The sequence below is a fragment of the Citrus clementina genome, unplaced genomic scaffold, assembly GCF_000493195.1.
Source record: "Citrus clementina cultivar Clemenules unplaced genomic scaffold, Citrus_clementina_v1.0 scaffold_3, whole genome shotgun sequence".
Taxonomy (NCBI): domain Eukaryota; kingdom Viridiplantae; phylum Streptophyta; class Magnoliopsida; order Sapindales; family Rutaceae; genus Citrus; species Citrus x clementina.
In genome coordinates this window covers 40,039,923-40,100,870 of record NW_006262339.1, presented here as the reverse complement: position 1 = coordinate 40,100,870, position 60,948 = coordinate 40,039,923, and the positions used below count along the sequence as shown (strand labels likewise).

Below are 60,948 nucleotides of genomic sequence, written 5' to 3'. Positions count from 1 at the left end.
ATATTATTGGTGTTTGTAAATTAATAATGAATTTTATTGTTCCATTAACTACCTATGGTGGATTAGAAGGTATTACTTGTTAACTAAGCGAAGCTAGGCGTATCATACAATTAATTTTCTGTCATCGGCATATTTTTAATTAAACCCTGATCAAGAACCTCTAATGGTTAAAACAGAAGATGTTTGGTGGAAAAATCAAATTGTTCGATGAAATGCCCCCGTGATAAAATAATTGGCGGAAAAAGCTTGCGTTTGAAATTGCGCGCCTATAGGTCATCAACTAAGAATCCAAAGGATGGTGCATGAAGTCACTAGAAGAATTGCGTGAATTGTGAATATCAAGGGCCAAGAAGATTAAAGGCAAAGAATGAAGAAGAATTTGGACTGGCGGTGGAATCATAGATAGGAGGTGCATGATAAAGATGGCCAACGGGTCGTGCCAGCATTAAATCAAGGTCCACTAGGGCCCATGACTGTGCTAAAAAAATCTGCCAACTTTTTTTTTTCACATGTTTAGTGTGTTTTTTCAAGTTCATGTGTCTGACGTGCTTTGTTTAAACCCATATGCATGTCATGTTTTTTTAAACCTATCAGCCTATAATAATAATAACAACAAAAACAACAATAATTTTTATTAAGTAATAATTAATATTTCATTATTAGTTTATCACAATTTCACGACTATATATTTAATTTCATAATAACCAATTATAATATAACAATACATAAATTTAGTTCCATAAATCATAGCAATGATTTATAAGTTTATTTATTAAAATCAAGATATTATTTATTCATTTAATAAATTATAAACATAAAACAATTAGGATATTTTTTAAACTAAGACTTAAATTAATTTTTAAAAGCCTATGATAATACAATATATTAAAATTTAATTTCAAGATATTTGCAAAATCATAACGTTTTATATTTATTTTTCATTAAAAAAATTTACTTTGATAATACTTTAGCCCACATGCTATTGATGGCCCACGGGCCGCGTGCTAACTCACTAATGAAGCGTGCTTATTACGTGCATTTTTGCGTGCCGTGCTTTATCTCATCTTTAATCATGCCATACTTTTAAGTCCCACGTGCCTAAAATTCTAAACTTGACATAGCCCACTTGCGTGTTGGGCCGTGCCGCGTGCCCTACCGAAATGTGCTCGTGTCGTGTCGTGTTGTACGGACACGTGTCGTGCCTATGCCATGTCACGTACCGCCCGACCCGTTGACCATCTTTAATGCATAACATTCTTTTATCATCTTTGTATTATATGCATCAATAAATCTTAGGCTTAGATCTTATAAGATACTAGATGGAGTTAATTAATGAAGACTCCATTTATAAACTATCATTGACATAGCATTAAAATATTGAAGGCCAAAAATTAATAATGCTACATATCCCAAAACTCATCCTAAGTGATGTGGCAGCTCATATGACATCTCACTTATAAGTTTATTCTAAATTAAAATAGACCCCTCTAAAATAATTTATTTTAAATCTTATCTCTTTATTCCTTTCACAACTAAAAGTCTTTTAACCCTATCATTTTTGGCTTTGGCTACAAATTGAATGAATAGAGACGAACATAGAGAAAAAGTTCAAGGAGAGCAAAACTTTCAGTTTCTTCTCAATCATGATAGGTTTGTAATTCCTACCAAACTATTTTACTAGCACTCAACAATCTGCACTTCTTAAAAAGAAAAAAAGACGAATTGCTGGAATTTGAATTGCTTGGCTGCAAACTAAATGAACAAAGAGAGGAACTTTAGGAAGAACAAAACTTTTAGATGAGATGACGGATTTGGAGTCAAAAGAAATAGAAGACTCCCTATAAATCATTACTGCTGCGGTGATTTTTATTTTTTATTTTTTATACTTTATATTAAGATGTTTTGAGTTTGTATTAATTGATGATGATTTTGATTAGCTGGATATTTTTGCTTTATTTGAATCATGCTGATGATGAGAACGATATAAGCAATTAACCAAATGCAACAAAAATTATTGAGCTAAAAATTGGCATGGTTTTTAATAAGGCTCGGGATTTGTTTGAGTTCTACAAGATGTATGGGAAGATAATAGGATTCGAAGTTATTAAAAGAACCTCTAGCAAAGGAGACGATGGAGAGTTGAAATATGTGACATTTTCATGTTCACGCAGCGGTAAGGCAAAATCTTTATCGAATCATCCCTTTAGATTACAGCCAACATCCAAAACAAATTGTAAGGCTAAAGTAAGGGCAACAACATGCTTTGGACAGAAAGTGGGAAGTAATCCATTACATATGACCATAATCATGAGTTAAAACACACCAAGTAAGGCTTGTTTCTTGAAAACCAACAGGGTAATGAAGTTGTTTGTTCAAAGAAAGTTGGAATTGAATGATCAAGCTGGAATAAGACCGAACAAAAGTTTTAATTCTTTGATGGTTGAAGCAGAGGACATGAGAATTTAGCTTTCCTAGAAAAAGATTGAAGGAATCATTTAGACAAAGTAAGGCACTTATGGCTTGGGGATGGTGATGCTTATGCAGTTCTTGATTATTTATGACTTGGGAATCATTTAGACTTTTAGTAGTGAAAGAAATAAAGGGATAAGATTTAAAATAAATTATTTTAGAGAGTCTATTTTAATTTAGAATAAATTTATAAGTGAGATGTCATATCAACTGCCACATCAAATTAAGATGAATTTTAAAATTAATATTTAGAATATGTAGTATTATTGGACAAAATATATGAAAATTAATAAATAAATGAGAATTCTACCATACAATCATTGATGTGATGCTGTTATCATGTTGTTGGTTAAAATATCCTTTTTTTTTAAAAAAAAAAAAGTAGAATCTATTTATTAAATAAGAATGTCCAAAAAAAAGAAAAAAGATCCGAGCGGATACCGAACAATGCAAGTCCACATTTTATCCGGCCGGAACCTTTAAAAATACAGATACGGGTGTGTATACGGATTCGAATCTGGACGCGGATTCAAATGAACCCTCATGTCTGAATCCGGTTCTTTTCTGTGTTATGTTTTTTCAAATCAAAAGATAAAATCAAAAGAAGCACATCCGCCGTTTGAACCAACCAAGTCGCCGCCACCGCTTCGGACACGTCGCCACTGCTGTCGATTGTACGTCGCACACCACCATCGGTCGATCACTGCTGCCTGAGGAGGTAAGTAACGTGCCATTGAAATTTCATTCTTCGTAATTATTATTGCTGGAATTCATTTATAATTGGAGTTATATGTTATTTACTTTAACAAAAAATAAAGAGAGGTCTATTTATTCTGTTTACTTGTTGAGTCTATGACATAAAGCTGTTTGATGAAATGCTTGAAAGGTATCGTTAACAAAATATTGGTCAGGATGTGTATGTGATGTAATCTTACGTGGATTTCTTTTCTTATTTAGACTACTGAGGTTCAACCTTTTTTTTTCCTCCATGGCTGAACTTATAGATCGGTGGAAATTCTTGATCATGAACTGTTTGATAAAATGCTTGACTTAACTGGCCTCATTTCGTAATGTTCCAAATCAGTTTTACCAATCTGTTTTAAAATCTCTGAGCCCCATTTTCGTTTCTAATTTCTTGGTTACTTAGTACTGATGAGTCGTTTTATTAATAAGCAAAGATTATTTTAGAGTTTACATGTTGGCCGTATGCGTGACGGGACACTTACCATTTTTATTGGTGAATGATATACTTCAAACAATATTTTTGCGCCCATCAGTTGCTTTAATGGGAAGCTTTTGCTAGGTGCTTTGTAATAAGGTTGTCGGCTATACTTCAATCTTTATACGGCAATTTCTGGACTGAAACAATCTTTAAGTTTTTGTGGTGAATATATGAAAACAAATCTAGTTTAATAATAAGGATGTATAACTTTATATTTGAGGTTAACATATGAGGTCATGTTTTTTATAAGCTTACAGAAACATATAATTCATATATGCTTCTTGTAACCAATTGGCGGATTACAAGTTTTGATATACGGTTGTAGTAAGCTTTCTTCTTATAGGCAAAGCTTGGCAAAAATAAACTCTTGAGTAAGATTACTCATCTAGTGGTTGCTACTGAAATACCAAAATAGCTTATGATGAACATATTCAGGAAGCCCATTTTTGAGTCCAAGGAATTTGTAAATTTGTGATTGCTTGATAAGGTTAAGGTTCAGTCTCATAATATTTGAATAAAAGCATTGCAGACCTTGATCAGCAGAAGTGGCTTCCTTGACCTCATTATCTGAGTTGAGTTTATTGGTCTTTTCTTCTCATTTGATGTAATCTGTGCATATCATGTTGTATGTCACAACAGAATTGTTAACCTACATATTTTGAAATGAAAATTCTTGTGATTTAGCTCATTATGCTGTTCACTAGAACTCTCTGACTTGATGAGTACATAGACATGAAGGGTCTAATATGGGCCACAGCAGTAGACTCTAAGCATCAGAAGCGGGTACTATCTTTGTATCGGCAGATCTTACGGAGCCTCAACTCTCCCAAATTGGAGCTTAGTTTAGCAGCAAGACTTGCAAAGAAAGCAGAGGCTCGGGCCATATTCATGGTTGGGTCTGAAGAGCGGTCCATTCACAACATTCAAGATCTCATCGACACTGCTGAGTATGCTCTTTCCCTCTTAAAAGAGGGAAAAATCCCCAAGCACATACAATAAGTAGATTCATTCCTTTGTTTGAGATAAGATTTGAACGATACTTTATTTCCCTACTGTATGTAAAGCGCCTTAAATGAACTGCTTTATTTTATGCTTCCCGATAAGTTTTCTTATCATATATCTGCTGGATGTAATGTGTTTAATATATTGTCTTCAACATGAATCCAACTCATGACCTATTGCTTAAATTCTGGCACCTTTCTTGTCAGTCGTTTTTATCTTGCTTAAATTTTTTATTTTATAAAAACGTTTGTTAGCGCTGGCATGCTTCATTAAATTTAAATTTGTGCCTACTTTCTATTCGACAAATGTTAAAGAACTTCTAGGAATTATCTTGTTGGTTAATGTAGTAGTTTCATTTTCATAGAAAATGTAAAAATTCTTCCAATCACCATACAAGAGCCAGAATAAAGTGTGGCTCGTATTAAGTGAGTGAACATTGATAACCAAAGACTGTTGACTATCATCCATCACAGCTGAGCTAGGAAGTTCGGGTCGGGGTCGGGCTCGGGCTTGGCCACAAGCCCGACCCGATCTAAAATTTTTTTGAAGCCCGATCTTAAATAGAACCAAACATTTATAATTAGGGTTGGGCTGAATCGGGCCAACATTCCCGACCCTACCGAAATAATTTTCATATTATTTTAATGTTAAATTATTTTTTAATGTTTTGTTTTATATTCATGTTATTTTAATGTTTTCTTCTATACATGCACCTTAATTAACAAGACAAAGGTAAAATATACAATATAATTAATTACAAAATAATTCACAAAACAACCAATTAATAGGAATAATTTTTTTAATTCAATTCCATAATCAAACTTTAAAAAACACACAATGCGATTAAATTTAAAAAAAAAATACAATTCAATTTCACAACCATTTCAACCTCACACATAAATCAAATCCAAAATCCAACATGAAAAACACATAATGCAATTAAATTAAAAATTCATAATGTAATTCAACTAGGGTCGGGTTGGGTTGGCTTAAGCCCGACCCTAACCTGAAATTTTTTCAGGCCTAAAAATTTTAGCCTGACCCTAACTCAAAACCCAAAAATTCAGGTTAAAATCCAAAAAATTAAGGTCGGGTCAAATTACCAAACCTAATCACAGCACATTGTATAGTGATAGTGTGATATTCATCTCGTAAACCCATGTAAAATATTGTAATCGTGATCTTTGATCTTCAGTTTCCTGCTAGGTAGGCAGCGAATATGTAGCTTATCAAGATTTGCTTGTCAATCAACATCATCCGTCTATAATGACTAGTGGCTACGTAAACTCACAAAATTGTCATAAAGTAACCCTAATTGATTAGCTTTGTTGCTGCTGCCAAAGACACCACGGTCATCGTCACAATCAGTGGAAGCCTTTTCAAAGACTTTTGATTTTTTTTTTCACTGATATTACAATTAGACTATAACTTATGTTTTGTTAATTTTTTAGAGTGGGAGTGAGGAGTGTAGATTCTTCCCACTATAATATTTATTTGTACATTTTATCCACCCATTTTTGGAGTGGAAGTGGGAGTCTTATGCAGCTCTTTCTTTTTTACCCTCTTTTTATTAAATTTAGTATAATTATATTTAATAAAATAAATAAATAATATTATATTTATTTAAATAATATTATTATATTTAACTAAATAATAATTTGCATTGATTCCAAGTTAAAATTTACTTAAAAATAATATTATTATATTAATAGAGAATTAATAATATTACTATATACTATCTTTATTTGAAAATATAATATTATTATATTTATTTAAAAATAATAGTATTATATTTTTTTAATATTAATAATTAATAATAATAAATAGTTTATTATAAAAAATATTAGTTTTGTACTAAATAATAATATTATTTTATTATTTTATATAATAATAAATTTAATATAATTATATTAAATTTAAATAATATTAGATTTATTATACAATATACAATATAATTGACGAAGGAATTACCTCAACAATGCGGGGTTGGATTGTGAGGGCAGTAGTTGGCCAAGTGGTTACGTAAGTTGCCAGTCCTATGCAATGATGTAAAACTTGATGCCCAACTTTTTCAGCTGAGCATTCTCTTAGGATGCATATAGGGATGGCAATGGGTACTGCCCACAATGGGTTTGCTATTATTGAACTTGCACCCGCACAAAATTTTAATTACCAAACTCATACCCACACCCGCTGTGGGTTTTAATTTCTTAAGAAAACTCATCCGCTGTGAACTTTGATAATTACCAAACCCACAATGGTACTCGACAGATTTTTTGTGAGTTCTCATATTTAAAATCACAAATGTTTAATATGTAAATTTATATTAATAACCTAAAATTCCACATAACACACTCAATTATAAATTTAATCAATGTAAACAGAAAATTAAAATTTCAACATCAATTCAATACAAATTCTCAAATTTAAGTATGAAATACACAAATGTTAGCCTAAAGGGCTATACATTATGTAATTTTGATGATAACAAACATGTGTATTAAGTGATTTAATAAATATTGTACTTCACATTTTCACTAGTTTTTTAAGGATAATATTTATGCAAGTGAAATTAAGTTGAAAACACTCAACGGACAACGGCGAAATCAAGAATAAAGTTTAGAGCTCAACGGACAAAATATTGCGATAAATTCTTGTAAAGCCGGTATGATTTAATTGATGCATGATTTAGTATTTGAGAAGCTCAAGAGATTAATTTAAATAATTACTTTTCATAAACTAAACGGTTTTATTTTTATAAGGTAAAGTATTTTGTGGATTTGAGTAATTTGGACTTAAATGAAAAGTTTTGAAATCTTTGATTTTAATAAGCATTATTATTGAATTTCAAACTTGGACCTTTTTACAAACATTTGAAATGTTTTGGGCTATACTATAATTTATGAATATTTTGGACTAAAGTGAAAGGTTTTGAGAACTTTGAAAAATATGGGTATTATGTTGAAAATGACCTTTTTGAGAAACAATAATATATTTGGGGCCATATCATAATTGCATAAAGTTTTGAGTTGACAATTATTATTAGGAAATTCTGAAATTGGACCTATTTTCAAAGTGTTATGATGTTTTGGGCTATAGTATAATTATAGAAAGTTTTGGACTAAAGTGTAATTTTAGTAAACATTATTACTATAGCAAAATTCAAAAATAACGGTAATATCACTGTTACAAGTGGCTAGCCAGATAAATCAAGCGGCTAACCGCTTGGTTACTGAAATTTTCCTATAACGGCTAGTTTTCGGGCTCTAACTATAAAAACTCAACTCCAACTTCATTTTAAGAACCAATGCAGGCATAAACAAGATCATATAACATATATTGAGCTTCCATTTCGCAAATCATCATTTATTGAATCATCATTGAGCTATAATTTTTTTATCAACTCTTAAAGAGAGTTTCATTGTTGTGATTTTCATTTCTCATCAAATTGTGAGTGTACAAGTGTGAGAAACACTTGGGGTGAAGAGATTGGGGAGATAATCTCTTGATTGTAAAGGTCCATTGACACCTTGGAAGTCAATTGTAAACATTTGAAGCATTAGGAGGCTTGGATAGTGAAATCCTCAAGTCGGGTGAGCCTGGAGGCGGGGATTGCCGAACCACGTAAAAATCATTGTGTTTGCTTTTCTCTTCCCTTACTCTTTTAATATTGTGCTTAATTGAATTTATTGTTTTCAATTCCATTAAGATATTAGATTGAATTGTTGTGCGAATTGTTTAGCATATTTTTTAAAAACCCAATTCACCCCCCTCTTGGGTTGCATAACTTGCATTTCAACAAATCCATTAAAAAAAACACAAATGAGTATCTAAAAATAACAATTACATTTCATATTATCATTCAACACAAGCTCCAAGAGAATATCTTCATTTCATTCATCATCATTAGCACTCATCCAGCATAATGCCTACAATAATGATTAAAATTAATATTTTCCAAAAAATAATACTTTTCAAATACTAATCCGAAGAAAAAACTTATAATAATGAAATAATTCTTACATTAAGTTAAAGAAAAATAGTTCACACAAAATTAAAATAAGTATAAAATAATCCATGAATTAAGTTAAAGAAGCTTAGTTCCTTACCTCATCAACAATATCTTCATCTTCGGAGAATTTGTTATTTCATACTTTATTAGAAGAATTTGCTATTTGTTATTTTCTACTTTATTTGAATTAATATTTATTAAGAGAATTTGTCAGCAGTAAAGGAAGTTGGGTGCTGGCTCACTTTCACAGGCTCACGGCTGAAGAAGTGAAGAATGAAGATAGAGATGAGAGATGGGTGTGCGGCTCAAGGGGAAATTTCTTTAGTTTTGTTTAGATTATGACTATTAGGGCAACGTGTGCTACTTACATTATTATACAAAATACACGCATTTACACTTTGGTTATTTGGCACTTTGCATTATTGTATTATTTTCTTTATTTATTTTTTAGATTTAAATATTTTTTAAATTAAAATTAAATTAAAAATATTAATAAAAACTTGTAGGTATGGCGGATATCCATGCATGTATCTGTCGGATATTGGACTAATACCAAACTCACCCACATCCAAGTGTGGGTTTTAATTTGTAATACCAAATCGACCCCGCAACCCCCAAAATTATCCACAGCGGACAACTTTTGGCGAACGGATTTACGGGTTTGCGGATATAATTGCCATCCCTAGATGCATGTGCACGCAATTGCTTCCAACGCAGGATTTGATGGACTACTATCATTAAAAAGTAATAGAGCATGAAAATCCTAACATTGGATTATTGGATTTTTTAATCCAATATTGTTGGATCTTTAATCCAATGGTGGGCTTATATGTAAATAATTATGTGTTTGCAGACTATCATATAAGGTTAAGCTCAATTGAAAGTTATCTATTAAGATTTTCGGTATTATGGGCTTTAATGTATCAAATAGGGTGTGGATCTTTAATGTGCAGAGACCCAATTCTATGATGGGCATAATTAGGAATACCCAGTGACAATATGAAAATATTGTTTATATAAGTGGTTATGGTCCCCATGTCACACATATCTTTTTATTCTCTATTGACATTCCATCATTAGAGAGAAAGCGCATAGAAAATTAAAGGACTCTCTAGGAGAACGTGTAGATCTGCAAGGCCAACCATACTACTCTAAAGAATAATTAAGTATTATGAATTCAGGTACGCTTCCGCATAATTATGTTATTGATTCTTAGTGATACAACATAAATGTTCCTGAATTATAGGTGACGGTTTTCACCAAAAGAATTTCTTGTTCTAACATGGATATTATCCAACAGAGAGGTGGATATGCAAATATGATCGAGGCTAGAAATATTGACCCATAAATAGACAAATTAGATACTCTCGTAACTATATTTTAGTTGATGCTTTCCCAATTTTAAACTCGAGCAACTTTTTAGTGAACTTTTTTACTATTGGGGTTGAATTGAATATTTATTAAAATATCTGAAAAGCATATACTAGATAACTTATTCTAGTAAGTGATAGAATAGTAATTGGTTCAATAGATAGAACATATAAATCGATAATTTGAATTTGATATAAAATTTACCAGGTAATGCCTTACATAACAAGAACAAATAAATAAATGAAACAAAGGAAGAACAAAACAGCAATTGCATGAAACTTCCGCCCACTTTTAAGGGAAAAGCTATTTACCCCGAATTTTGGTCCCGAATTTGCGCCCCGAAGCCAAAACGCACCGTTTGGTTTGGTTTCATTTGCTTTCCACTTTCCCTTACCAAACTAAACGGTGCGTTTTGACTTTCGGGGCACAAATTCAGCGTTAGAGTTCGGGGTAAATAGCAACACTCCACTTTTAATTACTTATCAGATGGAGGCACAACGGCTAATTTATCAAATGCCGCGCTGCTGCATGATTGTAACAAGCACGAACACTCAATTTCCTCCACGTGTGATATACATGAGGTGGCGAACTTCTGAGTCTCGGAGTACAGTGTGAAATGCTACACCATATCATTTTCACTTAACAACATGACGGTTTGTAAGAGCATGCATACAATACCCGGGAAACCCAGTAGATTTGAAATCTCTTCTTTTGTATTCGTGTGTTCGTTGAGATTTTCTTTTCTTTTGCCATTAAAATTTTCCCAGAAAATCTTTCCTTTTATTCGCGCCAGAAAATTAAAGAGGCCTTTCTACCGGTAATCATGTCTTCTCCATACCCTTTTCAAGTCCTTTTAATTTGGTGCGCAGATGTTTCTGTTTGGTTGCCAAGAAACTAAAAGAAAAGAATCTTTATAACTTAATTCTTGCTTCTGCTTTCCTCGAAGATAATATTGAGAATAAATGACCCAAAAAAAAAATTAAAAAAAAGCACAATGCTTTGATTAATATATTGCATTAGAATCACTGTGAATAGTTCTTACATTCTCTTTTGCTTATTGTTTGTTTTCAAGAATTTGGATCTTGATTGTCATTAGGTCTCGGTGAATGATTATCTTTTTCCTCTGTCTTTGGAATTTATGTTTTCAAAAGATTCTTATCATTGCCAGTACATTTTCTTTCTTCTCAAGATCATCAATCTTTCTTTCTTTTGATTGTTCTAATTTTATCAAATTGAATTGTACCCTTTATTGTGAATGATGGCAAGTATATTGTTGAAAAATGATTCTTTTATCTTTTGATTTCTAACGTATCAGCATTGTTTCTTAATCTTCATCTTGCTGTAAAAAATCTCAAATGGCTATTTTATTGGGAAGTAGGTTTAGCATTGAACAATCAGATTTTCATGGAAAGGGTTTTTGAATACAATATTTGGTGTATAAGGTTGTGATCAAACCATGACCAATTCACATTAATCTTCAAGTTACCATGGTTCTATGAATTAGTTCTTTGTCTGCCAAGTAATGTCCATATTGCTGTCTTGACTTCATGCTGTTTATGTTCTAACCAGTGTCATAAACCTCCGTAAATGCATAGTACGATATAACGTGTTCAATTGATTTCAATGCATGGCCAGTGTTCAGGGAAGCAAGGGGTTTTTCACACACGGCAAGAGGAAAAGAAATGGCACGTCCAAGAACCGCGCGTAACAGGAGTCCAGTGTCCAAACAAGAGTCATATAAGTTTAAATTTTCTGATGTAGATTGGACACATAAAATTTCAGATTGTCCTGCATATTATCCAACATTGCAAGAGTTTGATGATCCTTTCATTTATCTGCAAAAGATTGCCCCTGAAGCATCCCAATTCGGTATGTTACCGTCAGATATCATGTTGCTTTAATTTGTTTTATTTATGATGTTGTTAGATTCTTATGTAACTGACATGAGAAATGAATATTGTATCTGTAAGCTAATTAGTCCATCAAAATTTCATATCTTAGGCATTTGCAAAATTATATCTCCTGTGAAGGCTTCTGTTTCTGCTGCTGATGTACTAAAAAAGGAGATAAAGGGTTTTGAATTTGGGACTTATATACAGCCTCTTAGGCTTCCTAAATGGAATGCAAATGATACGGGTGTCTTCTTTTCGGGGGAAAGGTAATGCATTGCGGCTTCTTCCGCAAGTTTGGTTCTCTAAACCTACTGCTTAGTTTTGTGGCTTTTTTTTTTTCGTATCTGATATTTATGAGCATTTTGTTTTCTGTACAGAAAACATACCTATGATACCTTTGAGAGTGAGGCAATTAAGATGCTCAAGCGCCAATCTCCTCGTCTTGGGGATCTTCCTCCTTCGTATGTGGAAAAGAAATTTTGGCTTGAAATGACTCATGGAAGGAAAGGCACGGTTGAGTATGGAGTCAATATTGAAGGCAGTGCCTTTTCATCAGATCCTAATGATCAGCTCGGAAAATGCAAATGGCATTTGAAGGTAATGTTGTCTGTGGCAATGACCCATCTTTGATTTTTCATCTTTCCGTTTGCTTACATTTTGTCTCTTTGATTTCAGACTCTACGGGGGCTGCCACAATCTATCTTTCGCTTTCTTGAACATATAATCCCAGTATACTGAGTAAAATTCAATCACAGTTCATTTTTCTTATTTATAGTTTTGAGCAATTTTCTGAATTTTGTCAATGTAAATTCAGGGAATTACTGATCCCATGCTTTACATCGGTATGCTATTCAGTATGTTTGCTTGGCATGTGGAAGATCACTACTTGTACAGGTACATGGGCTATTTCTACATCTTATCTTCTTTGCTTCTATAATTTACACAATGTTCATACTAAGATCCACCACTATTTCAATTTTCAGCATCAATTATCATCACTCTGGTGCTCCCAAAACTTGGTATGGCGTTCCTGGACATCATGCTCTTCAGTTTGAGAAGGTAGCCCGCAATCATGTGTACTCTCGAGACATCTTATCAGCTGCTGGAGAGGATGGAGCTTTCGAAGTGATTGCAGAGAAAACAACAATTTTTCCTCCTAAGATTTTGCTGGACAATGGCGTATCCGTTTACAAGGCTGTGCAGAAGCCAGGGGAGTTTGTCATCACCTTTCCTAGAGTATATCATGCTGGATTTAGTAATGGTAAGATATCCATTGACCATTTCTCACAATCCTTGCTTGCTGCACAATGTTTAACTATTTGCCGATTTATGTTATAAAATTTTCGGTCAAATTTCATTTTTCATTTGTACTATGGCAGGTTTTAACTGCGGTGAGGCTGTGAACTTTGCAATCAGAGATTGGTTTCCCTTCGGAGAAGAGGCTGGCAAGCGTTATGCACGTCTCCACAAGATGGTGATCCTTCCTTATCAAGAACTTCTTTTTAAAGAAGTATCTGAACAAGAAGCCACAGATATCCCATCATCGGTTAAGGCTACAGTTTTACACCATATAAGATCTTTGAACAATACTTTATTTTGCTTAAACAATCTGAAAATGCCATTTGATTATTTACAAAATTCACAAGGATCCTTTGTCTGTGATCTCTGCAAACGCGACTGTTACTTGGCCTTTACTGAGTGCAAGTCATGCCAACGTTACACGTGCCTTTTTCATGGTATGAGCAATGCATACATTTTTACTTTTCCCGAAATTCTAGTCAGCTCAGAAGCTTGTTGAATTTAACACCAATTTTTTTTCCTTGGATTCTCAGAGTTTAAGTCACGACATTGTTCATGTGGGTACAATCGAGTTGTCCTTTTAAGGAAGGATATACAGGAAGTGGAAGTAGTAGTGAAAAAATTTGAGGAAGAAGAAATAATGTCCCGACATTTGAATATAATTTCTTGCATTGGAGAAGGACTTGCCCGGAACAGCTAGGTAAGGAAGATTTGAGCATCTCAAGATGTGAAGAATTCTTCTAAATTCATTTTTCCAACGGCAGCGACAAGACCTGAACCAGATGCAGAGAGCACAACAGAGAAAGTTTAGAAGTTGCCTTCAAGATTTCAGAGATCACTCCTCGTCAATTTTGATTAAATAGCTGACTATAGTATTAGAAGTAGACTCTTAACAGATTGGTGTTTTTCACAGCGAGAATACAAGTACGGAAAACAGAAATAGAAGTAGAATCCTCGAGTTCAATTCAATCATTAACATTCAAAATGCATAGGATAACTGTCTTTACTGATCATGGACTAAGTTATTCTTATCAATTAGCGCAATAAACTCAGCTGCAACCCTCAAAGCATTGACAGAAGCTAACGAAATACGGCTGATTGACAACAGTCTGTCACTGCCACCTCCTAAATCAGAAACTCCTCGGAAGACAATAGAGGGCACTGCATTTGACAGACACGCCTGCATAACATAAAAAATTCAACGTTATGATTCATAACAATAACTAAAGTTTGTAGGAACAATTTTGAATGAATTTTGTGTTTGACTTGTTACTGACCATCACAATGGCAGCACTCTCTTCATCAACAGTCGAGACATTAAATTGTTTGAAAAGAAATTCCCTATATGCTGCATTATCGAGGAATATATCTGCGGTGGAACCCCTTAATCCAACAATGACTTTTGGTGTCTCTGGTAGGCAGTATGTGTCATTCAAACATCGTCGTAACTCTAAATCCTATAGCAGATCACAGAAAGATATCAAATGAAGTCAGAAAAATTTTAGAATGCCCTGTCACCAACAGAATGACAAACCTGAAGTTGGGTGGCAATATCAAACCACTCTGAATCGACGGGGAGCCAGAACAACTCTTCCATTGGTTTACCAGCAGAATATAACTGGCTTGGTGTGAACTCCACCTTTGCCAGCAAATTCTTCCCTCTTACAGGAAAATTAAAGGCTCCAAAATCTAGTTCTGGTAATTGACCTGTCTCCGACTTGAATGCCTTTGCAGAACAAATCAACAAATGGATACAATTAACAGCATACCCTCTGACAGACCAATGACGGCTTTAAAACGCAACTTCTAATTGCAGATATATCACATACCTTCCATTTCCAAGAACCCGTAAAAGCTACATTCTTCATCACACTAACATCACCAAAGGACAAAGAATTATTACTGCTTCCAGCTGTGCCATAATGGACTACCCCTCGAATATCAAATGCATCAAGTAGAATTTGTACTGTTATGCCTGCATTTACCTAAGTACGACACCAATTAAAGGCCAAACTTCGACAGATATGTACATGTGCATGAACTGAAGTTGTGTTAGATAACTTAGATTCAGAAACTAAAAGAGGTCTCAAGCCAAAAATAATATTCATAAAAAATAAAGGTCTTCAATGATATTTTCTCTTTTTTGTCTTTTTTAAAATTATTATGTCAATGAAAAATTGTGTGTTTTGGTCTTAAGGTTTATATTATTGTCATAACCTCATCGAACCAAAAATCCTAGTACTGCTACTGGATACTAATTAAGAAGCTTACCGTTTGCTCCCCAGTCATTACATAGATTACATCAACGTTCTTAATCTTCCCCACGTTGAATCTTCTTCCTGAGAATTAACCAAGAAAATACATATTCATATTCATCAAAAAAATTTAAAAAAAAAAATGTTTTGAAGTGTGAAGTGTGTTGTACTACCAGCCAAGTCAATGAAGGGGATCCGTGAGTTGTGAACAAATAAACGGGAAGTGATGAGAGCCGATTCTTCAGGAGGATAAGCCATGACAAGTCCAATATAAGGCCCTCCAATTTCGTTGACTCTATCAACAATCCCATGCATTGGGTGATTGCTCCTCAGCTGCACCGTGTGTTGTGCCATGGCCAACAATAGTCCCAGTCCCAACATCACCACTAACTTCACATCCAGAACCCATCTCCGCCGTTGATTTAATCCCATTATCATTGTTTGATGATGATGGGATGAGACTGTCTGGATGGAAACTCTCCAAGAAAGTGGAAGAAAGTGGTGGCTGGGAAATGAATTGAACCACCTGCGACACATTGTTTTGTTTGTAATAATTGTACCAGCCAACGCCTTTAATAAATAAATACGACAAGAAGATCAACTTGCAGATTATTATACACGCGGGTGTTACCCGTATCCCGTAAAAACTCAAACCCGCCCGTTTTAAATTATTTTATATTCTTTTAATGAAATTTAAAGAGAGAGAAAATTGTCGATAATTCCTAATTTCCTAAACCCTAAACCCTAACCCCAAGTCCCAAGCTGCAGTCGCTGCGCAGTCCGTGGCTTGCCATTTGCCTAAGCGTCGTAGTAGCCACAGGCTCATTGATTCGCAGGTCACAGTCGCTCTCCTCGTTACAGGAAAATTCGGGTTTCAGTCCTGACCCGATAAAAGAGTAATCTTGAGTTTACGGGTCCGCAATGGCATCCCTACCACTAAAGAAGAGCTACGGATGCGAACCTGTCTTACAACAGTTCTACGGCGGTGGGCCGTTGGTGGTTTCATCGGACGGCTCATTCATCGCGTGTGCGTGCGGCGAGTCTATCAACATTGTGGACTTATCAAATGCCTCCATAAAGTCAACAATTGAAGGCGGGTCGGATACAATCACGGCCTTGGCCCTTAGTCCCGACGATAAGCTGCTCTTCTCTTCTGGTCACAGTCGGGAAATTAGGGTTTGGGATTTATCAACACTAAAATGTTTGCGCTCCTGGAAGGTAATGTTTCTTACATTTGTTCCATGAAGAGATTGAATTCATTTGGTTGCTGAAAAAAAAATTAAAGAAAATGTTTTTGTACTGAATTGTATTATTTTATGGCATCAAAGGGCCATGACGGTCCTGCAATTGGAATGGCATGTCACCCATCCGGTGGATTGCTTGCTACTGCAGGAGCTGATAGGAAAGTTCTTGTTTGGGATGTCGATGGTGGCTTTTGCACTCATTACTTCAAAGGTCATAAGGGAGTTGTCAGTAGTATCTTGTTTCATCCTGACACGGATAAATCTCTTGTAAGTCCCTCTCTAAGAATATTTCACCTCCACACTTTATTTTGTTGTTCTGTTCATCACGAAGTTATATACAATGGTAGCGAATTCAAATCGTTATTCTTGTTTTATTTAATGTGATTTATATTGCTTGAATGCTTGTTTTACTTTCTTAAATCTAGTGTCTGAATTAGAAATTTGCTGTGCTTTGAACATTTGGAAATTTTCCTCAAGATGTTCCAAATTGATGGAAGGGTTTACTGTAAATATAAGTCAGATACTTCTCTTTTCTCTTCATTTTAGCATCCTTTTTTTCAGTGTTTTTGAAAAGCTGATTTTCAATCTTTGCTTGCAGCTTTTCTCTGGTAGTGATGATGCAACTGTGCGAGTTTGGGATCTTTTAGCCAAGAAATGTGTTGCAACTTTGGATAAGCATTTCTCAAGAGTTACTTCTATGGCTATAACTAGTGATGGATCGACATTGATCAGTGCTGGAAGAGATAAGGCAAGGCTCAATCTCTTATTTATCTTTTTTGCAAAAATGCCCTTTTTGGCAGATTTGCTTGTTTAGTTGCATCTATGTTATACATCTGGAAGATCAGCGTTTGCATTTATCTGTACTTCAGCTTTCTCTAAGAAAATGTTTTAGGATCTCTATTGATTTCATTTTAGCCTTAAAATGTTGTATAGAAATGGAATCATCAACCTACACAATTTGATGGGTTTATTTTGAAGCACATGATTGGCTGCGAATTTGGATGTAGATCGCGCATGGGAAGCTGAGCAGAATTGCTTTGATTTTGGAAGCTTATAAATGCTGCGTCAAACTTAAATCAATTTCGTTGCCTTTCCAAGCCTTTAAATTAATGGATTTCCTCTTTACGTGCAGAGCTTTTTCTTTTGGTTAATATTGGTGTAGTTGATAGCGAAGAGGATGAATTATGCAAAGTCTGAGGATTATCACCTTAGTGATGTCTGCATGTATACATGGAACAAGTAAATAGATGGGTGGTTTGGTTAGTTTTAATATTTGCTTGGACTAAACCAGATTCCCTCCCTTAAGATATGTTTTTGGGGGGGGGGGGGGGGGTTGGGATATCTTGTGAAATTTGACGGTAAATCTTGTGAATTGACAGTTTCTGATTGAGTTACATAATATCTCACAATGCTGTGTCTTCATTCATCCAAATTGTTTCTTTCTAGGTAGGTAGTCTTTTTACTTAACTTGACCTTCGGACATCCAAAACTCCCATGCCCTCTTGGTTGGATGAAGTCGATTTCTGTCTTCCTGAATTGGGAGAGTAAGAGTCAGTCCTTTTTTTTTTTTTTTGGGAGGGGGTTGTCTGGGCGCATAGCAGTCAGCATCTTTAGAAGAATACGACTATTTGACCTAGATGGTCATTCTAGTTTTGACATGTAAATACTGTGATGGTCACGACTGAAGGAGAAGGCTGCTTCCAGAAGGAGGCATCTTAAACATTCTTTTTGGCTACTTTTTAGGCCTTAGTCTCTAAGAATTTTGGGTTGATGCTTTTATTGGGGCTCCCATCATTTTTTTGTGAATTTTGGGACTGGTGTACACTTTGGGATATGGATATGCTGATTTTAATTTGTGTAGTCTATAGGTAGCCCTTGTGCTCTTCGGGCTCGCTTTTGCATCGCTTTCCCTTTCATTCTAATAGAACTCTATTATTTCCTCTGAAAACATCCAGAATAGCAATTATGCACTCTATTATTTCCCTTTCAGTAATGATTTGTCAACTTGTCATGTTTATTTTACTCTTGTACATTTCCTTAATTTTGCTGACAATATATTATCTCTTTTGTTATCTGGCATCTTTTTTTCCTGCATAGGCATTGAACTTAGATCCCCGATTGAGCTTGCTAACCAACTATTGAAGATTTTAAGTTTATCTTGTTACGTTGAGCTGTGCTTCTGCTTCTATGCTGTTATTTTTCATATATTTGACAGATTTGCCTAGATAAAAGTGGACTCTCCTATAGCTATCATCTTATATGCAAGATTAAGTTTTCAACCAAAAGTTAATGTATTTCTATATCAGGTTGTAAACTTGTGGGACCTTCGTGACTACAGTTGCAAGTTGACTGTGCCAACATATGAGATGGTTGAAGCTGTGTGTGCCATTCCTCCTGGGAGTGCTTTTGATTCATTTCTAAGTTCATACAATCAGCAGACTATAAAGAAAAAACGCAGGTCACTAGAAATTCATTTCATCACAGTCGGTGAACGAGGGATCGTGCGCATGTGGAATGCAGATAGGTAAAGGGTGATTTTTATTAACTACTTTGGAATATCTAGCATACACTATTTTATTTATGAGGGGATTGTTTTACATCCCCCAAAATAATAATAATAATCTGGTGTCATTTTACATAAATGGTTTTCATATTTTTTCTTAGATTTTGGTTTTGTTAATTTCGACAGTGCATGCCTATATGAACAAAAGTCCTCAGATGTTACCATTAGCTTTGAGATGGATGACTCAAAAAGGGGCTTTACTGCAGCTACCGTGCTTCCTTCAAATCAAGGACTGCTTTGTGTGACTGCTGATCAGCAGCTTCTTTTATATACCACAGTTGAAGTTCCTGAAAAAAAAATGGAGTTGATTCTGAGCAAAAGGCTTGTAGGGTATAATGAGGAGATACTGGATTTGAAATTTTTGGGGGAGGAAGAGCAGTATCTTGCTGTTGCTACTAATATTGAACAGGTAATGTTTCTCAGACTATTTCCTTTTTCATTTTGATTAAAATTTAAATAATCTCAAGTTATGATATTTTGAGAGTGGATGATTCAGATATGCTGAATATTAACTGTAATTGTTACTTATGAATTTGAATTTTAAAAGAACAATTTTTTTACCACCATATTCTTTTGAATGTGCCGGGTGTCTTTAATTGTTATTGTCCATAATTTTCTGATAAATATGTATTGAGGGGTTCATCATGTGTGCCAAAGTAGCTCCCATGTATGCGTGATAAATATCTGTCTTATTACTTTAGAATTCCTGCTTCTTATGTGGCTGCCTCTCTCCTAAGTGACTGTAAACAAATGTAAAATAGGTTTCTCTAGAATTTTTTTCGTTGTTTTATTTTAACATAATTATGTATGAATTTTGTAGTTTTATACTAGGATTTATTTATTATTTATTGATCTTCACTTATCTCCCATTTTGTCCAAAATGTTGTTATTTATGTGCAAACCTATTCCTCTTTAGCTAGTGTTTCATTATGGTGGATGATATTTCCTGATGCGGTGAATACTAAGTGAAGTACAATATACAGTTAACAAAAAAATCCTTAAATGTATAGATCATCTCCTTGGTGCTAATATTGAGTAGTATGTTGTTCAGATGTGGGGAAAAAAAATTCCTAGGATATTACTTATCCTAATACCTGCATAATGAACAGTTTACAGTTACAAATAAACTATTAACTATATAGATGAGCCCCCCGGCGCTATTGCCTCTGATGTGAGGAAAAAAAAAAATTCCCTGGATCTTACTTGTCCTATTACCTGCATAATGCTTGACCAGTTCAATTTCAAGGTTTTGGTTCCTAATGATTTTGAATTCATATACATGCAGGTTCAAGTGTATGATCTTTCATCCATGTCATGTTCCTATGTATTGGCAGGCCATAGTGAAATTGTTTTGTGCCTTGACACTTGTGCATTGAGTTCTGGAAAAATCCTCATTGTAACGGGAAGTAAGGACAATAGTGTAAGTTCCTTGCCTTCTTTTGGTCATAAAGTGGTTGGGCTTGTCATTAGCACTCTGATTGCCTCCAGCCATAAGTAAGATGGCTGTCATTTGCTATCTACTTTGCTTGAGTTGTTTTTGTTGTTCAGTTCATATGTGTATCCCTCTCTTGCAAGTACTCCGCTACTTAGTATTTGATTCCATTCTTTCTACAGGTAAGGTTGTGGGATTCAGAAAGCAGATGTTGTGTTGGAGTGGGCACAGGCCATATGGGAGCTGTTGGAGCAGTTGCTTTTTCTAAAAAGTTGCGAAATTTTCTTGTTAGTGGCAGTAGGTCAGCACTTACACTTGCTTTTACCTTTTCTCTGTATAAAATTCTTGTCATGTGAGATGGTGCTGAAATTTGGACAATTCTAATTCTTTCCCTTTCTTTTACTGTTTTATGTGTATTTTTCGCTTTAACTTGTCTCTAAGTTAGCTATATTCACCTGTGGTTCAGTGATCATACCATTAAGGTTTGGAGTTTCGATGGTCTCTCAGATGATGCGGAACAGCCGATGAACCTGAAAGCTAAAGCAGTAGTAGCTGCTCATGGTAAAGATATAAATTCTCTGGCTGTCGCACCAAATGATAGTTTGGTTTGCACTGGTTCTCAGGTCAGTAGCTTATGAGGTGATTTTTTTTTTTTTTTTTTAATCTTTGAACCAATGGTGGTTTTTCATTAGCTGCATTTCTTTTTCAAAGTTTACAAATGGAATACAAAAGTTTTCAAGAAAATACATAGTAAATAAATAAATAGACAAGGAAACAGAACCATGTATTCACCTCTAATGCCCAGATCTTTATGAAGCAATTTTATGAAAATGCCAAGACAGATTTCCATTAGTTGCGATTAATTTTACTAACTATTGAACAATTTTCAGTTACTTAGGCTCACAGGATTTTGTGCTTGCACACACACGCACACTCGTATGAAAGTTGGTCTTGTAAGTTTATTTACTCCTTTGCGTGGATTGTTCTGGTGGTCAGGATCGCACTGCTTGTGTTTGGAGGCTTCCGGATCTGGTGTCTGTTGTTACTTTTCGAGGGCATAAAAGAGGGATTTGGTCTGTCGAGTTTTCACCAGTTGATCAAGTTGTTATAACAGCTTCTGGTGACAAAACGATTAAGATATGGTCGATATCTGATGGTTCATGTTTAAAAACATTTGAAGGGCACACATCAAGTGTACTAAGAGCTTCTTTTCTGACTCGTGGGGCCCAAATTGTTTCTTGTGGTAATGAGGGTTACTTTTGTATGCTGACCTGACTTGGTTAAGTGTCATATTCAACGAACTCAATAATCTTATTTTTAGGTGCCGATGGTCTGGTGAAACTGTGGACAGTCAGAACTGGTGAATGTATTGCCACATATGATAAGCACGAGGACAAGGTGCAGAACTTCTTTTCTTATTATTATACTTACCATCATTGCTTTTCCTTATTCTGTATTTCCTTATTCTGTATAGCTATCTTACTAATTTAGATCTTATAAAATACAATTTTCAAAATTCAGTAAATTCTATGCATTTCTGTTGATTTTTGCATGATAATGAGAAAGAGGTTAAGTCTGTGTTGTAATCTGTGCTTCACTTTTCTCCCTTCCTCCTCCTTTCTTGTTCTCTCTCTATCTCTCTCTGTTAATTGGTGATCTGTCCTTTGTTACAATGTCGTGTCTCATACATGCTGAGTTCTGGTAACTGGTTGACATGGAGTACATATATTTTAATACATTGAAGGATTTCCCTGTGCAATCGGGATGCTATACAATGTAATGAACATGTGTATAGTTCACACTTGGGGTTACCTCACGGCAACTTGTGGAATGACAACTGGTTAGGTTAGGGATAGGTGATCCCATAAGTATTTTGAATTCACCTCAAACTTCTGGCTGGGTATTCCTGTAGTGTTTTAGATGTTTGGATGGTTATATTTTCAGAAAATACACTTTGTTTTAGATTGAGTCTCTTTTTAAATTGTGAATGCCATTCAATATGCTTTCTATGAAATTCGTATTTGTTGTTAACAATCTGGACTATTTTCTCTGGGAGATTGTTGTTGTTTATTTTTTGTTAAAGTAACCCTTCCTAAATGTATAGAATTGTTTCAATGTTATCCAAGATAGGATATCTTTCTGCTTTCCCAGCATAATCCTGTTCATTGTGCTAAAACCTTTTGTCCAAAGTTTCATTGTATATCATATTCTCTCTCCACAAGAATTTTGTTGTTCTTTCTTTTTCTTATAAGGAAAGTGGTTTGCAGATTTGGGCCTTGGCTGTCGGGAAGAAGACAGAAATGTTTGCAACTGGTGGCAGTGATGCTCTTGTTAATCTGTGGCATGATTCAACTGCTTCTGAGAGAGAGGAAGCTTTCCGAAAAGAGGTGAGCTGTTTCATCCACTGTTTCAGTGCCTTATTGCTTGTCTAAGCCATATAGAACAGATGATGGATTAGTTTTCTCTAAGCCGGTGTCTTTAATTTTGTATTTTGTTCGTTATGGTGATCATACTTGGACCCAAAGGTGAGTTAGTTATGCACATCGGGTGTGCCTAGCTCGGACACTTATCCTTATAAAATAAGTCGGTGTTTACTTCTTTCTGAGCAAGAAAGAAAGGAAATACCATGGCAAGAAGTGGTTTTTAGTAGATTAAAGCTGGGTCCTTAGTGTTAGAGCTGCCCCACTAAAACAGGAGCAGTTGTGGAATTTGAACCTAACCTTCGCGCAAGGACAAGTTTTTTGCCTGCTAATTAGTTATTGTGAAAGCATAGTGTACTTTTTGTGGTTTAGGAAGTAATTTGTTTCTTCGTATTGTGGGTCCATACATCACCTTGGCAATTACCTGCATTGGAATATTGATATCTGATTATCAGGGATTGTAGTTGTTCTGTCAATTTCTAGTCAAGTTTCTAGGTGGAATTTGCCCGTAATCACTCTGGCTATTATATCTAGTGTTTTTAGTAATCTTTTGACAATAGAGGTTTGCAGTACCTAAATAATAACAATTGGATGTATCTGTCTTGACGTCGAGCAGGAAGAAGCGGTTTTGAGAGGTCAGGAATTAGAAAATGCTGTGTTGGATGCTGACTACACTAAAGCAATCCAAGTAGCATTTGAACTTCGCAGGCCTCATAAACTTTTTGAGTTATTTGCCAGTGTGTGCAGGTGAGCACTAAATTTCTTATTTTCTTTGTACTGTTGCTTTTTTCTTAGCAAAGTGATTTGCAGGAAGAGAGAAGCAGAACTTCAAATAGAGAAAGCCCTTCATGCACTTGGCAAGGAAGAGATTCGTCAACTTCTTGAGTATGTTCGAGAATGGAATACAAAGCCAAAGTTGTGTCATGTTGCGCAGTTTGTGCTATTCCAGCTTTTCAACATCCATCCTCCTACAGAGATTATTGAGGTGATTGTGTTTTATTTATTCCTCATCTTATTTCTTTCTTTGTTATTATTGTTACAAGTTTTACGGGATAAAGAAATAAACACGTCACAGAAAATTGGAGAGTTGTCTGTTAATACTTAATCAAACTTCCATTAGGTGCTTTTAAGATTTTGGGTGTCTAAATTTTAAGAGGCTAGATATTGGATGCAGAAATTGAATATTTCATTTTTGGGTCTTTATTTATCAGTTGTATGTGACAAACACACTGTTAAGTTTTGTGTTGAATTTTAAGTTCAGACCATCCTTGCTGGAATGCTTAGGGAAAAGACTCATAAAAACAAATTAAGAGAAATGACATACCTGATTCCCCCACCCCCCCCCCCCCCCCTCTTTTTTTTTGGAAGTAGATGAAGGGCATTATTGCTTTTTAGCTTCACAAACCGATATCTCAATCCCCCTTGCCGTCACTACTAAAATTCATGCATTGTTTTGTGATGAATAAGATAATTTTACAGTTTTTTTTCCCTCCTATAGTAGTGGCAAGCAAACGGAGCAGTTGTTCCCTTAGCCCTAATGTATATGCAGCTTGTGATTGTGTATATCCTGATTAGTTTGATGTGAGACTGCAGATAAAAGGCATTTCCGATGTTCTAGAAGGCCTCATTCCATACACTCAACGGCATTTCAGCAGGATTGATAGACTTGTAAGGAGTACATTTTTGTTGGACTATACTTTAACAGGAATGTCAGTTATCGAACCAGATACCGAAGCAAGAGAGGTGAAGGCCGAATCGTTGGTAGACTCTAACGTCCACCAGGATGCTAATGATGTGGTTATAACAGAAAATGTCGCGAAGGAGCAAATAGAGTCAGAAGGAAAGACTGCTTCAAAGAAACGAAAATCACACAAATCAAGAGAGAGCTCTCATAAGAAAGAAAGGAGAGCTGATCAGACAAATGCAGCGGCTATATCATTGCAGGCATAAACAAAATGCGGAGATGTTTTGCCACTGTATTTGTTAGTTCATAACTAATTAGCCTGTTATGTATTTTATTAGTTAATTATTGAAGGTGTTTTCCCGGTTGCCTTCACGAATTCTGTGCATTCTATGCCATTTTTGTTTTTGTAAAATTACTAAGTAGGTTATAATAGGCGACATTTACAAACTTCTCTAACAAACATAAACCTTAATTTCCTTGAAGAAACACCATTACATAACTGAGGAAGAAAATTTATATGCCATAACAGCTTCAAACCGGAAATACTCTTACTGAATAAGCGTCTGTGAGGCTCCCAACTTTCAATTAAATATGAAGATGGTTTCTGATATTAGCACAATAAACTTATACCTGTTGAACTCTAATGATATGTTAAAGTAAAACGAGATTGAACAATTTGTCAGTCTATAGAATATCAGCTAAAATGCCGAATGCATATGAAATATGAACCAGCAATTTCATATCTGAAAATTGGAATCCAGTCAAATATATTGGATGTTTGATGAAAATATCTTAAAGGAACTTTCAGCACACCCCAAGACGGTTCATTGGCCGGATATGTTCAACATCACTTTCTGTAAAATCTTATTATCAACTGAGTTCATTGTTAAATATTTTCATCATCATCATATATTGCAGTTGAAAATTGAATGAACGGAAATGAATTTCCAATGAGGCTGTGCACAGAGCAGATTAAAGGATCTGCAGAGAGGATGGACGAAAATTTCCACGGTAAACATAGACTGTTAAACCTGTCACATCATCTACCACTAGTAACTGAGATCACCTTATCATTCTCCAATATCAGATGTTATATCCAGGAATCAGCTTGAATTGAGAGAAGCAACTACAAAAGCTTCAGTCCACCTGTTACATCATCTACCACTTCAACGGGTCCTGTACAAATTGATTGTCAATATATATCAATAAAACCGCAAAACAAATATAAACTTTATTCATAGATTTATTCATTTGAGCCAAAGCTATAAAATGACTTTATCAAAGGTACTATTCTTTATACTACCAACCAGGTTGAAACTGGCAATTTAAGGTAATGTTCAGCAGGATATCTTGAATCAGCCACAAAATTAGCACTCATGCACAGATAATGAAAACAATAATCATAACGAAAGCATGGGGCTCCAAGAAACAAAACTAAAAGCTCAGAGAACCGACCGAAAAATTTGACCTTACCAAGAATAGCCATCACCGTCCTTGAATCTGAAAAAAAGAAGGATGTGGAAAAGAGTAAGTTCATGAAACAGTAAAAATATGAAACTGGACTTTGCAAATATATGTATATATGAAACTGGAAAACAAAAGTTAAAGACAAGGATGAAAATACGAAAATACACGATAATTTCACTGACTGAAGTAAGACAGGTATCAATTTTTCTAGATCTCAATGGAAGTGAAAAGCAAACAACAATGATCTTTTGGCATATAAATTCATAAGTAACATACTTAACCAAATATCTGAGAGCACAGATTGCATGAAATTAATAATAATGACCACAACTTATAGTTCATAAATATGCTTTCTTATTGTATCAACATTCTAATTATACTTCTTCAATGCATTTTCTTCCAGCTCCTTTTCCCAATGTAAAGTCCAGATCTACCACTGTTTCACAAAGAGCATAATTTTAACTATGGCTTGATAATTACCATCAGGAAGCTCATATTTTGAATTCTACTTTTGGCTAACCACACCAACTGTCATAGATTTTTTATGGCCTGATTACAGGCCAGGAACGAGGAAAAAGAGAACTAAAAACATGAGTTTGTGAAAGAGAGAGACTAGTTACAGAATCAAGCAAAAGAAAATTGTCAAATCATTTGGTTCACATGAAAATTAGTCATCAACCAAAAAGCACAATCAATCTCAATCGACCAAAGATATTAAATAAAATAATATGTGACTCACTTGGTGCAATCTGAGTTCTCCCTGCATCAATTGTAATATGAGTTGGCAATTTAAGTGATTTTGCCCTTTCCTGTTAATGTAGAAAAGATTTTTGTTAAGAATACAAGTTCAGATAAACAAAACAGAAAGAGCATAAACTATAACAAAGCTACAACCGAAGCCAAAAAAGAGAAAAGTAAGACCACAGAATAATACACAGGAAGGACTTTTAAGCTATACTAACTTGCAAAACTAGCATATCTTCCTCACTTTCGATTTTCAGCACCACCTTTGGTTGTGCACACATCTCCCACCTGTGTATTGACAAAATTTAATAAAAAAGAGCAAGAATAAGAAAGCAAAATACATATTTCAGAGTGTGCTATAAATCCAGATTAGAGTGCGGCTGTACCTGTTTAAAGCTTTTGGAGCCCGATAGAGGACCTTTTTATAGAGACCTAAAGTTGCATGACTATCCAAAGAAGGGACAGATTTGGATAGTTAATCAAAGCAAAAAAGCAGTTTAATAGTAAAAAAATCTAAAATAATATGACAATTAAGGATCATCAAGGTCAATGTATTTGCCACACTAGCACACTAGTGAAACCTCCTCAGTCCTCCCCCCCAACTCTCCTTCCCTTTTCTTCCCAATAAAATCAAGAGAGGATTACTTGCCAGTAAGGAGGCCAACTTCTTTTCTTAACAGTTCTACTCACACAATTTGCAGCCTAATTGGCACTTCTTCCAATTATCACAAACAGTAGCATCTTCTATGCTACAAATAAAGAATTTTAATTTCATTGATTAAAGAATTAATTAAACAGTGATAACATTTTCAAGCAGGCACGTAAGATATGAAGCATCTGATGATAGGGTGGGGGGTTGATGGATGCTAATCTCCCATGACACCTAATAGTTAAAAATATTAGATATAAATGTACAAAGCTTGTACCAAGAAAGACAAGAATAAACACAAAATTTGATCTAAAGAGTAAAAACAATAGTTACCTGCACTGGGCAGCAATTTTCCCTTTACCCATCTTAAGATCATTTCTCACAACCAAAACCTGCAGATAATCCAGGACACAGCATAGACCTTTAGTATCCACTTATTGATAAATTTTAAATACCCAGAAATCCCTTGAACATGTTCGCTGAGTTCTAAACTGGGGACTACTGCCAAGATCTTTAGCTCTCTCTATAAGCAAGAGCACACACGTGTCAATTGAGAGAAAAGAAGAAGTCATACCATTTTAAAATCATCTAGAATATCAGCCAGCTTTTCAATCTCAAGGGGTTCCTTGGCCTTATTTTTCTTGTTTTCATTAGCAACTGCTGCATTCTTAGCTCTTCTCACTGAAACAAAGAAACAAGCAGGACAACCTTTCCCAATGCAATATCCAAACGCAAGGCATCCAGCTCCAAATAAGATGGTGCTCAGCCATGACAGATCCATCATTCCCAAACCCAAACAAAACCCCAGCAGGTACTTAAGTCTCGGCCAAAATCAAGCTAGAAGCTGACAGCAAATCAACCATATGTATGCAACAACAAGCCTACCTAGAAAAGCCAGATCAAAATGGAACATCAGTATAATAGAATATCAATAACTCTACACATATCCACATGTTAGTATATCCAATGTACTAGATTGCAAGCAACCACAAACCTAGTTTTATAGACTGCACTAACAAATGTTTAAATTTTTCTTTTTGCGCTGAAAATAATGACGACTCCACAGCCTCATACAAAAAATTTACTTTGTCTTAATTAATACTTAAAAGTTTTAAGTTACTAAATTGTTCGAATTCTCAACATTGCAAAATGTGGAAACTCTTTCTATAAACTGACATGGAATAACAGCATTGATCAGATGAAAACACCATATGGCTACCCACATGATTTATTTCCGTTGTTTCGTGCTTTCATCCAACCAATACTGTTCTCCCGCACCAGTTTGTTGAGCTTGAAGCTCTAGCATCACTCTTAATTTAAACTGGCAATTTGATCAAGTACCACATTTCAATAAATCTAAGGGCATTCAAAATTAAATACTTTGCTCAAGTCATTTGTGAATGGAATTAACTAGTTAGAAACTAAAGACAGGAATAAAAATGATGATTTTTTCAGTTCATAAACGAGTGAAAAATTATTATATTTTAGGGATCATTTTGAAATTTACATTGATATGATTGTGTTCCAGAGTTTTTCTAAATTGATACTTTTGTTAATCGAGAGTAAACACTACAGAAGAAAGAGAACACACTCGAAATTAAAAAATTAAAAAAAAATGAAACCTTAAGTAGCTGCACGCAACTGACGGACTGTTGATCGGACGGCGTTGAACTCACGCAGACATTGGGGGGTTTTAGGCGCTGGAGCCGCCGTCTTGAGATGAGACGAAGGTGATGGGGAAACTTTTAAGAGTCCGTTTGAATTTAGTGGTAACAGTGGGTCGGGTGAGGCTGGCTTGACCCATCGGCCCGTATCTTTAAACAACATTTTAGTGTTATTGAAATTTGGGTTTAATTTCATATTTTTATTATGAAAATATTAACGCGTCGGTTACTCTCGCTGTCAAATCAATTGGAATTTGGCACTTAAATATCATTATTGCACATTAGTTGACATCTAGGCTGTGTTAAAAAGCTAAAAACAGTTTTGAACGTTAGATTTAGAAGATTTTGAAAAAAATCAGTTTAAAATCAGTTTTGTAAGGTAATTTACATTCACTATTTAGAATTAATTTGAATTATACTCTCGAACGTATTTATAAATGAAAATATTAAAAAAATTTAATTTTCAAGCGTAGATTTAAAGAAAGTTATCAGAAAAAAAAATATGTAAACGCACCGTCGCGGTCGGCTGTGGAGCCCGCTTCTTTTTTTTTTGTTTTATAAACTGAGCATCATTTCAGAAAATAAAATAAAAAATAAATTGACCATTGCGTGTTAATGGGACAAAGGTTACTAGTTAATCCAACGGTGACGATGACAAACAGAAGAATCCATCACCCGACATCTGTTGACTTTGACTGGAATTTACATAAAATACAATAACTACACAAATACTATAAATAAATCTGGTACTGACACACGACGTGCGTGTATCCGATAAAACTCAATCTCAGCCCTTTATTTTCATTTTGCATTAGAGGAAGGAAATCTGGACCCTTGCACTTGCATAGACACTGTCCTTCATTCTTAGGATCGATGACCAATGTGTTGTTGGTTCAATCAGGAATCGGACCCCGATTTAAGTTAATCACTAGCTTGTGAGTGAATTAAATGTTTATAAGAAATTTAATTTTCAGCAAATGCTCTCAAAATGTTATGGATGGTTTGAGTTTGCCAGTGTTGTAGGGAATTTTTTTTTCAATATCTAAAGCATATTTTCGGACTTATAGAAACAAATTTCAACAAATTTTGATGAACAATCGATATGCTACTTAGATTATTTTAGATATAAACCTAGAATTTTACACTTCGGTTTAACCACATACTTGAAAGACAGTGGCAAGATCAATGCCTTAATTTGTCATGTATGATCCTTAGTGCCTTATGGTTCGACTCTTTCTCTAATAGGGATGATAATTTTTCGTGGTGGGATGGGATCCTATGGGATTCTATCCCGTTTTGAAACATGATTAAAATATATTTTTATCTCAAAAAAAGATATAAAAAGACAGAAATGAGACTTTTTTTTTATCTCAATTAAGTATACAGGGACAGGACTAGGATTGACAATTCTCGTCCTACCCCATCTTATTACCAATCATAGTTGTTGGTATGGTTTATTATTATATTGTTAAATTATTTGATATTTTAACAAGGCTAAAGTTGGTTATTGTCCAAATCTATAGCTTTTGAAGCGTAAATCTGAATAAAAAAATATGTGCAATGGAAGCAAATAGGTAATTAAAAAATATTAGCATAAAACTGTATTCGAACATGCATGTAGTCAAAATAAAACTAATATTTAGTTATTCTACTTTGGTATTTATTAAAGATTTTTGTTATATTGAATTATAATAATTTTTAAAAGAAAAAATGTCAAAATTTATTTGTTTACATTCAAAATTGTTCAGGATAATGTGATGAGACGAAATATTAAACGGGACGAGATTATGATAGATTTTTGTTGCCCAAAAAAATTGAAAGGACGAGAATAAAACTTTTTTTTTATCTCACTTGCATATAAAAAACAGGACTGTAATTGACAAATCTTGTCTCATTTCGTTCCATTGCCAATATTCCCTAGCCTTGTAACTTGATTCAAATCTCAGCACACTACTATCTTGATCCAAACTTGAAGTTTTACATACTAAATCCAAGCATGAACGAGAGAAAGAAAGAAATGAGTGTGATTGTACTCTTGGGCAAAGCGTAAGTGACCCAACACTAATTTTCAGTAGGCCAAAATTATTTAATGGAGTGTTTACTTATTAGCAATGAGAATGAGAAATTGAGAATTAATGAACTGGAATCAACAACTTATTTATTTTTTAAAATAAGATGAAGGAATGGAAATCAAATTAGCATGGAACCCACTAATTTGAGAATGATTATTGGAGCTTTGGTTCTTAGGGGGGAATTGAGATTCCCAGTTAAATTTTATAAATTCCAATTTAATCCTTTATTTGAATATATGAAAATAAAATTAAAAAAATCAGACCTACACAATCGATGTCGTTGATGTTGTTGCTCGTTAATGTCTTCGTTGTTGTTGCTGCTACCTGCTACTGTTACTGTTGCTTGCTACCGATACCAGCTCTTGCGATTGCCGCTGATCGCTACCATCACTGCTTGTGTCGGTCTTCGCTCTTGTTACTTTTCATAGCCAATTGTTGTTGCTAATGATGATGATGATGTATTTTTATTATTATTATTATTTTGAATGGATCATCATCATCGATGTTGCTGTTTGTTGTTATTAAAAATTTTGTTGTTATAATTATAATAATCATAATTATTATGACAAAAAAATAATAAATCTAGGACATTTTAAAATCTTGCTACAATTTATTCCGATTTCAATAAGTAAATATCTTATTATGATTTTCATTTCAACTTATTTCGATTTCAAATTCATTTTGATTCTAAATTTCTAATACATTCCAATTACAAATTAGTAAACGCACCATAAATATCTCGGCTGAGTGTAGAGACCCATTGTGTGTTAATTACAAAATTGGTCATATCATTATGACTTAAAATAATATGATTTAGAGTTATACTTATCTATAATATACTATTATACATGGTGTAACAAAATTAGATTATTAATACAGTATTTGATTGCATAATTAAGATGTCCATTAAAATTGCTCTTAATATTTGACATTAATCACATATTAATTAAAAAAAATATAGAATAATTTGAAACATTTATGTCAATCTACCATATAAGAGAAATAAATACAACATATATTTATAGCATTTTATCCCAAAAAAAAAAAATTATCTCCTACAAATCGAACTTGATAAAAATAAATTAGAGCTATAGTTAATTTATGTCAACATAATATTTAATAATTATCCCAAGGGATAGCACAACAATGCTGGAAGAAACTCAAAATTTTTATAGATAATATTTTATTATTTAATATAAACTGAGGAAGGATAATAGAGTGAAGCTCCATCAGTGATGATGCTGCGCCGTGGACTTGTAACAAACAAAGAAACGCGGTTTCTTTTTCCTAAAACAAATTAATTTAATCTTCCCAAAAAAAAAAAAAATAATTAAAAAAATTTGATTTATAAAATAAATTATATTTGCCTAACGTATATGAGCGATACTGGAACTCCAAGAAAGTTCAATAACTTAACCGAGTCGTTGGGCGTCGTCGTCTCAACTCAACAACTCTATTTTCAGTTTTAAAGGTAATAAAATAATTATTATCATTATTATTCTGATTTTCATTTAATCCATTATGCAAAAACAATTCATAAATTCTGCTTTATTTCTTTCTTTGATCTGATCAATTTAGTTCCTTTCGTTTGCTGTTTGAGCTGATGAGAAAATTAAAAAAAAAAATTCGAATGAAGTTAACTAAATTTTTTATATTTTCCATTTGAGGTTGTTTGGTTGCCGAGAAAGCTAAAGAAAATAAGTTGTAAAATAATGTTTAGCTTCTGGTGAAGTCACATGAACTTTGACAAATATTTGCAAACACACGTTGACGACTAATTTCATTTTTCAAGTAGGCGAACAGATCTGGTTTCTTAAAATTTTAGGGGAATTTTTAAGATTTCCAAATTAGGGGTTAGATGGGATATAGCTTTTTTTTTTTTTAAAGATTAGTAGCTTTTCTCTAGTCTATAATATTTATAGTTTGATTTAGGATAATTTTGTTGCATGATTGCTTTGAAGAGTTGAAAATCTTATATTTGTTGATTCAATTGCTGTGAACTTTTGCAATTTATAATATGATGATGAATTTCATTTTGTCATTGAATTTAGAGGAGCTGGGAATTTTAATTCTCAAGTGAAGAGTGGATTTTCCCTAAGATAAGTAAATTATGTTGTAGGATTTGTATTTGTTGTACCTATTAGCAGTTATGGGGACTAGTGTTTACTCTTATTTTTATTTTGAAATTTTCTGCTTGCTTCCGAAGTTATGGAGTAAGAAAAGAAAAGAGAAGAAACTAAGTTTTGATCTTTTTTGTTTTAAATATCCTTCTCTTTTCTTTCCTCTTTTCAGCTTTACCACTAATAATGTGATAGTATTTCTTCTGATTTTGATGGCATGTATAGATTTCAGTTGCCAGCATAACAATTTAAAAATTTTTGTCGTAGGATTTTAAACCGTTGCAAAGATGAGTGATAATTTGATGGAGAAAGTTAGTGCCTTTGGTGAACGCCTCAAGATTGGAGGGGCTGAAGTGGGTCGTAAAATGAGTGAAGGAATGAGCCAAATGAGCTTCAAGATGAAGGAGCTCTTCCAAGGCCCAAACCCAGTTGAAAAACTTGTTGAGGATGCCACCTCTGAGGCCCTTGAGGAGCCTGATTGGGCCATGAATCTCGATCTCTGTGACATGATCAATACCGAGAAAATCAGCAGTGTTGATTTGATCCGTGGCATAAAGAAAAGGATCATGTTGAAGAGCCCTAGGATTCAGTATTTGGCCTTGGTACTGCTTGAAACAGTTGTTAAAAACTGTGAGAAGGCCTTCTCGGAGGTGGCAGCTGAGAGGGTTCTTGATGAAATGGTCAAGCTGATTGATGATCCTCAAACTGTTGTCAATAATAGGAACAAGGCTTTGGTGATGATTGAAGCTTGGGGTGAGTCCACAAGCGAACTTCGATACTTGCCCGTATATGAAGAAACATACAAGGTACCTGCGTAGTTTCTGTGTAGAATTTGATTCTTTGATTTATTGGTAAAAATGGGATAGGAAACAAATGATTTTAAATGTTATCTAAAATTGCCCACTGGTTTTTATTGGAGAATGATGTATATGTATCCAGTGATTGTTCCAGTCACAGTTTATAAAGAGATTTTTTCCCACCTAAATTCATGTAGTGAAATGTTTTAAGTCAAAATTTGTCACTTTTGGATACAAAGGAACAAAATATTATTGAAATTTTTTGTGGGAAATATGTTTATATTGCTTGGAGATTAAAATGTATTGATAATCTTGTTCATTTTGTGTCTACAAGTTCCAAATTTGCAGTCTTTTGACATCCAATTTGTATATGTTTGGATAAACTGCCTTTTAAGTTTGTGTGCAAGGCAAATGTTCTGGTGTAGTGTTCTTTTACAGAATAAGTTTGTATTCTTGATAATTTCAGATTTTATAACTTTGAGCTTTTCTTTGTATTGCATTTTGTATTAGAGTTTAAGATCAAGGGGCATCCGGTTTCCGGGACGTGACAATGAGAGCTTGGCGCCTATTTTTACACCTCCTCGTTCAGTTTCAGAAACAGAAGTGGACGCTACTCTTGCTCAGCAGATTCAGCGTGATATTCGTGGGCAAAGCTTTACCAAAGAACAAACAAAGGAAGCCTTTGATGTTGCAAGAAACAGTATCGAGCTTCTTTCAACTGTTCTATCATCCTCACCCCAACAAGACGCTTTACAGGTATTTCCTAATATCATACAGGTTGTCTGTTTGTATTTATGTTTATGCATTTCCTTCTTCTAATTTTATTGAATATATGGTCAGTTAGGACCTACATGTGGTATTCATCTAGTAGTTATCATTTCACATTATTTCAAAGTTCAGCTGGTCAAATTGACTTTATCTTTTGTTATTATTATTAACTCACGCACCCATTGAAGCTCAAACCCAGGATCTAAGCCCTAGGAAAGCCTCTCCTTACCATTGGAGCTGGACCTTTGGCTTCAAATGGAAAATCAAACTAAAGGTCGAATTGACTTTATACAAGTCTGGTGTCTCAACCAAAACATTCTGGACATATTTATCATCCAAGTAATCAAGGTCTTCTTCCAACCTGATAGTTAGTGGATTCTCAGTTTTGCTTCGTAAAAAACGTCCTGCTGCTCAGTTGTCATGAGCTCTATGAAAAACTGAAAGGTGTATTGGAGCAAGACTACCTCAGAAACATATTTATGATGTCATTCGACAGCTATTTTACTGATAGGCTGGCCACCGACATCTGAGCTGCAAGCTAAATTCTTTTTTCTTTAGCTTGCTTGTTTGGGAGATGGGAATAAGCCTAAAAGGGTTTGCGTATTTGGCAAAGAAGAAGAGAGAGAAAAAGGGCAAAAGAAAATTAAATTTATGTTGATGGGTATTTTTTGGTTGACAGTAAAATTTACCGAAAAAACTTATGGCTTGGGGTGGACTAATGACTTTTTGAAATATTGGGGGTGATAGTCAATTTATTCGGGTGTGCAGTGAAATTTACCCTTTTCTTAAATTACAAGAATTGTTGTTCTATAACCATTCTTGCTCTGGACCTATAACCGATGTTCATTTTCACTCTTTGGAACGATCATTTTGCTGTCTGCAGATCCTTCATTTTAATGGGAGTACTAGACCGCTTTTTATTCATATATTGACTAATGCGTCAGTGGATTGTCAATCAATTATATAATTATTGACAGTTGACTTCCACGTGATCTACAAATTGTGGATTGTTATTACTTGACTTATTTGTTACTCTGTAATAGTTAATTTTCAGTCGTTACAGTGCGCATGTCTATTTCCTTGTCAATCCTATTCTTTTTAGGGCGCAACCCTTTGTCAATCTTGGGAATGTTTATGTGTTCTTGAGAAAAAAATAATGATCAGATTTTAATGATGCTGTTGGCAGGATGACTTGACAACTACACTAGTGCAACAGTGTCGTCAGTCCCAAATCACTGTCCAGAGAATAATTGAGACTGCAGGGGATAACGAGGCCCTTCTCTTTGAAGCTTTGAATGTGAATGATGAGATCCAGAAAGTTCTCACCAAGTATGAGGAGCTGAAGAAACCATCAGGGGCCCCTGCTGAGCCAGAACCTGCTATGATTCCAGTGGCAGTTGAGCCTGATGATTCACCTCGTCATGCGAAAGAAGATGCTCTTATTAGAAAACCAGCAGGTTCTCGAGGTGGATCCCACGGATCAAGCAACGATGACATGATGGATGATCTCGATGAGATGATCTTTGGTAAGAAAGGTGGGGGTACGTCTGAAGGGGGACATGACTCGAAGAAGCAGCAACCACCAAAAGATGATCTCATCAGCTTCTAAGATGCCGTATGCAATACAATTTCAAAAATTAGGGCGGTTAGACGGTGCCTGATGTGGATGCCAAGCTGTTTAGGTTTTGAAGACATTTAAGTTTGATTTCAAAATCCTAATGATCATCATAAACACGGTTGTGTACTTCTCTTTGAAGTATAAATTTCATTGTCTCTGCATTTTCTGTAAGTAATTCATATTTGGATTTGGTTGCACAATTGCTTGAAGAGGTATATACATCTAAGAATTTATCGCAGACAATATGTTTAAGCTTGTCTGGCTTGTCTTTTCTTCAATGGCTATAATTTTAATACTAATCCTACTCTCCCAGTCACTGCAGAGCAATTTGGAGTGCTTGCTTTGCTTTTGTGTTTGTTGTAGGAGCATGCTGTTTGGTAGATGCAAAATGAATGTCGTTTTAATTTTCTTAATGTTTTTTAAGTTACACATTCTAAAATATACACACAATTGTTTTAAAATTACACTTCCTAAAATTCAAGTAAGGTAGTAAAAGATTAAGCAAATAAATAATTATGATATAAATTTTTATTAATTTATATTTGTATTAATTCAAAATTTCGGAAAATAAGAATGGAAATTCGCTATAATATCAAGGCGGATAAATGATTTTAATATTTATTACGTCATGATCAATAGAGTCTTGCGTGAGCTGTGGGAGAGTACCCCCAACCTAATTGGGATCCACCGTTGATTTACTTAAGGGTGGGGTTATTTGAACCCACCAATTTACTCAATAAACCTATTTACTAAATAAACCCATCATTAAATTTTAAAATTTTAAATTTTACTCAGTAAACCCATTAAAATACCTAATATGCCCTTTCTAAACCCAGTTTTTATAATAATAGTGATTTTACTCATTAAACCCATAATATTCATTTATAAACCCATTAGATTGGAAATTGATTATTAATTGAAAATTTGATAATCAATTTTGAGTGAATGGCCCTCGTTCAAGGACAAATGAATCAAAACATTCTAAATGGAGAAAATAGTTGTCATCATGAAATTATTTTTTTGAGTTATATTATAGTGGGGAGAAAAATCTTGTATGATGGTATGAAAATCTAATATGAGGAATTTGAGAAAAAATAATTTTTTCAGAATTTGGGAAAAAACAATAATTGATTATTAATTGAAAATTTAATCATCAATATTAATTAAACAATTTTGAGTGAGGGGTCATTCCCAAACGAATCATAACAATTAAACAATTAATCCTCCATAAAATCAATATCCATCAAATCAATAACAATTAATTTTGTTACTTTGAATCAACTCACATGTGCCTATTTAACAATATATATGATTATATGGCTTGAGAGAAGAATCACACTTCTTGATTGATTAGGGTTTAATGAAAATTTGATTAGGGTTCTATAAAACTATGTTGAATATAAAGATGGGTTTAAAGAGTAAAAATTCTGTTTTTTTTTTTTAATTATATTCTAGTGTCCATAACTGTAATTTAATTTAGGGGTATTTTAATGATAAAAAATTATTTTTAAAAGTGGGTTTATTGAGTAAATTAGTGGGTTCAAAAAGCCCCACCCTTTACTTAAACTAGGAAATAGAACCGCACTTTGTGCGGCTTTAAAAAAAAATTAGTATTATTATTACTTTGTAATTGATGAAATTGATAAAAAATATGAATTTTTTTTTTAAAGATGACGCAGTCTTATAAAACTAATGTTATTTATGAAAGTTAATTATTTTTTGTTAACATTAAAAATATATATTAATGTGTATAGTTAAGTTTACACAACCTTTTCATCAATAAAAATTATGTTCACACTAATCAACTCTCCATTTTTCTTCGTATTAACAGACTCTCACATCTTACAAAGCCTAACCTTTATCATCCAACTATCTTTATCATTGTTTAACTCATAAAGAAAATAGTACTTCATGAAGCATACAATACTAAAAATTTAAATAAGTCAAAAAATAAAAACACAAGAACATTTCTAAAGAGGATGTTGGTTAAATAATTAAAAAAACTCAAACATAACAAATCTTAAATGCTTAATATTTATAGAGCTTGAAAAAGCCAAAAGATACTAAATAAAAGGTTGCATAATTAAATATGGGATTATGACATTAAAATTAAGTCATAGGGTATTGGTGAGGGAAGATGAAGGAACATTCCTTCCTATATTAATTAGTTAATGTATTTTAAACCACTAAAGTTTAGTTGTTGGCTTAATAAAATAAATGAATGTTTCAAAACTTATAATTAATTTATTATTAATGGTTATATATTGTTGAATTTAAATAGAAAGAGGAAGAGACATGTAATCTTTTGTAATCTATTAATTATTTTATATTTTTAATATTTTGTAATGTAATTATTTTTTAATCTCAACCAATATATTAGATAATAGAAAATATAAAAAGATGAGAAATAATAATGCCACAAATCTTAACTACTTAATATTTATAGAGTTTGAAGAAATTAAAATGTACTAAACAAAAGGTTGCATAATTAAATATGAGATTATAACATTAAAATTAGACCCTAATTGCATTGTTGAGGGAAGATGAAGGAACATTCCTTCCTATATTAATTAATTGATATACTTAATCCACTAAAATTTAATTGTTGGCATAATAAAATAAATAAATGTTTCAAGATTTATAATTAATTATTATTAATGGTTACATATTATTGAATTTAAATAGAAAGAGGAAGAGACATGTAATCTTTTATAATCTAATAATTATTTTTTATTTTTAATAATTTGTAATGTAATTATTTTTTTAATATCAACCAAATTATTAGATAATAGAGAATACAAGAAGATGAGAAATAGTGATGTCACATCACCTTCTCTAGTCCCAACTTTATATATATATTAGAAAATAGAACCGCGCTTCACGCGGTTTTGAAAAAAGAATTTAGTATTATCCTTTTTTCTTATTTTACACTTGATGAAACTGATAAAAAATATGAATTGATTTTTTTAAAAGATGAGGCAGCCTTATAAAAAACAAAAAAAAAAAACTATTAGCCAGCAATACAAATAAAGAAGTAATGCAAGATAAAGAATAAAATGAGAGAATATATTATAGAGTGATTTTATTTATTCCAATTGTGTGTGTACAAAACAAAAAGATGAGTTCTCCTTTTATAGTTACATAATCACTCCATGAAATTAATGAAAAATTATGGATCATAATTCCTTGTGAGATAGTGTGAGCTATAGGGAAGCTAAAGGTTGCTAATGAGAGATAGTGGGGAGACTAAGAGATATATGTTATGAACATCTACTTTTATTTTAATAAATTCATAACACTTCCCCTTGGATGTTCATTACAAAGAATATGCTTCATTAAAATCTTTACATAATTGTTATTGTGTAATAACAATCAAATTAATTATAAGAAGATGAAAAACCAAATTTAAAAAAAAATTCTCTATTTATTAGATAATAGAGAATATACAAAGATGAGAAATGGTGATGCCACATCACCTCCTCAAGTCCCAACTTTATATATATATATAGATATATAGATATAGATTTTTAATATTTTGTAATGTAATTATTTTTTAATCTCAACCAATATATTAGATAATAGAGAATAAAAAAAGATGAGAAATAATAATGCCACAAATCTTAAATATTTAATGTTTATGAAGTTTGAAGAAACCAAAAGGCACTAAACAAAAGATTGAATAATTAAATATGAGATTATGACATTAAAATTAGGCTCTAATGGCATTGTTGAGGGAAGATGAAGGAACTTTCCTTCCTATATTAATTAATTGATGTATTTTAAGCCACTAAAATTTAATTGTTGGCATAATAAAATAAATGAATGTTTCAAGACTTATAATTAATTATTATTAATGGTTACATATTGTTGAATTTAAATAGAAAGAGGAAAAGACATGTAATCATTTATAATCTAATAATTATTTTCTATTTTAATATTTTGTAATGTAATTAGTTTTTAATTTCAACCAATTTATTAAATAATAGACAATATGAAATTATGAGAAATGGTGATGCCACATCACCTCTTGTAGTCCCAACTTTATATATATGTATAGATAAATAGATAGATTAATTCATGTATTTTATGCCACTAAAGTTTAATTGCTAGCATAATAAAATAAATAAATGTTTCAAAAGACTTATAATTAATTATTATTAATGATTACATATTGTTGAATTTAAATAGAAAGAGAAAAAAAAAGTACAAAGAATATCCATCAATATTTTAGATATTTTATATAATAGAAAATATAAAAAGATGAGGAATGATATATATTAATAAAGTTACTATTTATTAAATGAGTTAAATACAATCAAATTAATTATGAGAAGATGAAAAAGTAAATCTAAAAAAAATCTCTATTTATTAGATAATAGAGAATATACAAAGAAGCAAAATGGTGATGTCACATCACCTCCTCAAGTCCTAGCTTTATATATATATAATAGACAATATGAAATTATGAGAAATGGTGATGCCACATCACCTCTTGTAGTCCCAACTTTATATATATGTATAGATAGATAGATAGATTAATTCATGTATTTTATGCCACTAAAGTTTAATTGCTAGCATAATAAAATAAATAAATGTTTCAAAAGACTTATAATTAATTATTATTAATGATTACATATTGTTGAATTTAAATAGAAAGAGAAAAAAAAGTACAAAGAATATCCACCAATATTTTAGATATTTTATATAATAGAAAATATAAAAAGACGAGGAATGATATATATTAATAAAGTTACTATTTATTAAATGAGTTAAATACAATCAAATTAATTATGAGAAGATGAAAAAGTAAATCTAAAAAAAAAATCTCTATTTATTAGATAATAGAGAATATACAAAGAAGTAAAATGGTGATGCCACATCACCTCCTCAAGTCCTAACTTTATATATATATATATAGATATGGCACCACAACTCTTTTTTAAAGACTTATTTTAACTCCAATATTTTAGTATTTTCCATTTTTGTCCTTTAACATGGTAGAGGAAGAGAGAACAGATCGCAATCATTTTCTGCTTCACTAGCACTCGCTGTATCTCAACTTTCACCATTACTAAGACAATCACCAAAAGAGGCATTTGAATTCTGAAGAAGATTCAGAAACGAAAATGGCACTACTAAAACAAACTCCACTAACCATCGCCAGATCCAACGCCAAATCACGAATCCTCCTCTTCACGCTCTTCCTCTTCGCCTTCTCTCTCCTCTTCGCCCTCTTCTCCCTCACCCGCAACCCCTACTCCGACCCGTACCCGTACCCGACCCCTAACGCCAAACCCGAGACTTCCTTCGTGGCCTCCATCGAACGCTTCCTAGCTCAAACATCCCAACGCTTCCGCGACGACACCGTCACTTCGCTTACTGAAGACGGCGTCGTCCGGAAGTTCGATGACGTGGCTTCTAAAATTGAGAGGCAAAGAGTGTACGAAGATTCGTACTACCCGTTGAGCTTGCCGATTAGGGTTTACGTGTACGAGATGCCGAGGAAATTCACCTACGATTTGCTTTGGCTGTTTAGGAACACTTATAAGGACACTTCTAATTTAACTTCCAATGGTAGTCCTGTTCATCGTTTAATCGAGCAGGTATCTTTTTAATTAATTAATTTTTTTTACTTTTTTATTCTGTTATTACGACTGAAAGCAAGCAATGTGTATTCTCTTGCAGCATTCCATTGATTACTGGCTTTGGGCGGATTTGATTGTTCCGGAATCCGAGAGACTTTTGAAGAATGTCGTTAGGGTTCGTCGCCAGGAGGAGGCGGATTTATTCTACATCCCTTTCTTCACTACTATCAGCTTTTTCTTGCTGGAGAAGCAAGAGTGCAAGGCTCTTTATAGGGTGTGAGTGAACTTCCGAGGTTTTTACATTATCTGCTTTCCCTGTTTGTATTACTGTACAGTTCCAGTGAATGTTAAGAGGAGTATTATTCTCAATTTGTGTTTGTGTATGGTGAGGGATGAGGTGGGCTTTGTCATAAGTGAAAAATATTTATTATAAGTTGAATTCTGCAGACCCTATTGGTACTAAGAAATGGAAGTTAATACTTGGGATCATATGGTGGCCTAGCCTGAGTTTCTGGAATGAGAACCTTTTAATGCAGTCATATTGTCAGCGTTTTTCCTGAAATTAGAAGTTTTTTGCTGATGTTCTTGTGGTTTTATTTGTTTGCGAATTCTTCAATATGTGGCTTATACTCATAGTTTTAAGAATCTCTTGTATGGCCTTTCTGTGGATGGATTTGATACGGAGGTTCTTACAAGTTACAACAAATTAATGTACTGTTGCATGTGACTGCAGGAGGCCCTGAAGTGGGTAACAGATCAGCCTGCATGGAAACGATCTGAAGGAAGGGATCACATACTTCCAGTTCATCATCCCTGGTCTTTTAAGTCTGTTCGCAGATATGTGAAAAATGCAATATGGCTGTTACCCGATATGGACTCCACTGGGAACTGGTAATTATATGACATGAGTTGGAAAAAAATAATTTGCACATTTCATTTTGGATTTGATTCATTTATTATTTCAGTGCAATTGATAATTCGTGACTGTTTTTGAACTTCTAGGTACAAGCCCGGACAAGTTTCACTGGAGAAGGACCTGATTCTTCCTTATGTCCCCAATGTTGATTTCTGTGATGTCAAATGTGTATCAGAAAGTGAATCGAAGAGAAGCACGTTACTTTTTTTCCGCGGACGGCTTAAAAGAAATGCAGTAAGATTTTTGGCCAAATGAAGCAATTTTCTTTAATTTTTGATGGACACTTTTTGTTATTTAATATCAATGTTTAATCAGGTGATTTTGATGATATAATCTTCTTATTTCATGGGGTAGGATGTCTTTCATTTGCTGTGGGGCAGAAAAACACTTTGTTTCCGATTATTACTTTTGTTCAAAATACGCTTAATTGTCAGTACTGCATCTATAGGTTCTGTTGTGTACTCCCTCATCTTAGCTTTACTTTCAGGGAGGAAAAATTCGTGCTAAACTTGTAGCTGAATTAAGCAGTGCTGAGGGCGTAGTTATAGAGGAGGGGACGGCTGGAGAAGTTGGGAAAGCAGCTGCTCAAAATGGCATGCGCAGGTAAAATAAGTTGGTTCATTTTTTGCTGCATAGCTTGGAGATTGTACCTGGTCATAATATTCAAGTTGCTTGCTGTCATCAGGTCTATTTTTTGCCTAAATCCTGCTGGTGACACTCCATCATCTGCTAGATTATTTGATGCTATTGTCAGTGGATGTATCCCTGTTATTGTCAGTGACGAATTGGAGCTTCCTTTTGAAGGAATCCTCGATTATAGGAAGGTATGTGTGTATTTTTAAAGCTTGTACTGTTATCTCCTTTTTGTCTTAAAGTTAAGATAAATGATATATTTTAGAAGGATACATTAAGCCCCAATGGTGGAATAAGTTGTACGTAACCCCAATGATATATAAACTGGTTGTGATATAGAATTATAAAACAGATTTCCATTACTGGCATGGGGTTTTCTGATATTTTATTATGGTTAATGGAAAGTTATGGATATGACAGTACTTGGCATAAGTTGATGTTTTGGACATACAAGGGTTCAGCTTGTTGTTTGCTTTCTTCTTGTTTCTCAAAAGGATGTCACTTGATGTCATTGCCTACTTTTAAGAGCCAGACTTCAATTCATGAACTGAATGATATCTTTTTGGTTGAGATAACACAAGAAATATTCTTGTTAGCTACATGGACACATCAAAGTGTTATCAAATGTTTTCTGTTTGAAGTGATATGATGTTGTTGAAAAAAAATGTTTGACTTGCGAAGATTGTCAAAACGCTTCTATGGTTTTCTTTCACCAAGTGAAGAGATGACCAATTTCTGAATCAGACAAGATTCTTGTAGGATTAATTGAGTGAATTATCCATGTTTGACGATCTTGAAGATGGACCAGCCTTTTGTATTTGTTGTTGATTCATAAGCCAGTTTGTAACATTGACATTATGAAACATAAGTGCTTGGTAACGTGGCTTTGTTCCATTCTTTACGATCAGTTGCTGAGTATTCCATCTCTTTCTTTTCGTACAGATAGCTTTATTTGTTTCTTCCAGTGATGCTACACAGCCGGGATATCTTTTGAAATTTTTAAGAGGCATTAGCCCTGCTCAAATAAGAGAAATGCGGAGAAATCTTGTACAGGTTTGTGACTGTGAAGATGACTTAATTTCTACTATTATGCAGCAGTATTGCTACATGTACTTCTTCGGAAATGGTTATGTGAACATGCATTTATAGGATCCTGGTTTCTAACAATTTTTCCACATTGAACTTGGGAAGGCCAGTTTTATGCATCTGATTAATTATTTTCTATATCTTATATACTTTTGATTATTTATGTTCGATGACTTGTCTGGTCACATTATTTGTTTTCATTTGTCCCAGTACTCGAGGCATTTCTTGTATTCCAGTCCAGCTCAACCGTTGGGTCCAGAAGACTTGGTTTGGAGAATGGTTTGTACTGCCTGCTTTTGCAACCAAATAGTTGGTTTCAGTATAATTTTCTATTCCATTTGTATTGAAATGAAGCCATTTAAGTAATTTATGTTAGTATTCCAGAGTAAGTTAGCATTAATTTGCTTGAGCCCCTTAGGAAACTAAAGGTATTTCCCCAAAATCAGTGAAGTATTTTCTTTTCTCAATAGATGACCAACAATATAGGGTTTTCTGTACTGCTAGTAGGCTGGGCATTGATTTTGACAATTGCTGTTTTCCTACAAAATATTCTTGCTGTTTTTAAGTTTCAAAGATTGGCTGGGACATCTGAACCCCTCTGATTCATGGTTAAACCTTGTTGTATAATCTACAAAAAAAAATTCCACGTGATGAATCACAGGTTTTGTTCTGGAGACCATAGAGAGAGTGAGTATTCACTAGACCTTTTGACTGTTTTGAGCTACAGATGTCAAACCTAGTGTTGATTAATCATTGTAGCTTGTTATTTTACATGTTTGTTTCTGTCCTTGCTGTCTTGATCTTCTTGTGTTCCTGCCTTAGCAGTTTTCTGAGTTGGACTTTTTTGAGATTGCTGTAATAGTAAATATCTTCTATTGGTGCAAAATCATATTCATTATTTCTGGGATGCTCTTAGGAAGGAGTGCTATATTAAAAGAAAATCAAAATCTTACCCTTTTTTCGTTAATAATTTTTTCCTAGCTTCTGAAACCGAAATCTGGGGTTCTCCATAGTGCTAGTAGAATTGTTCAAAAAATAGTGGAATTTTGCAATATGTCTGGATGAAATTATTAGTTGATTGTTGTCTTCCTTCTGGCAACAGATAGCAGGGAAGTTGGTAAACATCAAGCTTCACACTCGAAGATCACAGCGTGTAGTGAAAGAATCTAGAAGCATATGCACTTGTGATTGCAGGCGTGCCAACTTCACAAGTACCACTTCCTTGTCCTGATCTTTGGTTAAAATTACTTGTCTTCTTTCTCACAGTTAAAATTATTCTTTCATACGGGGTTGTAAGGCTGCATGTTCATATAATAGTTTCACGTTTTAAGTTCCACATCTTCATTTTATTTGGCTGTAGCGAGTTGTGGATGATATTGTAACTTCTTAAAAGGTTGTTCTGACAGTCGTCTGTTTTTTTTTTTTAACTCTCGTATGTTACATTGCCCACATAATCAATCATTTACCTTTTGAGCCCTGAATTTCATTTTGCTAAGTGGAAATTGAAAGGTTAGTAGAGCAGTTTATGTATGTATGCATGCTTTTATGTGCAAATAGCTGGAGATAAGTCAGATACTCAGATGTGGATGACCTTCGAGTTTTAGTATTGGCCCAATTGACATATCTAAATTGGGCTATATGTACATGATTTGACCCATTGATTTATTTCGTAAATGACTAAATGAGTTATAGACATCAAAGCCTTATTCATTATAATTCTTGATCTTGATTAAGGGTATTTGCGGATTATATTTTGTCGATTGAACATCAATTTATATTTAATTTATAATTTTACGGATTATAAATTTTTAATTTAATCTAATCCATGGATTGGTGAAATTCAATTTAAATTCAATTCACGTGTTTGCGGATCAGATGGGGATTTGATCCATTTTGCAATTTAGTTTGTAGGTTAAAAATTTTTAATTCTGTCAAATCTAGAACTATTTAAATAAAAAATAAAATAAAAATTAATATCGATTAAATTTAAAATTGAATAAGATTTTAATAAATTAATTGTTTAAATAAAGTTAAAATTATACATCCAAAGTTTTAAAATATAATACACCAAAAAAAAAATCTCATTTGTTTATGTTTAGATCAATACATAAAAGTTAATTAAAATTATGAAAATTAATTGTTTAGGAAGTTATATTTGTTTATTTGATTATTTTTTATTTTTTATTTTTTATTATTATGGATAAGATATAATATGGTATTAATGTAATTATATTTTAACTTATTTTGTTATTAGTAAGTAATAATGTCACATTTACATTTTTAATTTTTTAATTAAATAAATATTTTTATTCTTTTTGTGGATTTATAGAAGTAAATACAAAGTAATCCACTAACTGCGTATTTTTAAATTTTCAATTCAATTCAATCCACCAATTCACAGATCAAATTTTTATAGATCGAAAGGATTGAGCGGATTGAATTGAATTTTGAACACCACTAATATTGGTGTTGGTGGTGGGGACTCGAAAGTCTTTCTTTAAGTAGGTGTTTTCGGTGATGACCATATTAGTTGAATTCCCACCACTTATTAAAGTAATCTCAAATTTGAAATCATGCAGAGATGGGGCAGAAATTTGCATTACCATGATACGATATTATCATTTAATAATGTACAATATCAAGACTAATTTTACGAGAAAGATGGTTTTAACGGTTTTTTTTTAATTGTGTTTTCCAGTATAATTAGGGAATATATTATTATATTTACGGTGCATTTGAGATTGAGGTTGGGTAATTATAATTTAAAAACTACAGCATTAAAATGTTTAGTAAACACTAACAGCTGTAGTTTAGAAGTTATGTTAATATAATTTTTTATTTGTTTTATAAAAAATCTATTATATATTTAATAATTTATCAAAATTATTATTTAAATTTAAATTTATTATATATTATTAATTTTTATTTTATAATTCTAATTTTTCAATATCTCAATTCCAAACAAAACCTTAATTAGTCTCAAGCTAAAAATATGTTCAGAAATTTAAAAATACAAGTGAATGGAATGCCGGTGCCCAGCCACGTCGACAAAGGCAAGTGATCGTTTTCGAAGCATTATAATAGATTAACAATTAATAAAAGAAATCTATTTTAATAATATTAATAAAAGCAAATTTCATAATTTGATATCTAAGTTTGAAAATTTCCGACAGCTGGTGCCTGGAGTTGGTCCATCTATCTTTCCAACTTTTTCTTTCCCATGCCAACGGTCAGCGATGCCAGAAGGGCCCACGCGTTCCCAAAATTTGATGGGGCCCTCATGGGCTTAGACGACAGCGTCGTGCTCTCAACCCCCCCCCGTGCTGTAGGTAGGAATATGACGTGGCAGATGTTAATTGGTCGAAGGCGCATGCACGAACATGATGGAAAACATGAAAATCACCGACCTGGTCCCAACACGAGCGTGATTTTGAAAATTTGGAATATATATATATAATTAGGGAGCCTCTATGTTACATTGAATGTACCATACACAACCAATAAGAACCACACAATTATGTGGGATCCACAATTTATGTGGTTCTTATTGATTGTGTATGGTACATTCAATGTAACATAGCAAAATCCATATAATTATATTAAGATCAGAGGAAGGAATATCCTTGTCATTTATTATGAAATACATAACTCAGTATCTTAATAAAATGGAATAAAGAACAAATACTATTGTTTAATTTCATCATTCTTTTTCCCTACAAGATCTTATTAGATTTATTTACTGAGGGCTTCAGCAATGGTATGTTATATTCATACTCATACGTGGGCATGTTTTCTTTCTGCATGTTATTGTAAATTCGAATTATGTATATGAACCTCCCACAAAATTTATTTATTTCACCCAGCTTGATGTTTAATTAAAACCTCAGTCCTAGCTCTAAGGGTACCAATCTCTTGTAAAGAAGATGAGAAAAGAAAGCTTAGAACATCACTAAAAGACTCTTCAAATAAGATTTTATTATTTATTTGAAGAGCCACATTAACATTTAAGGCTCCAAAAGACACTCTAATTAAAATTTTTCAAATAAGAAATGATATTCTCTCTTTAAATTTGAAGAGTTACTTTCTCCCTCTTCAATTTATATTTTATTATTTTTTGTTGAAGAAAAAGAGAAATGTGCTTTAATTACTATTGACTTTTCCTTTAAAAAAATAGTTATTTAATTAAAATAATATTAACTCATTTCTATTTGAAGAGTCTTTTGTAGAATAATATATTTTTTCACTCATCTAATTGCCACGTAAGTAAGCAAATGAATATTTAAAGAATAAAATTTATAGAGCATTTTGGAGATGCTTTTAATTAGACCAAATATTATTGAGGCACACACGTGACAAGCATGTGGGACATGTTTTAAGCACCAATGGGCAATGGCATCCACTTAGGTAATCATGAGAAGGCACATGAGCTTGGATCGGTCTATAAAAAATTATAGGGTGGGTGGGGCTAATTTGATTTAAATTTTTGATATGAAATTTTTATCCTTTAATATCATTCAATTTCGAAAAAGATAATGACATTGAGGTGATGTTTGGTTTGAAAGAAAAAATAGGAGAGAGAAAAATAATTTATTTATTTTTTATTATTTAATTTGATATAATATGTAAGAAATTAATTTTTATTAAAATTTAATATTATTATAATTTAAAATTTAAATTCCGCACTAAGAAATGAAGAATTCAAATTCTTGCTCTGTCAGAAACCAAAACTCTTAAAAAATACACTTTCAACTTTTTACCTTGCTTAATATAATCAAATAATTATTATTTATAATTTTATTTTATCAATTAATATATAGATTATTTTATATTAGTTAACTTTAAGTAATGATTTAAATAGCTTAATAAAATAAAATTATTTGCTTAATTAATCTAAAAATATAGAAATATAATTTTAATAGTCGTCAGACCGTCGGACCTCCACCGTCGATGCTGCTGTTGTTGGCGCGTGCTATCTTACCGTCACTACCGTTGGACTCGACAGCTAACAATCAACATTAATACGTTGTCATCGAGATAAAAAAAAATATGGATGTATATTGTTCAAATTCGATTTAGGAACTTTTGTGTCTTTGACAAATCCGGTTGATCGGTGGTGATTTGGTGGTTCCTGGTAGCTGTGGATGGTCGAAAATGGAAGTGGCAGCCGTGATAGACAAAACCAAGGCAACAGCGTGACTGGAAACTGTAAAAAAATAATGTCGATTTGAGGCAGCATTATCCTTGGCTTTTCACGCTTTAATCGGCGGCTTTTTCGCAGTTTCTCGACTGTAGTGATGGCTGGGGAATGATGGCCGGCTCTTGAGGTTTCGATCAGTGCCTTCCATTGCTTGTGATGTGGTCAAAATAAAAAACGGTTGGCGGCTCGGGTTCTCGGGTTTGGGTTGATCCGTGTCTCTCTCTTGTGACCTGACTCTCTCTCTCTCTCTCTGATATTATTGTTTAATTTTTTGAATTATATTTATAATAAATATTGAAAGTTTAACACTTGTTAAGGCTAAAATTGTCTAAATTAAAAATTTGAGATTTCCTTTCTTTGTATAATTTTGTAACAAACCAAATATTAAAAAAGTATTTCACTCTGCTCTCCTATCCTTTTCTCTCTTTTCCTTCACTTTTCTCTCGTCTCACCTTCTCACATTTCCTCAAATCAAACATCACCCTAAATGTTATTTTGAATATTTGGCATTAGATTGCACGAAATTCCTGTATAAAAATTGTAACAAAATTTTAAGTGAAATAATACGACCCTTTAATATGCTATTTTAAAAGAATAATTTAATTATAACTAATTAGAAATAGCGATATTTTTCTTCTTTATTTTTAATAAGTAATGTGATGGTAACCAAATTCTTTCCTCACCCATATCAGCAAGATTCAAAACCCAAAGTTTTTGTACCATCACAAAAATTTTGTCAGTTAAGTCAACTAAAACCTATAATCGTTTACAATAAGCCCTACTTAATTTACTTTTTCTTTGTACATTACCAAAATATTTAATCATGATGGGTTTATTTCAATATAATAGTAGATATTAAAAATTGAAGTGGCATTTAATGATAGCTATTCATCAACCATTAAATTTCTTGAAATTAATAGCACATAATTTATGTCAAAATTTTAAGCTAAAAAAATTGAATTCAGAGAGATGGGAGTGACAGTTAAATAATTAACAATAATGCCATATGTACAAAAGCTGTAAAAGACTCCAGGACGGTGCCAATAAATGTATATCGTGTGTTTGAAATGATTTTTTTTCTTCTCTATTATGTATGATTCTCAACTCTAAACGAAAGTATATATGTGTCAAAATATTATTGGATGCATATAAAAATCACATGATGTGTCTATTTTTTTTTCTCAAAATTGAGAAGCATACACATGTTTTGCCCCCTCAAAATGCCTATCAATTCTTAATTAAAAAGTCAAATACATATTTTCTATCCAACGTAAAAAATATGAGTCGGACTATTAGCACCCCTGCAGAATCCTATTAAAACCCCTTTTTTTAATTATATTCCATTTAATACCAAAAATATCCTTTTTAATGAACACATTTTTGTATTTATGAATTTTTTAGTTTCTAATATTTTTCGCACTCTTTCAGTCTTAATATCTATATTCTTCTTTTCAAACTTTCTTTATTATTTAATTTCTAAAGAAAAAAATCTAAAAGAAAAAGTAAGAAAAACATTATACTTAGAAAATAATGAATATTTTATGGGTTTAATACAATTTTATCCTACCTATAAAATTTGGGTTCATTGGGTTTAGCTATTAGTTTGAGAATCCTTAAAAAATTAGTTGCAATGGGACAAAATTTTATTTAATTTATTTTTTCTTTATGTTGTATCTTAGTTAAGTTGTTATGTTTATTACAAGAATTTATTTTGGCTTAGAGGATTACTTCTTAAATTCAAATTATTTAAATGATAATAAAAAAAAATTTATATTGTGTAAGCAAAATAAAAATGAGGAGAGAAAGAAAATACAAATAGTTTAACTCTAGTTAAATTTATCCTTAAAAATAGTTGTAATATAAAAGGAGTTTAATGAGATTAATAAATAGGTGTCAATAGTCCAACTCAAAAAATATAACAATATCAAAACTGTATCAATTAACGGTGAGTAAACTCCAAGGGCAGAACTATACTGAGGCATGGGGCTAAACCCTAAGGTCGAAAATAAAATCCAACAAAAATAAGGGTCTTAAATGACATTTTATATCAATTTTTACATCTGAACTTCCTCAAATTTAGATTTTCTCAATCATTGACCCGACCCGACCAAAATCTTGTATTTTCTCAATTATTATTCTCTCCTCATTGGGGCTTGTTCGGAGCCCGTTGCTCGTGGCTACGCTCTGAAGTGTCGTGCAAGCATGCTCTTTAAGGCGCGTGCCGTGACGCTCAAAGTTCATTAGTGTGTGAGATCTCATATTCGTTATTCTCAGTATATCTGACAAAAGCAGATTACCAAGTCATGTTCATTTCGCATGAGTTTCATGTCCTATCAAATTTAAACTGTCTCAAATAAGATTTATTAATAATCGTGTTAAAAATTTTAAATTCTAATCTAATTAAAAAATAAACAGGTTAAAATAAAATTTAACACAATTATTAATAAATTGTGTTTGAACTAATAAATATAGAAAATAAATGGGTTAGGATAAATAAAATCCTAATAATAAGTAGATTATAAAATTTTAATCGGATTATTAATAGATTGTGTTAGAAAATTTAACACGATTACAAAATCCTAACCCGTTTATTTTTTAATAAGTAACTAACCCAACATAGAAAATAAATAGATTAGGATAAATATTGTAGAGTTTTTTTTTTTAAAAAAAATTATCTGAAATAATTTTTATTTATTTCACATTCTTATTTTATTCATTTTGTAATATACTTTTAAAAATATATCCACTTATTAGATTAGACAACTAAAATGAAAAATTAAATTATTTAATGGTGTTTATCTTCTTAAAAAAAATCCTGCAATCCAATCAGATTGTAAGTTATTCCGATTAAATGTATCATAAAAAGAAAACTAATTTCTAATAAGAGCTCTTAATCATAAATAATAACTAGAAACTTTTTAGTAAAAATCATAACTTGAAAAATCTCTACCTAAAAATGCTATGCCGATCAAGGCAAAGACTTATAATTCTCCCGTGATGGGATCGTGCGTGTGAGCACGCGTCTATGAAGGATGTGGCTTGTGGGAACCGTCATTTGGAAGGAAAGCGAATGAGTACGGTAATTGAATATCTTCGACTACAATGAAATAGACGAAAAGCCACGCACGAGACAGACAGGCATTCGCTAATCTTTCCGCCCATCCCGCGTTTTGATTTAAATGGACTACTCTGCAATTGAAGCGAACTAATAAGGGTACTTCGGACATTCAATGATCTGACGGATAAGGGTAGTTTAGGAAGTTTGATTTACTTGAAAAGGCCCAACCTCTAATGTTGTGTTTACTTGCTGGAGTGGGAGTGAGGAGTGTGGATTCCTCCCACTCCAGCGTTTACTTACTTAAAATGGGGAGGGATTGGGAATCCCACTCCGTGGGCCCCACCCATTTTTGGAGTGGGGAGTGGGAGTGGGACTCCCATTGGGGGAGGTGGGAGTGGGAATCCACTCCCACCTCTCCCATTTCTACCTTTTTTTTTTATTTTATGTTTTATAATTAATAAAATAAAATAAATAATATTATATTTATTTAAATAATATTATTATATTTATTTAAATAATAATATTATATTTATTTAAATAATAATATTATATTTAACTAAATAATAATTTACATTGATTCTAAGTTAAAATTATTTTAAAATAATAATATTATATTAATAGAGAATTAATAAATATAATATTATTATATTTATTTTAAAAATAATAGTACTATATTTATTTAATAATAATAATAAATACTTTATTCTAAGAAAATATTAATTTTGTACTAAATAATATTATATTATTATTTTATATAATAATAAATTTAATATAATTATATTAAATAAAATAAAATAACATTTCATTTTATATTAAAATTACAATTAATAATTTATTGTTCATAATTAAGAATATTAATAATTATAATAAATTTACAAATATAATAAAATAAATATTATTCATTAAATATATTTTTTATTAGTTTTGTAATTAAAAATTATAATTCTTTAAATAAGGATAAAATTGTAATTTGAAACTATTTACTCCCAATCCAAGACAAAGTAAACACATAAATTGGATTCTGATCTCCATTCCATGCTTCCATTCCAGTGTAAGTAAACAACCTACTCTCACTCCCACTCCACACTCCCAATCCTAGGATTCTCACTCCCCAGAATTCCCAATCCAATCCAAAAAGTAAACGCTACCTAAATTAGAACAAAAAACGAATCGTTCCACGTAGCCAGCCATTCACTGCATGACTTGTTCCCAGAAATGGTAGGTTTCAACTTTCAAGCGGCTCAAGACGAATGACCACGGTAGGTAAAGGCGTGCCAGTTGCAGAGGACTACAATTTACAACCCGTAAACAACTAGCAGTTTGACACGTCAACACGCATACAGACGCGCTACACGTCAGCAGTCCCACACCTTTTATACTAGTGTGATCCTTTCTTGCTATTGTTGCAATACAATACAAGAGTATCATATGTTTTTCAATTTTTGGTAGCTCTCTAATAATAGCACAGCAATAGCAATTAGCAAGCCCATATCTAGGACCACCGAAGCCTCTTGAATCAAACTTTTGAGTTTTGAAGCTCATCAAAAACTCCTAAATTGAATATTTATTGATAAATGAGTTAAAATACTTAGCTCTATAATAGATTGTATCTATTTTTCAAATATTTTGAATAAAATCAACCTTCGTTGTGCGTAGGAGAGATTTCAAAGTCCTACCTACGCAAGTGAGAAAATATGTAATTTGTATTTTACTACTGGGTTATTGAGTGGTTTCGTTTATTAACTAGCTTCATCAACTAAAATTTTGCTTATTATCTAACTTCACCTATTAAAATTTTGTATTCGAGTGATATGTTATAAATCATTATCTATTATGTTATTGACATTTGACAACAACGTATAATAATAATTATTGTACTAAAAATACAATAAAACTTTATTAATAACACTTGGACATGTTAATCATACCTTTGGTAATGACAATTGTTATCTAATTTTATAAATTGATCCCTAAATGATGGTCAAGTTCACTTAGGCCTATTTGGTATTGAGGTAGATATTTGTAATTTTTAAAGTACGATACTAAAAATATTTAGTAAATACTTGATGCCGTGGCTTTAAGTTTATTATATTTATATTATTTTTTCAAAATTATTATTTACTTACTACACATTACTAATTTTTATTTTAGAATTACAATTTTTTCTTAATATAATTATAGTTTAAAAATTACAATACCTCAATATCAAATAAAATCTTAATTCTTTACTATAAATATAAGAGTTCACGAGTTCAAGCCTAACTGAGTGTAAAAAAAAAAACCAAACAAGGAAAAAAAATCCAAAATTTTTCTCATAATTATGCTCATCTCATCTTCTCGCGAATTTCCATCAATACCCTCTTCTTTGGATCTCCAAGTTAGCACCAAAACCCCAAAATGCCCTTTTACAATATTTTAAAAATCCTCTTAAACAGCCCCTTTTCTTTTGGCTCTGGTAATAATAAGTATTAATAAATAACAATTAAAAAAAGATTTGTCCCTCGTACGCAGCAACAGAGTAGAGAGTTTAGTGAAGAGCCGGTCTGGTCGTAACCCATAAACAGCCGGCGATCCGCGGATACCCACTCACACAGAACAAAGAAGCTTCTCTCTCTTTCTTTTTCTTTCAATGTTATAAAAGCTATGTATTATTTTAATTACTAAATAATAATAATAAGAAGCAAGCTTTTAAATCGTGAAGGAGTAGTGCTCGTAGTCTTGCTCACGACTAAGTCTCTTATAATTCTTATGTTATTTGTTTATTTATTTTCCATTTTAAGACAGTTGAAGCCCTCAACAAAGTCGAAGAGGGAGAGTGTTTTGAATCATTCAGATTTAGAGAGAAAGAGAGCTGCTTTTTTGGTTTATTCTACTTGGGTTTGGACAAAAATGGATCTAAATTAAAGTACTCTTGTTGTATATTCGTATAAAAAAAGGTAAGTTTTCGGACATGGTCCGATCTTTGCTCGCTTAAAGAGTAAATGGATTTTCTTCTTTTTGCTGTTTGGTTGGTAGGAAAGTGTAAGGACAATGAAGGAAAATGAACTTTTTGGATGATGGGCTTTCGTCATTTGGTGTTTCGCACTTAGTTTAAAGGGTTACTTAGTGGAGTTGAGAGCTGCTTTGTCTTTCATCTTTTAGTTGATTTAAGCTTTTTGGTTGACAATCTGAGAATTTTTTGTATTTCTTATTAATTCTAGGGGGTGTATAAACAGAGATTTGTGACATTTTCGACTGATCTGTTGTTACTGAGTTCTGGTCATTTAGGTAGGATTTTTGAAAATTTTGAAACTTTTATAAAGTGGTCCCATTAATTATTTTGTTCATGATCTGTTATTAAGATGTCAAAATTGTAAGAATCAACCCATATATGTCATTGTATCTTATCTTACTCTTCAACAACGAAAGACAGTATCGAATTGTTGGTTTGGATTTGGATTTTAAGCCAAAGACATTCATAGTAGTAGTTGTCTAATGTGTATTTTGATGGAGATTGAATTTCATTGCATTTTTTAATTTCAGGACTGAAGGTTGCTTTTCTAGTATTTTTCAATTATGGCATCAAAATCCTTTAGAGGTAGCCGGTCAAATCTATCAACATCTTCAGATGCTCAGGAACTCAAGCCTCCACTACCTCCAACTGTGACATTTGCCCGGAGGACTTCCTCGGGTCGCTATGTCAACTACTCACGGGATGATCTTGATAGTGAACTTGGGAGTAGTGATTTCATGAACTATACAGTACACATTCCACCCACCCCTGACAACCAACCTATGGATCCATCAATCTCACAGAAGGTTGAGGAGCAGTATGTGTCGAATTCGCTCTTTACGGGTGGTTTCAATAGTGTTACCCGGGCTCATCTCATGGATAAGGTGATTGAATCTGAAGCAAATCATCCCCAGATGGCTGGTGCAAAAGGGTCTTCCTGTTCAGTCCTCGGGTGTGATGCCAATGTGATGAGTGATGAGCGTGGTATGGACATTCTCCCTTGCGAGTGTGATTTTAAAATATGCAGGGATTGCTATATTGATGCTGTGAAAACGGGAGGTGGCATTTGCCCAGGGTGTAAAGAGCCATATAAGAACACAGATTTAGATGAAGTAGCTGTGGATAATGGGCGGCCACTTCCACTTCCTCCTCCGGCTGGGATGTCGAAAATGGAGAGGAGGTTGTCTTTGATGAAGTCAACAAAGTCTGTGCTGATGAGGAGCCAAACCGGTGACTTTGATCATAATCGTTGGCTGTTTGAGACAAGAGGAACTTATGGCTATGGGAATGCTATATGGCCTAAAGATGGAAATTTTGGAAATGGTAAAGATGGTGAAGTTGCAGAGCCACAAGAGTTGATGAACAAGCCGTGGAGGCCACTAACCCGGAAACTGAAAATACCTGCTGCTATTATTAGCCCATATCGGTATAGTCTTTGTTCTTATTGTTCATTATGCAATTCTTCTGCTTTAGACTTTATATGTTGCTCTGATATTAAAAAATTGCTATGATATTTTGAAAGGTCAAAACACTTCTTAGTGTTTTCATTTCACCAATATATCCAGATTGGCTGTTTCTGAACACCTTCCACATAAGCATGCCCCTGGCATAATCTTTTTAATCCCCAAATGTCTCTGCCCTAATGAAGGCACCAATAGATCTAAGATCATACACTTCCCGGCGAATTTTATTAGCATTCTAGGGCCTTTGTGATTTCAAATTTAGTAACATTTAGAGGTACCGTGAGAGTAAATGTTTTACTTTTTTGTCATCCTCTTGCTCTTATACTGATGGATGCAGTTTGCTCTCTCTTGCTTTTGTTCTAAAAGGGTTATCATATTTGTTCGGATGGCCGTTCTGAGCTTGTTCTTGGCATGGAGGATCAAGCACAAAAACGAAGATGCGGTTTGGCTATGGGGGATGTCTGTGGTTTGTGAAATCTGGTTCGCTTTTTCCTGGCTTCTTGACCAACTCCCCAAGCTCTGCCCAATCAACCGTGTGACAGATCTTAACGTCTTGAAGGACAAATTTGAAACACCTACCCCCAACAACCCCACTGGAAAATCTGACCTTCCAGGCATTGATGTCTATGTCTCTACTGCTGATCCAGAGAAAGAACCACCTCTTGTTACTGCCAACACTATCTTGTCAATTTTGGCTGCTGATTACCCAGTAGAGAAGCTAGCTTGTTATGTTTCTGATGATGGAGGTGCACTTTTAACTTTTGAGGCCATGGCAGAAGCTGCAAGCTTTGCTAATATATGGGTTCCATTTTGTCGGAAACATGATATTGAGCCCAGAAATCCAGAATCTTACTTCAATTTGAAGAGGGATCCTTACAAGAACAAAGTAAAGTCAGATTTTGTGAAGGACCGTAGACGAGTTAAGCGCGAGTATGATGAGTTCAAGGTCAGGATCAATGGTTTACCTGAATCTATACGTCGCCGGTCTGATGCTTATCATGCTAGGGAGGAAATCAAGGCCATGAAGCTTCAGAGACAGAACAGGGATGATGAACCAGTGGAGAGTGTGAAGATTCCAAAAGCCACATGGATGGCTGATGGGACCCACTGGCCAGGCACTTGGATGAACCCATCTTCTGAGCACTCTCGGGGTGATCATGCTGGTATAATTCAGGTATTTGTTCTTAGGATCTGAAATAATCTGTTGAGGGTAACAGGGTTTGTATGGTTAGTATTCTTTTAAACACATTATGTTTATGCTAGCAGTAATAATGTGCCGAAGATATTTTGAGGCTTTGTATTTCAAGTATTTTGGTGGCAGGTGGGGTGGTGGGTGTTTGTGTTTGATGATATGCTGTTTGTTTATTTGTTAATTAATTAGAACTCACACAGTTTGATGATTTAGGTCATGTTGAAACCTCCCAGTGATGAACCTCTACTCGGAACTGCTGAGGATACCAAGCTCATTGATCTCACTGATGTAGATATTCGTCTCCCAATGCTTGTTTATGTTTCTCGTGAGAAGCGCCCGGGATATGACCATAATAAGAAGGCTGGAGCCATGAATGCCCTAGTTCGCGCCTCTGCCATTATGTCTAATGGCCCCTTTATTCTCAACCTCGACTGTGACCATTACATCTACAACTCTCAGGCATTGAGGGAGGGTATGTGCTTTATGATGGATCGTGGAGGTGATCGCCTTTGTTATGTGCAGTTCCCTCAGAGATTTGAGGGTATTGACCCTTCTGATCGATATGCAAATCACAACACTGTTTTCTTTGATGTTAACATGCGAGCCCTAGATGGAGTTATGGGTCCATTCTATGTTGGCACTGGATGTCTATTTAGGAGGATTGCCCTCTATGGATTTGATCCTCCTCGAGCAAAAGAGCACCACCCAGGTTGCTGCAGCTGCTGCTTTGGCCGTCACAAGAAGCATTCCTCAGTTACAAACACCCCTGAAGAGAATCGGGCCCTAAGAATGGGTGATTCTGATGATGAAGAGATGAACCTTTCTTTGTTCCCTAAGAAGTTTGGTAACTCAACTTTCCTTGTTGATTCAATTCCAGTGGCAGAGTTCCAAGGTCGTCCCCTTGCAGATCACCCCTCTGTGAAGAATGGACGCCCACCTGGTGCTCTTACCATACCTCGTGAACTTCTTGATGCATCAACTGTTGCAGAGGCTATCAGTGTCATCTCGTGCTGGTATGAAGACAAGACTGAATGGGGACAGCGTATAGGGTGGATTTATGGGTCTGTTACCGAAGATGTGGTCACTGGGTATAGAATGCACAATAGAGGGTGGAAATCTGTTTATTGTGTGACCAAGCGTGATGCCTTCCGTGGAACTGCTCCGATAAATCTTACAGATAGGCTTCATCAAGTCCTACGGTGGGCTACTGGTTCAGTTGAGATCTTTTTCTCCCGCAACAATGCCCTCCTTGCCAGCCCAAAAATGAAGTTGCTCCAAAGGATAGCATACCTCAATGTTGGAATCTATCCTTTCACTTCTATCTTCCTGATTGTCTACTGCTTTCTTCCAGCTCTTTCCCTCTTCTCCGGCCAGTTCATCGTCCAGACCCTCAATGTTACATTCCTTTCCTACCTTCTTACCATCACTGTGACTCTAAGTATACTAGCTTTGCTTGAAATTAAATGGTCCGGCATTGAATTAGAAGAGTGGTGGAGAAATGAACAGTTTTGGCTGATTGGAGGCACTAGTGCTCACCTTGCTGCTGTGCTTCAAGGGCTGCTGAAAGTCATTGCTGGAATTGAAATATCTTTCACCTTGACATCGAAATCAGGTGGTGATGATGTGGATGATGAGTTTGCTGATCTTTACATTGTCAAATGGACATCTCTAATGATACCGCCAATCACAATCATGATGGTTAACTTAATTGCAATAGCAGTCGGGTTGAGCAGAACAATTTACAGTGTTATACCACAATGGAGTCGCTTAGTGGGTGGAGTTTTCTTCAGTTTCTGGGTTTTGGCCCATCTCTATCCTTTCGCAAAAGGGCTTATGGGAAGAAGAGGCAGAACACCTACCATTGTTTTTGTATGGTCAGGACTTATCGCAATCACCATCTCTCTCCTTTGGGTGGCAATCAATCCTCCAGCTGGTACTAACCAAATAGGAGGTTCATTCCAGTTCCCATAATAGGTCATTCTTCTTCTCTTCAGTTTAATCTTTTTATTGACATTCCTTCATTTATTCTTGTTCGACAAGTTGATTAAGCTGTTGAACAGCC

At 33.5% G+C, this 60,948-nt stretch overlaps 8 protein-coding genes across 15 annotated transcripts in view; 6 read left to right on the top strand and 2 right to left on the bottom strand.

The window, feature by feature from the left end:
- The first annotated feature begins 2,888 nt into the window (after window positions 1-2,888).
- Window positions 2,889-4,878, top strand: LOC18049022. 4 transcript variants are annotated; one of them, XM_006443170.2, is made up of 2 exons: window positions 2,889-3,187; window positions 4,422-4,878. In XM_006443170.2, the coding sequence occupies exon 2, from the start codon at window positions 4,424-4,426 to the stop codon at window positions 4,688-4,690; it is 267 nt and encodes an 88-aa protein (XP_006443233.1). In that variant the 5' UTR covers window positions 2,889-3,187; window positions 4,422-4,423; the 3' UTR covers window positions 4,691-4,878. The 4 variants fall into 4 exon arrangements, with proteins under 4 accessions (XP_006443233.1, XP_024044523.1, XP_024044522.1 ...); XM_024188755.1 differs by having other exon boundaries at window positions 4,396-4,878; XM_024188754.1 differs by having other exon boundaries at window positions 4,376-4,878.
- Window positions 4,879-11,758: 6,880 nt separating this feature from the next.
- LOC18049021 (lysine-specific demethylase JMJ706) lies at window positions 11,759-13,967 on the top strand. Its single transcript, XM_024187524.1, has 8 exons — window positions 11,759-11,945; window positions 12,078-12,234; window positions 12,346-12,565; window positions 12,644-12,697; window positions 12,783-12,862; window positions 12,952-13,229; window positions 13,348-13,704; window positions 13,801-13,967. The coding sequence occupies exons 1-8, from the start codon at window positions 11,759-11,761 to the stop codon at window positions 13,965-13,967; spliced, it is 1,500 nt and encodes a 499-aa protein (XP_024043292.1).
- A 264-nt stretch (window positions 13,968-14,231) lies between these two features.
- Window positions 14,232-16,059, bottom strand: LOC18049020 (bark storage protein A). Its single transcript, XM_024189275.1, has 6 exons — window positions 15,696-16,059; window positions 15,539-15,606; window positions 15,097-15,252; window positions 14,802-14,993; window positions 14,545-14,724; window positions 14,232-14,447 (listed from the first exon to the last, which is right to left on the bottom strand). The coding sequence occupies exons 1-6, from the start codon at window positions 16,057-16,059 to the stop codon at window positions 14,271-14,273; spliced, it is 1,137 nt and encodes a 378-aa protein (XP_024045043.1). The 3' UTR covers window positions 14,232-14,270.
- A 51-nt stretch (window positions 16,060-16,110) lies between these two features.
- On the top strand, window positions 16,111-25,400 carry LOC18049019 (transducin beta-like protein 3). Of its 2 annotated transcripts, none has more exons than XM_006443167.2 (14): window positions 16,111-16,740; window positions 16,851-17,033; window positions 17,365-17,514; window positions 19,073-19,290; window positions 19,456-19,738; window positions 20,615-20,749; window positions 20,944-21,062; window positions 21,228-21,384; window positions 21,758-22,004; window positions 22,083-22,159; window positions 23,029-23,148; window positions 23,798-23,928; window positions 23,992-24,166; window positions 24,775-25,400. In XM_006443167.2, the coding sequence occupies exons 1-14, from the start codon at window positions 16,444-16,446 to the stop codon at window positions 25,129-25,131; spliced, it is 2,649 nt and encodes an 882-aa protein (XP_006443230.1). In that variant the 5' UTR covers window positions 16,111-16,443; the 3' UTR covers window positions 25,132-25,400. The 2 variants fall into 2 exon arrangements, with proteins under 2 accessions (XP_006443230.1, XP_024045042.1); XM_024189274.1 differs by having other exon boundaries at window positions 16,626-16,740; window positions 16,915-17,033.
- Window positions 25,401-25,609: 209 nt separating this feature from the next.
- On the bottom strand, window positions 25,610-29,541 carry LOC18049018 (peptidyl-tRNA hydrolase 2, mitochondrial). The gene is made up of 8 exons (XM_006443166.2): window positions 29,348-29,541; window positions 28,300-28,610; window positions 28,059-28,117; window positions 27,463-27,522; window positions 27,295-27,364; window positions 27,072-27,141; window positions 26,339-26,365; window positions 25,610-26,041 (listed from the first exon to the last, which is right to left on the bottom strand). The coding sequence occupies exons 2-8, from the start codon at window positions 28,507-28,509 to the stop codon at window positions 25,992-25,994; spliced, it is 546 nt and encodes a 181-aa protein (XP_006443229.1). The 5' UTR covers window positions 28,510-28,610; window positions 29,348-29,541; the 3' UTR covers window positions 25,610-25,991.
- Window positions 29,542-32,821: 3,280 nt separating this feature from the next.
- LOC18049017 (TOM1-like protein 1) lies at window positions 32,822-37,080 on the top strand. The gene is made up of 4 exons (XM_006443164.2): window positions 32,822-32,932; window positions 33,849-34,387; window positions 34,889-35,134; window positions 36,333-37,080. The coding sequence occupies exons 2-4, from the start codon at window positions 33,869-33,871 to the stop codon at window positions 36,753-36,755; spliced, it is 1,188 nt and encodes a 395-aa protein (XP_006443227.1). The 5' UTR covers window positions 32,822-32,932; window positions 33,849-33,868; the 3' UTR covers window positions 36,756-37,080.
- Window positions 37,081-41,739: 4,659 nt separating this feature from the next.
- Window positions 41,740-46,505, top strand: LOC18046309 (probable arabinosyltransferase ARAD1). 2 transcript variants are annotated; one of them, XM_006443162.2, is made up of 9 exons: window positions 41,740-42,367; window positions 42,450-42,623; window positions 43,086-43,240; window positions 43,352-43,499; window positions 43,753-43,868; window positions 43,951-44,089; window positions 44,841-44,951; window positions 45,195-45,263; window positions 46,087-46,505. In XM_006443162.2, the coding sequence occupies exons 1-9, from the start codon at window positions 41,891-41,893 to the stop codon at window positions 46,213-46,215; spliced, it is 1,518 nt and encodes a 505-aa protein (XP_006443225.1). In that variant the 5' UTR covers window positions 41,740-41,890; the 3' UTR covers window positions 46,216-46,505. The 2 variants fall into 2 exon arrangements, with proteins under 2 accessions (XP_006443225.1, XP_006443226.1); XM_006443163.2 differs by having other exon boundaries at window positions 43,083-43,240.
- Window positions 46,506-55,692: 9,187 nt separating this feature from the next.
- LOC18046308 (cellulose synthase-like protein D3) overlaps window positions 55,693-60,948 on the top strand; it is a 5,419-nt gene continuing 163 nt past the window's right edge. Inside the window, exons 1-4 of one of the 3 annotated variants that reach the window (XM_024189926.1) lie at window positions 55,693-56,174; window positions 56,759-57,657; window positions 58,061-58,868; window positions 59,100-60,948. The exon at window positions 59,100-60,948 is cut by the window's right edge and continues 163 nt beyond it. In XM_024189926.1, the coding sequence (XP_024045694.1) occupies window positions 56,795-57,657; window positions 58,061-58,868; window positions 59,100-60,857 (3,429 nt within the window). In that variant the 5' untranslated portion in view covers window positions 55,693-56,174; window positions 56,759-56,794 and the 3' untranslated portion in view covers window positions 60,858-60,948. The other 2 variants (XM_006443161.2, XM_024189925.1) reach the window with 2 other exon arrangements.

Coding starts and splice junctions, on each gene's coding strand:
- LOC18049018 (XM_006443166.2), bottom strand. CDS start 28,509: ATGATGGATCTGTCATGGCTGAGCACCATCTTATTTGGAGCTGGATGC. Junction 27,523..28,058: donor AAAATTGCTGCCCAGTGCAG/GTAACTATTGTT, acceptor TTCTTTGGATAG/TCATGCAACTTTAGGTCTCT. Junction 27,365..27,462: donor GCTCCAAAAGCTTTAAACAG/GTACAGCCGCAC, acceptor GTCAATACACAG/GTGGGAGATGTGTGCACAAC.
- LOC18046309 (XM_006443163.2), top strand. CDS start 41,891: ATGGCACTACTAAAACAAACTCCACTAACCATCGCCAGATCCAACGCC. Junction 43,241..43,351: donor ATGGACTCCACTGGGAACTG/GTAATTATATGA, acceptor TTGAACTTCTAG/GTACAAGCCCGGACAAGTTT. Junction 44,952..45,194: donor TGCGGAGAAATCTTGTACAG/GTTTGTGACTGT, acceptor CATTTGTCCCAG/TACTCGAGGCATTTCTTGTA.
- LOC18049019 (XM_006443167.2), top strand. CDS start 16,444: ATGGCATCCCTACCACTAAAGAAGAGCTACGGATGCGAACCTGTCTTA. Junction 16,741..16,850: donor AATGTTTGCGCTCCTGGAAG/GTAATGTTTCTT, acceptor ATGGCATCAAAG/GGCCATGACGGTCCTGCAAT. Junction 24,167..24,774: donor CTCCTACAGAGATTATTGAG/GTGATTGTGTTT, acceptor GTGAGACTGCAG/ATAAAAGGCATTTCCGATGT.
- LOC18049020 (XM_024189275.1), bottom strand. CDS start 16,059: ATGTGTCGCAGGTGGTTCAATTCATTTCCCAGCCACCACTTTCTTCCA. Junction 14,994..15,096: donor CGGGTTCTTGGAAATGGAAG/GTATGTGATATA, acceptor TGTTCTGCAAAG/GCATTCAAGTCGGAGACAGG. Junction 14,448..14,544: donor AGAGTGCTGCCATTGTGATG/GTCAGTAACAAG, acceptor TATGTTATGCAG/GCGTGTCTGTCAAATGCAGT.
- LOC18049022 (XM_006443170.2), top strand. CDS start 4,424: ATGAAGGGTCTAATATGGGCCACAGCAGTAGACTCTAAGCATCAGAAG.
- LOC18049021 (XM_024187524.1), top strand. CDS start 11,759: ATGGCACGTCCAAGAACCGCGCGTAACAGGAGTCCAGTGTCCAAACAA. Junction 12,698..12,782: donor TTCTTGAACATATAATCCCA/GTATACTGAGTA, acceptor ATGTAAATTCAG/GGAATTACTGATCCCATGCT. Junction 13,705..13,800: donor TTACACGTGCCTTTTTCATG/GTATGAGCAATG, acceptor TTGGATTCTCAG/AGTTTAAGTCACGACATTGT.
- LOC18049017 (XM_006443164.2), top strand. CDS start 33,869: ATGAGTGATAATTTGATGGAGAAAGTTAGTGCCTTTGGTGAACGCCTC. Junction 34,388..34,888: donor TATATGAAGAAACATACAAG/GTACCTGCGTAG, acceptor ATTTTGTATTAG/AGTTTAAGATCAAGGGGCAT. Junction 35,135..36,332: donor CCCAACAAGACGCTTTACAG/GTATTTCCTAAT, acceptor TGCTGTTGGCAG/GATGACTTGACAACTACACT.